Genomic DNA, 72,089 nt, shown 5'->3' with positions numbered 1-72,089 from the left:
TTGGTGACTCCGCTCCCTTCTCCCCTCTCTCCCGACTGGCCCTTTCCTCAGGAGCCTCTCATCCGATTCGCCCACGTTTCAGAGTCACGTGCTGTTTACCATCTTTCACTGTGCACACTTGTACCAGCACTTACCTAATGTTCTCCTTTAAAATAATTCACGTTTTTACACACACAAATTTATTTTAAGAAGAAACACTGTGTGGGTTGATCGTCTACTTACCATGTGTAAGTCTATTGATGTTAAAGCCAACATTAGCTGTTAAATGCTTGTGTAACAGCTAAATCCATCTCCTGCGCTCCTGGTGGGCGACCTGTCCTGGAGGAGTAGACCCACTTAGCCGACCCCTCTCAGGTGATAACAGAGAGCGTGCTCGCAGCTCCAAGGAGCAGAAACTCCCCTGGAGCTGACTCAGTAATAAGGACAATCATCATTACCTCACACCCTGGGATATTAGAATGGCGAGATATGAAGACTGGTTGTGTTAGGGGCTCATCAAAGGTTGAATCCTTTCCACCCCCATGTCCCAGTGGCCTCAGTGGTGCTGCTGCTGGTGGCAAGATGGCAGCAGTGGTCTTAGCATCCCACTGACACAGCGTCCAGAGAAATAGGAGAGATGGCTTCGTCTCTTCTGCTAAAAGTCCTCAACAGACTTCTTTATCGATGTCATTGGCGAGAATTGAGTGCCATGCTCCTTTTATGGAAAGGGAAATGAAAAGACCAGGAAGGTCCTCTCGGGTGGAAAGGGTGTCACGGTGAGAACCACAGTGGCCATCACGTGTCCATGACTAGCCTATGGACAGGTTGTCATCGAGGCAGGTGCCCCCCGCTGGTCCACTCAGGGGCTGGCCCCAAACCAGCCTAGGTCAAGGGCAGACAGTTTCAATCACAGGGGGGCCTGGGGCAAGACGAGTACCACAACTGGTCCATCAGTGGCCTCCCTTCAGGAGACAATTTCTACGCCCTTAAGCTCTGTCAGACCTCAGGCTGAGCCACCGCTTCCAAAAATATGATGCTGCCTCCTCCCCGAGACTGCCGCCGCCTCCTGCCTCCCCACACTCTGGCTCACAGCAGACCTGAGCAAACAGCCAGCCCCCACCCCACTTCGGCCCCACTCTGGGAAGAGACTCTGCCTTGAGTCTGCTTTTGATGGGGCTGGGCCAGACCCGCAGGGCTCATTTTCTCTGTCTCCTGCTAAATTCCCTGGCTGCTCCTCAGCTGTCAGGTTGCCAAGCCCTGAGCGTCTCCTGGCTCCATCTGCAGCAGGAAATGGGCCTGACAATTGTTCTTCCAGAGCCGGTGATTTTGCAGGATGCATTTGGACGATCCCACCCACGCTCCATCTCTCAAACCCCAGCTCGTGGTCAACACTGATTTACTAAGCACGTACTACAAGCCCAGCTCTGTCCTCAGGGCTGGGATGGAGGTGGGTGGGGCCAGGGATGTGTCGCGGGGGGGGGGGGGGGGGCAAGACAGGAGGAAGGTGGGGAGTAGGGAGGGCACAGAGGGCGCATCTAACACGCTCTCTGCTGTTGGTAAGCCATAATGACAGCCATACACTTGGAAAGTGAGGTCGCCAGCCAGGGGGCTCTGTTTGGCTCCCGGTCACATGAGTGGAGTTAGATCATACAGTGTGGGCTCAGAGGAGGGCATAACAGACAGGGGCAGCACGTGCGCCGATGATCTGCTTGCCTGCTATGCAGCCCCTGAGCCCCCCTCTTTCCTGCTGGGTGCCCTGGGACTGCTTTAGACCACATCCACTGGTCCCTGCCCCCAGCTCTAGTTGGGCTTGCCAGTGGAGCCACCAGCAGGAGATGGGAGGGCAGGAGGAGAGTGAAGCCGCCTGCATTCCCTCACTGCTTCCTCCTCGTCTTGTTGCCATTCTGGTTTGGCTGGATCCTCACGGCTCCTTTAGGGGCGCAGAGCGGTGTGGCTTCCTGCGGTGGCTGGTCCCCGCTGCCAGCCACAGCAGGAACAGTGTGCCAGTCGCTTGCTGGTAAACCAGCTTGGAAAATACCCTCTGAAGGAGCGAGCCTGGAGCTGGGCTTCTGAGCGGGTGTTGAAGTTGGGTAAACGGAGAAGAGACAAAAGGGCTTCCCGGAGGAGCCCAGCCTAGCAGAGGTGCCAGAGAGACCGAGTGCAGGTTCGGAGGCTTTGCCTAGACGGGAGGGAAAGCTGGAAAACAAGAGGAAGACTCAGCATGGCCGTTCCAACGCCTGGCCCCGGAACCTCCTCTTCATCTCTTGGGCTCCATGGAGCTATGGACAGAGTTTGAACTAATGAGGCAAATGTTTCGACTTTATTATTAGTGGCTTGGTTTTGTCTTGTGTTTCTACTTTTTCCTTTTTATGGATCTTACTGCCATCGTTAGTAGCGTCATCGATAATATTTATGGAACAGTATGGGTTGAGTTGCATCCACCCCAAAATTCACATGATGAAGCCCTAACCCCAGTATCTCAGGGTGTGGCCTTATGTGGAGACGGGATCTTTATCAAAGTAACTAAGCTAAAATGAAATCTTTTGGGTGGGCCCTCGTCTAGTATACCTGGTGTCCTTATAAGGAGAAAATTGGACACCGAAACACGTATAGAGGGAAGACTGTGCACAGACACGGGGAGAAGATGGCATCTACGAGCCAAGGAGAGAGGCCTGGAAAAATTTTCCCTCAGAGCCTTAGAAGGAAGGAACCCTGCCGACACCCTGACCTTGGACCTCTAGCCTCCCGGTCTGCAGTACTTCGCCGCTGCAGTTCGGGCTCTCACCACGTAAGGGCCATGTGTAGTCAGTCATGAACGGTGAGCAGTGAGTGATCAGATTCATTCTCACGGCAGCTGCGCTTTGCCGGTGATGCCCCTGGACCCTCTCTAGCTCGGCACACCGTCATGCTTGCCATCACACATGCGACTCTGACGCTTTTCCACGGTTAGTAACATATTCATTTGTTGAGCACCTATTATGTGCCAAGTACTCCTCGGGAGTCCGGGGAGACAAAATGGAAAAAATTCCTCCCTGTCGTGGAGCTGCCATTTGAGGTTTCTGGGTTTGTTTTGTATCTGCCTCCCCAGAGAAAAGCACCTCCAGGAGAGCAGGATTGTGTGTGTTCACAACACACGTTTGCCCAATGAATGAGAACGAAACACTGAAGTCCCCTACCTAAGGTCAGTGAGTGACCGGGACAGGACCCGGGTGCTGCAAATTAAACAAGCTAGGCCATTGGATTGCTGAAGGGACAAGGCACTTGCACCAAAAAAAAGGAGCAAGCAGTTTCCAAGTTATTATGAATGCTTACAGCTCCCAGTTTTTTATTTGGTATACATACGCCATGACTTTTGCTCAGAGGACTGGAGGGGTTTTTTAAAGAGAGGGACGCATATTTAGACTTTCTGTGGAATGTCCACTTTGGTTTCAATCACATCTAAATGCCCAATTAGCTCGAAAGAACTCTGGGCCTGCCCGTAGGCCCACAGCAGCCTACGACGGGTGTGGGCAGCTGCCTCCCAAGAGATCGTTCGTCCAAGAACCTCTGGCTCCGGTGTGAGAAATGGCTCCGTGGTGTGTGGCGTGGCTGCTGCTCGTTTGAGTCACTGCCCTGAAATACACGCTTCTGGCTGCTTTCTCTGTTGGAGGCACAGGGGACAGAAAGAAGGTACCAGCTGGCTGGAGGCCAAGATGTAGAACAAAGACAGCAGGTTCTAGAAGCCGAGAGAGCCCTTCTACCCAGTTCCTGGGAATGCTGCTCACGGGGTCATTTCCCCCCATTTTCCTCTCTGGTTCCTCTCAAAGTCCGAAGGTCCCCATCGCCAGCCCGCCTTCCTCGGCCTCATCTATCTTCTCAAATGGCCCAGGGCCCGGGTCTCATGCCTTTTGGGGGGCCATGGCTCATAGCTTGATCATCTTGACCATGTAATTATATTTTAATGACCCTAACCCCTGCCAGACACGGACATTCTCAGTCTACAACAGCGGGGGTGCAGACAGCTAAAGTGCTCCTGTAGGGGCGGCACCAGCCCTGGGCTACTGCTTCGGAGAGGATGGGGTCACGGCCTGGAACGATGGCCAGTCCCCCACACCAGACCCTGAAACGGGGGCAGCCAGGCCTGCTGCCCAGGGGCCAGACCCAAACCCTCAGGAGGCTCGCTGCCGCTCAGCTCTCCCCCCCATCACGGTCCCAATGACACTGCCCGTGGACAGCATCGTCTGCCCCTTCCAGGAAAGTGTCAGAGTGTGCGAATGGCTTGTTCACTAATTAAAAAACAAAACAAAACAAAACAAAACAAAAACCCAGAGTAGCTTCTAGATTAGCCCATAATGAAGCCCCCACACTCACTTTTATGGCGATTTGCTTCCCCGGGTGGGCGAGGAAGGGCGGCGGATAGCTCGTATGCTGGGAATTGGGCATAAGTGTGGGCTGGTCCCTGGGGTGTGTTGCCCATATAAATGCCATCATCTTGTATGTTGTGGCAGAAAAATGTCGGGAACCAAACCTCGTTCAGGTTGTTAAGCGATGGGCTTTCTGGAAGACCCATTAAGAGGATGCTTTGGAAACCAGCTCGGAAAACCTGACACGTCGTCACTTTCATCTGCTGAGCAGCTTACAAACATCCTCCCGTTCCTTCCCGGGGCTCCCCCGGCCTCTCTGCTTCAGCCGGACCCTGAATTTTTCAAGTGAGATCACAGGCCCAGGGGGGAGGATGTCTGGGAGGTGTGAGGTTTTGGGATGGGGGCCATCCGTCTCTGGAGAGTCCCCCATTTCATGCTATTTTTTGTGGTATCAGAACCCATCGCAAGGCCACTGAGCCCTGAGTTCCTCAGAGCTCCAACCTCATCCGTGGGAGCCATCCCAGGACCTCACGCGCACACCACGCCCACCGACAGGCCGCCTGGCTCCCCCGGCTGGTAGGGTGGCCGCCTTCCCCGGGCTGCTCCCGGGGCCTCAGGAATGGAGATGAGCTCAGGCCACTTGCAAGATCAGGGACCAGGGACCCAAGGGCTTGTATGACATTGAAGAATGTGCACCGTGACAGGCCAAGCCCAACCTTGTCCGATTTTTCTAGGAACTCTCAGCCTCTCCCCCGGAGGCTCCTCTCCTTTGACATCTGTTGCAAAGGCCCAGAGGGGAGTCCCAGGGGTGCCCACCTCCCGCCCAGAAGCGGGGACTCTGCCAGGCTCCGGGATGGAGAGGCAGGCGCAGCTTTCTCATCTGTGTCTCTGCGGCGCCCTGCGAGAGGCCAGATGGATGCCCTGAGCTCCCGGGGAGCGAGGATGCGCGGAGGCGGGAAGGAAAAGCAGGCTGGTAAATAAACAAGAGCAGAGTGAGACCCAGGGCCTCGCTCCGCGCGGCTTTCCGGGCTTCTGACGAGGGCAGCTCCTGCGGCTCCCCCCGGAGCGGCCGGGGAGCCCGTTATTGTTTTTGGATTTCACTGAGATGAACTCCAGATGATTTTCCAAGGGCTGATTTCACAGCACATTTGCTCCATCTGAGTAATCACTCTCTGCAGCAGTTGGATTTCCACTCAGCGTTCACCTCGTGTGCCCGGAATCAGGACTGTCCGCCTCCTTGGAGTTGAATCGTTTTATTTTCGTTGGGATTTGGCCAAACCCTTTCGCTCCATCTAGGCCTTTGCAGTTGCCTGCGGGCAGGTCTAGACCAAGTTCACAGAGGTTTCCAGAGCACAAGGACGATGCCCACTCCTAGGAGAATGTCAAAAGTGGGGAGAGCACCCACTAAATCATTGAATTTCAGAGAGAGAGACATTTAGCTACAAGGGAAGACACCCAAAGCCAGAATGATACCCAACGTAGGCAACACCAGGGCACTGCCTGAGGAGCCAGACTGGGCATCAGGAGGGTATGTGACAGGGCCAGGGAGTGTGCAGCAGGAGGACCCCAGAGATGTGCAAGGGGTGGGGCCCACGCGTAGCCTGGCAGAGCTGTTCTGGGGACTAATTCCTGGGACGCAGCAGACCCTGCATTAGAAGCTTCACGACCTTGTGTGCTGAGTTGCATCAGAGGCTCATTGTGTTTATTGTAATTTGCTGTCTGAGAAATGTTCTGATATGTATACTTTTGTAGAACAAATAAAACCAGCCCAGGAAGTCCGACTGGCCATATTTTTCACTCAAGAGAAGAAGTCTGTGCCCCAGCCTGGGCACAAGGGCCACTCACTGCCCACACTGTTTGTTAAGGGGAACAGCAGCATGTTTCCTGTGACGTGTACTGACCAGGGCGTGCCCAGAGTTAACCCCCACCGGGCCCTTCCTCACCAGGCTGCACCCCACAAAGCTGAGTCCTAAGATTCCCCTTCTCAACCCCACAGTGACCGCCCCGTTATCTGCCCTCCGACCTCACCTGCCCTCCCTGATGTGGCTAAGGGTCCGCCTCCCCTGCCTCCTTGGCGCCCTCCCCAGCATTTGGCCTGGGGACAGGGCCACAGAGGGCGCCTGCCATTCGCTCGCTGGTTGAATACACTCCTTTGCGGTGGCTCATGACCTTCCCAACCCCATGGCTTCCTCCAGCCCCTCGGCGCCTGTCTGCTGTCCTCCCCTTCACACCCCCAAGGATATCCAAGGAGGGTGCTTGAGGCACCTACATAAGAATGAGTCCGGCCTCCGCAATCAGAGCTGAGTGCCAGGCCTGCCTCTGCCACTTATTACCTGAGTTTTGTTTTGTTTTATTTTTGTCCTGGGAAGAGGGAACAGGCTGAGGGACATGAGCTGTGGGGACTCCCGCCAAGCCTAAACTGGTCACAGTCAAAAAACGTGAAGGCACCATCCAGAGAAAGAACGCCGCAAATAATTTTTCCCAGCTTCCTCTCTTTTTCATCAAAATGGTTTGAGAATTCATGGCAGGGCAGTAAAGCATTTTCAGGGCCCTCCATAGGCGGTGGTAGAAAAACTCTAAATATGAACTTTTATTTAGGGGCAATGGGTATATGGTCTCTCCGTCTCTTTTTCCTACTAGTATGTGCAGAATTTCCCTTCAATAAAAGAAAAGGAAAAGAGGAGTAGTTCAGCAGTGTAGGCTTCTGCTCTATTATAAGAAGGGGAAAGATACTCAAAGACAAAACTCAGCATGGGATAATGTTTTACTTACAGCCTTTAGGACGTACATATAACCAGAAATCAAAGGAAGGTGCCGGGAGCCGGTCCATCCTTGCTGTTTCAAAGGACCTGGCATATATGGAATACTGTTCTTAATATGTTTGCTCACCTTCTTGGTACTATGTGTTTTAACCAAGGTCACCTCTCCGAGAAAGGTTGAATCCCCAGGTAGGGATTTCCCCCTGAAGTTAGGGAGGGAATAAAACCTCTTAACTAAGTGCCAGGCGGGTAATTAATCATTTTAACTACGAACAATCATGCTTAAGCTACATAATCTTTACTCCCTGGAATGGAGATAAGAAATGCCCTAACCTTTGGGATAGAGATTGATAGGATTGGGATCAACTGGTATAAATACAGATGTAACAAGACAGAAAGAGACAAAACTCAGAACACAGAACTTAGGACACAGGGCTTGGAAGACAGGACCAAGAGAGACAGAGCCTAGGCACAGAACCTACACAGAACGTTCTCTAGAGACAGAAGAACTTCGCTGGAGAGAGCATGCCGGAGGATCCTGGACAGGGACTGGCCTCGGAGCCTGGAGGCGGAGCCTGGTGAGAGAGCATGGCAAGGGATCCTGGACGGAAACTGGAGACGGAACCTAGGGACAGAGCCTAGAGACAGAACATGGCAAAAGATCCTGGACTGAACCTGACTATAGAACATGGCAAGAGAACCTGACTAGAACCTGGTGACTGAACCTGGCTGGAGAACCTGGACAGAACCTCTCTGGAGATCCAGACCAGAACTTGGCTGGAGATCCGGGCTAGAGATCCTGGCTAGGCTGCTAATCAACTGAACGCTGTCTCCGTGTCATTCCTTCTTCGCCGACTCAGTCCACACCTTTGGGGACCCCTGGACCTGCTGGGGTTGGACCCCGGCAGGAAGGCAAAGAAATCAGGAGACAGTGGTCGAGTATATCCTTCCAACAACTGTAGCTGTGCCTCAGTTTGCAGGGAAATAGGTTCCTTTTCACAGACCCCATACGTGAGCTGCAGAAGGTCCTGGGCTGCACACGAGAACAGAACATGTCCGGCAAGTCCCAGAGCACCAGCTTGGGGGTTCCCTGTGGTCACTGGTGTGTTAGTGGGCAGGGCTCGGCCCCCAGGGCTGCCCGGGTTAAACACAGAATCAGGGTCCATGGTGGGATCTGGACCCACCAGACCTCATTAGCCCCGAGGCAGAGTATCTGCAGACACTCAAGTGTTCCACAAGCCACAGGAATGGCAGTGATTAATACTTATATTTAAAGTTAAAAAAAAATTTAATGTATTATTATAAAGGAGTTGGAACACTCTAAACCATATAAAAAGAAAAAAATCGTAATCCCACGACCCACGTGTAACACCACTGTTGAACTCCTGGCAGTGCTCCTTCAGTCCTATGTGCACATGTATGTACAGATACTTACATGCAAGTCGGACATCAGCCAGGACGTCCCAGCCCCTGGCACACCTGGAGAGGCTCGACCGCACTGCCTACTCTCCAGAAATCCAAAGTCCTCCCCAGTGTTGCTGGAAACTCCGGGGCGTCTTATGTCCTCAGGATCACCTCTGCCTCCGGGCATCTGGGTCTACAGCCACTTTAATTGTGCTGTTCTGCATTTCATGAACGTAGGTGGGTAAGTCTTCCTCTGGGTTTCCACCCCAAATGTCCACTCACACGGCACACGTATCGATGAGGTGGGCTTTACTGAGAATTTCAGGTGGGGACCGAGTTGGGCTTTAGCTTGTGGCCACAGTAGCATCTTCAAATGGAACCCTAGGCACCTAAATGACTGTAGGCCCCCCGCCCCCCCACCATGTAGAATTTCCCTGACTGCCTCGCTCTGGCGGGTCCCAGACTCACCACTCCTGGCTCTTTGGCCCTCTTGTGGTTCTGTACCCCGTCCTTCGCACCCTCACCACTGTAGCTCCACAGCTTCTCCTGTTGCTTTGCACCTGTCAACCCCCGACCTTCAAGGTCTTCCTTTTAAGACAGCGGTTCTCAACCTGTGGGTCGCGGCCCCTTTAGCGGTCGAACGACCCTTTCACAGGGGTTGCCTAAGACCATCCTGCATATCAGATATTTTCATTACGATTCATAACAGTAGCAACATTACAGTTATGAAGTAGCAAAGAAAATAATCTTATGGTTGGGTCACAACATGAGGAACTGTATTTAAAGGGCCAGAAGGTTGAGAACCACTATTCTAAGACAAGTGGCTGATGAAGGGCTTTTATTTTGAAGGACTTTTCTTAAACAGGGGCTTTTCTTCTGTCCCAATAATAAAAATCTCGGGATTATACTCTATAAACAGTCTTTATTATATTCTGACCTTCTTAATTGAACATTACATTTTAGCATTTTCCCATATCATTAAATATGGAACGCCACAGTGTTTCACTAAGTAGACACACTGTTATTCCTTTCACTATTCCGCTATTGTTGGGCATTCTTTGCTTTGGGGAAATACATAAAGCAGAAATGATTAGTTCAAGGGGTGTGAATATTTTTAAGGGCCAATACTAATTGCCAAAATGTCCTTCAGAGAAGTTATGTCAATTTACACACTCCAAGCTGTGAGAGTGTCAAGTGACTATTCTTTAAATGATTTGCTAATGTGGTGGTGGCTGTGGGAGAGACTCCTCCAGGGCAGTGGAGTGTCTGGTCAGTTACAGCCACGGGGAGAGCCCGGGGCACTGAGCGAGTTCTTGGCCTGGCTAGATGCCAGGGCCTTGGGGTCACTCAGTCCACAAACCTCTCAGGACCTCTGGCCCTGCTGCCCTCCCAGGCAAGGATGCCCACTGACCCCTGGAATCCAAGTGGGTCCTCACCCCCGCTTCCTGCTCTGGAGATGCAGGATTCCCTGGGGTAGCTCTCACTCCACCTTGGATACGCCTCCCTCGGCCACTCCTCCCAGCCATTCTGCAACAGACCTGGTGACCCTAGGCACACCAGCCTCTTCTCCAGCTCAGAAGGGAATTCATTGCTTTCTCCTTCATTGGAGCTTGGATCATGGGCCTCAGCTACCACACCCTCTCCTCCCTCCAGTAGACAATTTCAAGGGTCTGCTCTCCCTCTCCCTAAAACCACAAGAGGACATGCACGCAATCTTAGAGCGCCTATTTCCTCTCCAGACCCCCTTCTCTCCTTCCCGGAGGTGAGAGAGAGTGGAACCCCAGACTCCCCACCCTGCGCTCTGTGAGCAAAGCACGCATCTGCACATGCCGCCGAGATGGGCCGTCCAGACTATTTTTAAACAGACTAAAAATACTGACTTACCTCAGGGGATTGTGCTGAAGGAACCTGTGTAGGGTATCGGATGGACCTTTATAAATATAAACGCTTTGCGTCACCTGCTCTTACACCACACAGGTTGCTCCCCTGGGAACCAAACAGGAAGATGGTTGTAAACGCAGGCCAGGCGAAGGACCTGGGGGGACAGGCAGGCTGGGAAGCAAGGGGGCCCTCATGGGTTTTTTCGATGGTCGGTTTCCTTTGGCCTCTCTAGACTCTGGACAAACCCAGGGCAGGCCCCTGGGCCCGCAGGCCCAGTCCAGGGCCTGGCACACACAAGGTGCCCACAAATGTTGGTTGTTGATGGGCACGCAGCGAGCTGGGCGTTCCCTGGCTGGGAGGTGCAGGTGATGGAGGCCAGCTGCTTGGTGAGTTTCAATGTCTGATATCCCTGTGTGCATAGAAGCCCAGGCACGTGCACTCTCCTGTGCACCCGATAGTTCGCTCCCTCCCACCCCAAGACCTTCCACGGTGTCCCTGGCCCCTGCCCCTCCTTGGGGCATCTGGGGGCTTTCGCTGCTGCAGAGCAGAGGAAGGTCACGTGCTCCTGTTCCAGGCCAGGCACTGCGGCTTTAACCTTGAGGCAGAGGCTCAGCTGCCCTGACAACCCGCAGCTCATTTCTACAGCAACACCTCCCGTGAAGGTAGCCCAGCACGTCCTTGGCCACCGGCTTCCTGGGGTGATAAAAATAACCGAGGCCCCGCAGCTGCTGAAGGATGAGTTCTGGAAGGAGATGATTGATTCTCACAGCTGAGCCTCAGGGTCAGTGAGCGCCCTGCAGGCGCAGAGGCCGGTGCAGGCTGGGTCCTCCGGGTTCCGCTATAGATAGAGCTGTTGACAGAGGGATCCTGGGCTCGCCCACCTGAGAGGAGCACAAAACAAGCCAATTCCGGGGAACTGCAAAGGGCTCCTGGGAACGCAGTCTGAGCACCCTTTTCTTTCAGGCCATGCTTGACCTTCTTTGATACGCACAGTCATTTCCTCTCCTTCCTCTGGGATGCTATTCGAACTGGGGGGAAAGTGTTCAATTCCAGGGAAGTAATGGGGAACCCCCTCTCGCTTCCCCTGAAACAATGGTGAGGAGCTGTGGAGGCTAATGAAACACCATGGGGACACCGATGTCAGGCAGCTCCTGACGGCCTGGAATTAATATCTGCTCCCGCCCGGCTGGTGCGGCGCTCCTGCGTGGCTCGCCGGGGGCCTGGGTTGGGGTGATCTACCAGGGCCGCGCTCGATTCATCACGGTGATCTAAGGTTAACCGTGCTCGGGAAGCTCCCGAGCAGCGCCAGGGTAGCTTCTAAGCCTGTCCCCACATCACGAAGCTGTTGGGCTGTGCACAAGTAAACAGCTGGGCTTGTGCCGTTGCACAGCTGGACTAGATCTGAACAATGCAGGCACACCATATGCGTTTACTTTACAGTGCGTGTTTCTTAGGCTATCTATCCCCCAGTGTTCTATAAGGTAATAATAATAAGGTTTCGAGAGAGAAAGTGAGAGAGAAGAAGAACATGCTGGAGGAGGGAGAAATTAGGAGGCATATGTTTTCAGATGAGATTATTAAAAAGATGATGAGATGATGAGCGGGCCAGACACAGAGAAGATAATCCAGATGGCTGTTGCTCCCTGGGAGACGCTGCATTGTAATTGGAGCAGAGGGGAGGAGAGAGGGGGGAGACCTACGGGTTTGCATGAAGGGGACAGAAGGAAGACTTTGAGGAGGCTGGGTGCGGAGTACAGGCTTGAAAGAGATGTGGACCCTGCCCTTGTCTTCGATGGCACTTGCAGGACATTTAGGTGTGTCTTTGTCTTTTCTGGAGTCACATGAGATGCTTGCACTCAGCTTCCCTTCCTCTCTGTTCTTGGCTCATCATCTGCTCCTCTGAGTTATAGGTTGGCAGCTCCAAACCCGCCCCAGGTAGCACCCCCTTCCCACCCACTGACATAATCCCTGAGTCACCTCTATCCACATCCATCAATGTTTGGGGGATTTAGGATAGGTAACTGAATCCATATTCCCTGGTTGTCCCCAATTATGGAGCTTATTTATGCAACAGTTATCTGAATTCCTAGTTATGTAAAATGCAGAGTTAATTCAATAAAGGGTAACCAAGATGATGGGGGAGGGAGCCTCTGGTAACTGAGTCAGAGCAACTTGGGTGGGGAGGTATTACAGATATTAGAACTAGTCTAGAACAGGTGTTGTAACTAGTCTAGAAAAGAGAAGACTCCAGAACACTAAAAAATAGCCTGTAGGTTACCTGCATGCCTGTCTTTAATATTGGTAAGAGATAAAAGGAGACTGTTTCTCTTCCAAACCACTCCCTTGTCCCACACACATCTGCTTACACACATGTATGTGTATGGCCAGCCCATATCCAAGCTACATCTCTCTACCCCACCAAAGGAGCAGCAGTGTGCACATTGGCTACCCTTGGGAGGAAGGATCTGGGCAGAGGTCCCAGGCTGGGACTATTTGGACAGGGAATTCCAGGTTCTAGTTATGCGGAGCAAGGTCTAGAAGGAGCCCTCACTGGGTCTAAGTGGACATATTCCCTTGGTCCTGCTGGCTTCTCATCGTCTTGTGGGAAGTGGTGTCCCTCAGGAAGGGCTAGGTTGGTTTCCCAAAGTGTGGGGCCCAGGGCAGGAACCCAGGTGCCCAAGTCTAAGTCTTGACTTGAGTATGTCAAACTCAGCCTGTTTAAGACAGGATGACTTTCCCACCAAATCTACTCCCCCCTCTTTATTCTGCCTCCAGGAAAGGTGCCATCATCCACCTCTGAGAGGGGAAGGCCTTCCTCATCACCAAAGCAGCATTCAGTTCTAGTGACCCAACTCCTTCTTACTTCCAGAATCTTCCTACATCATCACAATTAACGTATTTTCTAGCATTGAATACCACTGAATCACTTACAGGTCTTTTTTTTCCCCCCTCACCAACTGCACGCTCTCTGAAGGCAAGCGCTGTATTGTTCTTAGCATCTCTGTACCTGACATGGAAACACATGTTGGATTGAAATAGGAAAGTGTACATATGTCATATATTCAGGGCTTGTTGCCACAGATTGGATCATGTGTTGATGAGCGTATATTACTTGATATGTTTTTATCAGGTGTTGTGTATAGTAACAATTCCCAAACAATGGGTGTGTGTGTGTGTGTGTGTGTGGCGGGGAGACGGGGACAGACCATGAGTTTCAGGCATGCATTCAAGACACGGATGAGCCCATAAAAGGTGCTCAGTCTTACTGAGAACCCTGAGATCGCCCGCAGCTGGAAAAGCACCCAGAGCCTGCAGCAGTTCCAGGCCGGGGACTTTGTGTCTCAGGTGCCAGGGTCATCTCAGGACAAAGGTCAGGTCAGTGACTCCAGCCACTGGGCTCTGCATCCCCTTCCTCCAACAGGAGGAGCCAACAAGGGCTTCTTTGTCCCCTTTGAAAGGAGGAAAAGGGGAAGGGGCAGACAGGTATGACATCTCCCCGGGTGGTCATCCACGATGCACTAAATGGTGCCAAAGACAAAATCATGAACAAATGCAGCCCTGCCCCGAAGCACTCATACTCTGCTTGGAAGTGGGGAAGCGACCCAATAGGACCAGTGCAGCAGAACACCCGCCAAATAGGGTGAGAGGCCAAAGGATCGAAGGACCCCAAGCACGGACCGCACCCGACTCCTTCCCGTGCCCCCGGGCCCCTGGGACCTGAGCCTGCCTGCTCTCCCATTGCACGAGCCTCTGCCAGCGCGCTCTTCCTCTGGTTCTGTACCGCCAGCTCCCTTTCACCGCCCGGCTTCCACCGAACATCGTTTCCTCAAAGAGGCCTCCTCCATCGCCCCTTGTGTGGTAACCTCCACTTTAATCCTCATGATTTGCTCTCAGCTACTTGTTTATTTCCTTTAAAGCACCTGTCAAGTGTGACCATCTTATTTATTTATATTTACTATCTCTCTAATCGATAACAGTAACCTCCATGAAGGCAGAGATTGCATCCATAGTGCTTTCTCCTGTATTGACAACACCTAGCACATAGTAGGGACTTAACCACCATTTATTAAGCAAATAAAGGAAAGAAGGGCTCTTATTGGTTCTCCAGTATTTGGTGGTGTGAGGTTGGAGAGATGTCATGGAGGGCTTCCAGAAGACAGGACAGTTGAGAAGAGCCTTGTAGTGTTAAGTGTTTGCCAGATGGAAGGGTCATTGCAGGTGTATGAGCATGGATGTGATTCTGATGGTGGTGAGGGCTGGGGCAGGGCTACAGGTAGCCCACCTAGAGTGGTAGGGAGGGGGCACAACCGCTCTTGGTAATCTGCCCCTTTTTGTATAAGCCCCTCCTTGATGGATGGGACAAAAAGGTAAACTATTAAGTCTACTTTGACACATCTACCTCTTGGTCTAGCACATCCAAGCTAAACAAATTCAGTACAAGCTGAACAATTAAAACTCAGAGAGCTACCCGGGGGACCCAACAAGGACTGCAAGGACACTCAAGTGACCTCAGATGATTCTGAAACCTGGGGAAAATACTCCAGCAAGCCTAAGTCATCTGATCATGAGACTCATCTCCTGACCATCTCTGACTGCTCACAAAGAGCTGGCCAAGGACATTCCATCTCTGCCAGGCCCCCGGGCCAAGTTCCCAGGACAGCTACCCACTCTGCTCCCCTCCCCGTGCCACCCAAGGGAAACACAGAATAGGCTCGTGTCCATGGGCAGGCAGACACCTGCTCCAGTGCCAGCAAAACAACCACCACCTTTGCGCCAGGCCAGGGGGCGGGGCTGTTGTTGGCAGAGCTCTGGTGACTTCTGATACCTGGGTTCACCATCAGGGTAGTGCCAGGTAGAATCTCCAACTTCACAGGGCAAGGTCTCTTCCTTCCAGTGATTTATGGATCCAGAGTGAGCAGTCATCTTTTCCCAGCTCCTCTTTCTCTTCCCTGCCACCAGGACAAATGGGGTTCACAGCACTGCGGGCATGATGGGTGCGGTGACAAAGACAAAGAGGCTCCATTTGCCCATCTCCCCTCTGCACCTGCTCTGGGGGAATGATGGCTGTTGGTCAGTGGCCACATCCATTTTGCTGGCATTCTTGGCTCTTGGTTTAGTGCTTGTACCAGCCATCACGCTCTTGCTATGGCTTGGTTGGTTGCCAGGATCTTCTGCCCAGCTATATATAGCAGGTCTGTTTCAAGACTATGAGATCAAGTTTTTCCCTCTGTCTTCCCCTCCTTTCTTCCTTCTATAAGTCCCCATAAATCTCAGCTCGCTTTCTTGGCATGAAAACCGAGGGGTGGGGTTTCTGTCCATAAGGTAGAGCAGTCACGAAAGCTGCCTCTCTGTGCTGCCACCAAGCAGCTGGTGCCCCGGACCTGCTATGTTTGTTCTGGGCCAGGAACTGACCTTGAGCTTTCCCCAAAATCACCCCTTTGCTCCAGGAGGTCAAAGAGAGAACCAGAAATGGCATCCACCTCTCTCTCTCTTGTTCTCAGATGCCCCGGATTACCCTGTGGCCCATCAGGGGAGTGGTCCTCTGGTTCTGGGACATGACAGAGGCACAGTCAAGAGAGAGCAGGAGGGAGGTTGGGAAGCGCCCCCCCAGCCTCACCAGCTTTGGAAGCCAAGTTTCTTGGCAAAGATCTTCACTCAAACCCATAGGGGGCACTTGGGAATTTACCAGGTTGCTGGCATCTATGGAAAATCACAAGCAAAAACCCAAGAGCAACCACCCAATGGGGTCAGACTCCTTCCCCTCTGCTCTGCCCGGAGGGAAGTTTGGGGTGGGGAAGGGAGAAGGGTAGACAAGCCAGCATCAAGATCCCCCTTCTCACCCCATAGCAGCCCCTCTGCACTCTGCTCAGGAGAACTGACATAAACCAGGCTGATTGGGTTTCAGCTCCAAATGCGGCAGCCAGCAGCGGGACATGTCAGGGCTCAGGGAGGCCAGGGCTGGTTCTCTGACTTTGCCAGCCTGCTGCATGTGGCTGCCATCCCTCTCTCCCTGGCGGCCTCTGTGGCCTGCACCAGCCTGCCTGAGCCTCCTCCATCAGCAGAGCTAAGCACAAGGGGGCTGGAGACTGAGATGCTTTGCAGCCTCATGGGGTGTGGGGAGTTCCAGGTGCCCTGCTCTCCAGTGGTGGCATTTTGTGGGTGATTAGTAACGTATGCTACCACTCTGGAGCACTTCCTCTATCAGGCACAGTGCTAAGTCCTTGACATCATCTCACTGAGTCCTCTCAACAACCTGTCAGGAATGCATTGTTTCCCAACTTTTGCAGATGAGGAAACTGAATTTCATGAGAAGCTTGATAATTATGGACAATCACATGACCAGGAATTGGGAGAGCCACGACCCCAATGCTCATGTGCTTAATAAGTAAATTACACTGCCTTCTTCCATGAGGGTTCTTGGGAATTCAGATATTTAAAGAGCACTAGGTAAATGAGTCAAAATTACAAATAATAGTCAAATTGAGGCTGTTCAGATAAAGCAGTTCACTCCACAGAATTCCGGCTGGGACAAAGCAAATCCATGACCTACCTCTCTGCCCCCCAGGGTGATTCCAAGGCAGCCAGCAGCTGTGATGGTTCCTCTGCTCCTGGGGGCTCAGAACACACCTCTCGGTCCCACCTGGACTTAACGTGGCTGGGATGAGGCTTTGACAGCAAGAGCTCAAGGACATGGACATTTTGGGGGGCACTATTATTCTGCCCACCACACATGGATTTTCCTAGTTAGTCCTCATGGAGGCCATGCGAAGTATATATTCTATTATACCCATTTTGAAGATGGGAAAGTGAAGCTTTCAGAATTCGCACGACTTGCCCAAGGTCTTGTCTTAATCAGCTTGAGCTACTATAACAAAATACCAGAGACCGGGTGGCTTAAACAACAAACATTTATTTTTCACATTCTGGAGGCTGGGAGTCCAAGAGCAAGATGGTAGTAGATCTGTTGAGAACCACTTCTTAGTTTGCAGACAGCTGCCTTCTTACTATATCCTCACACAGGAGGGGGAAGAGGGGAGGGGAGAGATTTCTCATATTTCTTTCTCTCTTTATAAGGACATTAACCTCATCATGAAGACCCCACCCTCATGACCTCATCTAATCCTAATTGCCTGCCCAAGACCCCACTTCCAAATACTGTTGCATTTGGGATTATGGCTTCAATGTATGAATTCTGGGGGGACATGACTATTCAGTCACATGGCCAGTAAATGTCAGAGCCAGGGATTGAACACAGATGATCTGACTCTAGTGCAGGGACGGGCAAACTTTTTGACTCGAGGGCCACAATGGGTTCTTAAACTGGACCGGAGGGCCGGAACAAAAGCATGGATGGAATGTTTGTGTGAACTAATATAAATTCAAAGTAAACATCATTACATAAAAGGGTACGGTCTTTTTTTTTTTTTAGTTTTATTCATTTCAAACGGGCTGGATCCGGCCCGTGGGCCGTAGTTTGCCCACGGCTGCTGTAATGTATTCTACTACCTCGTGATATTTTCATATGTGATATGTACTATATGACTGTCTTGGAGCCTCTTTTCTAAACTCCATAATATATTTCGACCTTGTTTCTATGTGAATAAACATGTATCTACAATATCATTTTAATGACTGCACCATTAATGAAATGAGGGTACAAAGGGTAGCATCTGAATTCTACTTAATCCTCACACGACCTTATTGCGTTATGCCTTTGTGACACAAGGACAGTAGCAATAATGTCTATCACATAATTTTGGAGACTTAACTTATGCATGTACACATGATTTATAAATCATAACATTCTCTATAAAGGTAAGTCATATTGATCATTGTTACTATTAATTATCTACCAGGATGGGGAGACTTCCTACAGATCTGGGTATTGCAGGGGATAGAACTACTGGTTACCTGCATATGTTCCCTTTATGAAAATTCACTTGTGATTTGTGACTTGCCCAAGGTCCTATCTAAATCAGCTTGACTTTGTATATGCTGTACTTCGGTGTAAAATTTACATTAAAAATACCGTCCCCCTTTTCTGCGGAATTAAAATGCCAATTTCTGACTGGCATCCAGGGCTGTCTGCACTATGACCTGCCTCCTCCACCTAACCACTCTAGTCCAACCCCACCAAGAGAGTCACAGTTCTTTTCACCCACCGACACTTTCTTGCTTTTATGTCTTTTGTCAGATGCTATGCCTTCCCCTTTAAGACCTTCTCAAATATCATTTTTCTCTGTGTGTTCTTCGGTGATCCCTGTCTAGCCCCCTCTTCTAAATTCCCTTCTTTCTTGGGTTCATAGTCTGTGTCCTACTCATGGGGACATTCTACCAGCAAGTACTCGTTGAATGAAACTGTCTAGACGCCCTAGTCACAGGCCTGTGGCCCTGGAAGCTCTCCTTTGTGGGTCCCTCTCTCAGGGAGGACATGGGCTTCTTTGAGCCTTGACCTGGGATGGCTAGTGGGTAAGTACACCTCTGATTTTGCTTGAGAAAAGCCCCTGAAATGAAACCCCTGTGGCTTTTGCCCTACCTGGAGGTTCTCTGTATTTCCTTTCAGCAGAAGCCACGCACCATATGTGTTTGTATCCACTCCCCACTGACCCGACCACGGGCAAGCAAATGGTGTGGAGAGTAGAGGCCCATGGGCATGAGGGTTACTGATTTTGTATGCGGTAGAGCATCTTACTAAGAAAGACACGACTGCCTGCTCTCCACACCACCTAGGGCTCTCTACCGGCCAGAGGGAGAGGCACCTGCCCATTGTTAGTGGTCCCTGAGAAAAAGGAAGTGGAGCTGCAGGCTGGCTCCCAGGCTGACTGATGTGTCTGGCGGCTTGTGCTTAGACCAGTTGGGGAGCCTTCTGCTGGGGGATTGACAGTCTTTCCCCTTCCATTGGTCTCCCGCTGAATGGATCGCCTTAGGCCAGGAGTTGGCAAACACTTTCTGTGAAAGGCCAGATAGTAAATATTTTAGGCTTTGTGGGTCATAGCATCTCCATCATAACTCCTCAACTCTGCCTTATAGTGCGAAAGCAGCCACAGACAACACATAAACAAATGCGTGACTGTGTTCCAATAAAACTATTATGGACACTAAAATTTGAATTTGACATTATTTTAACATTGCAAAACAGCATTCTTCTTTTGATATTTTTTAACTATTTAAAAATATAAAAACCTTTCTGTTTGCCAACCACCAAGCAGAAGACGTTTTTTGGCTTTCATGGAAATGCTTTCCAGGCAACTTGCATTTAGAATCACCGAGGGGTGGAGGAAAATGGCTGTTAAAAGTATAGCTCCCTGGTCCCCGCGCCGGACCCACTGAACCAGATTCCTGGGGAAACTGTCCAGGAATCTGCCATTTTAGCAGATTCTTCCAGGTGGTTGTGAAACTCATACCAAGTGTGGAGAACCATTTTAGCTAAGAGGAAACTAAGACCTTTCTTAGAGAATCTTTTCAATTTTGGCTCCAAAATGAGGCCAACCAACAAAACAGGTGCTTCTTACCTGAGCAGGTTCTTCTAGGACATAAGCCCCTTTGGGTCCTCCCCCCCACTTTTACACAGTGTTTCACTCTTGCTCAGCCTCCAAGTGCTGTGTTTTCCAGAGAGCATGAGTGGACAACTGAGCCCTTCTCACACAGGTACTGTTCATTGCTCATTCCCTATATCTTTTTTCCAGCTGAAAGAGTCCTAGTTTTGTTCTGGCATCCGGCCTTAAGGAAGGTGACTGTGCTGCAGGGATGCACTGATAAACTGGCATCTTCAGTTACCAACTGGCTCTTCAGGGGGGATGAGCCTGGGTGTAGTATTTGCCAATTCCTAGGTGTAAATATGCGCACGATGGCCAATTTCAGGCTACCACTACCAGGTCACTAAATGGAGGGCTGGGAAGCCATGTACGCTATCTGGGCTTGCAGGCTGGTGTGTGCTGGCTCCAGCCTCCCATTACCCTATCAACGCTTTGGGATCAATCGTCTAAGCAGCTCTCGAGCCACATGTGGCTCTCTGGCCCCTTGAGTGTGGCCACGAAGTTTCAGTCGCACTGTACGTGCGCTCCCGCCCATGGTATTTTGTGCAAGAGGCACACTCAAGGGGCCGCAGTTGGCTGACCATTGGTCGAAGCCAATCATGGTGATCCCATCCCTCTGTCAGTAATTGACTTGTGACCAAAAAACATTCTGAGATGGGATTAGGTACTTGAAGAAAAGTTCTCTTTATCCATAAAGGAATGAGTGGCTTCTCTTTCCCCACCCCGGGCCTGACAGGGCTGCAATAACTCATACTGCCCTGCGATGCGGTGCTGGCAGCTGTCTTGTGGTCATGAGGGCAGCCGGCCTGTAGAGCACATGGTGGATTGCAGAACAGAGGCAGGGAAAGGACTTGGGTCGTTGGTGATGCAATCAAGTGGCTGGATTAACCAGGTCTGACAGGCCCGTGTGTCAGGACTCTGGCTACATGCATTCGGAAAAATTCCAGATTGTGTCATCTGGTTGAGTTATGTGTTTCATTATTAGCAGCAGAGAGCTTCCCAAAGGATATATCTTCTCTGCATTTGGTCACTCAGAAATCAAGAAGAGAGGACACATGAGTCATCACCCAGTCTGTAGCACCTCACCACGGGCGGATGCAGAATAGAACTTGCAGGCCTCAGATGCAGTGGGCTACACATCAGTTTCTCATGGCTCATTATCCCGCCCCCTGCACCGCCCTCCAAAGCCATTTACCATGTGAAATGTCACCAGCTTTCTGTCTCGCCTATCTTGCTCCGGCATTGCTAGCTCGAGTGACGTGAGGTATTATCAGGGCTTCGGCAACAGCGTGTGTGGCTGAGGTTTAAATGAATTTCATCAGCATGATTAAATACTTATTACATGAGTTAAACATACGGGCTTCATTAAGCCAGTGAACTCCCAGGAACCTCCTCTTCTGTTTATACAACCCATCTGGACTCTCGGATTACTTTAAAGAAATGGGATAAATGGAGTTTTCTATGACAGCCAGGTCGTCTTTCAGCATTCTGCTCTCAGAGGAAACTCATCTTCCATTGCTAACTCTGGCTTCCATACAATTGGGTGCAGAGGTTTTTTCCATCTGCTCCTGGCCTCTGTTAAAGCCTGACATGATGCTGAAATTGAGACTTTACGTGTAACTTGCCAGGACATGACAGACATACTTTTCTCATTGAAGCATGGAACATTGTCTAAAGTCATTTGCAAGCTCAAACCTTGGGCCTTTTACAAGGAGGGCACACCTTGGAAGCAAAATAAAGGACAAGGTTTAATTAACTTACTGGGGCTCTGTTAGTCGTTAATAGAAGCTCTTTATCAAATTAAAGGCCTGCTGGGAAGGCAGCCGAGGGCTGAGAAGCAGTGACATGCGTTAAGTGCCAAAGTGGGTTTTAATTGGCTGTTTAAATGAGGAAAAGCTCCCTGCAGTGTGACAGACACACATAGCGGGTATGTGCAAACACATGCACACGTGCACACACACAGACGGAGCCCCGGGCAGTCTGGGAAATCACGGGAATCACATTTTTTGAAAGCTGACCTCCCCAGATCAGGACCACAAACCTTGCAGGAAAGAAACCCTAATGCATGTGGCGTTCCATGCTCAGTAAATGCCACAGTTACTGTTTCTGGTAATAACAAATAACAGCGATGGAGCAATGGCGTGTTTGAATGCTGCCAACTTTATAGTGTACGGAGCCCAGCTGCACTGACAGGGTCCTCTAACTCCAGGCTCAAGCTCAGGTTTTTGCTTTGCCTTCTCATGTCTATCAAACTACTGACATATAAAATGGGGACACCATACCTACTCTGCAGGAATGCTACAAGAGTCCCACAAAGCTCCTAGCAGGGCCTGGCATGTACGGAGAGCCCAGTGAAATGATAGTGGTTTTGACCCAAGTGTTCTCTTCTATATTCTTTCAAAAGATTATTGGGGATTATTTATTTCCAGTAGTTAGGATGAGAAGCACTGCCCAATGGTGGCTTAGAGCATGAGCTTTGCTGTCAGATGTATGTGGGTTTGTGTGCTGGTTCCACCACATGGGGCTGAGGGGGCTCTCTGATCCTCAGGCGCTCTGTCTATAAAATGGAATGAATCATATCTACTTCACTGAGTGGTAGGGAAGGCGTCTGACCATGCTAAGGAAGCGCTTGGCACATGTGTGCACATGGTAGTTGTGACCTACTATGCTTATTAGGATTGTGTTTGTGTTCCTCAGTGAGAGATGGAGACCCAGTGACAGAGTGGCGGTGGGACAGCCCCCAAGGACACCTTGCCCTTTTCACAGAGGCTGCTAGCAAACGTTCATTGAGTCAAACCATAGGTAGAGCTTATGGGATGGAGTCTTCACAACCGAATGTGGGAGAGACAGGGCTTCTAGGGGCTGGGGACACACCTAGGACACAAGGTGGCCAAAGGAAGAGCTTTGTAGTCGGTCTCTGGCTGGTGCTCATGGCGCCACTGGGGCCCCCTGGGGCCGGGGTTTGAGCACATGTTGACCCAGAAGAACTCCACGGCATAGCCAGGACCGGAGGCCAGAACCTTGGTTTCCAGGCTGTGCTTCCTTTTACTGAAAATCTTGTCAGGGTGAGGGTCTCGACTGGTGGGGAGAATTATTTGAAAACGACTGGTTTTTTTTTAATCCCATAAGCAAGTTTATGATCCCCCCCTTTTTAAAAAGTTAAATTTATTGGTACTCTGAGTTTGCTATTTAACAGAAGCATTTAAATGAACTTATAAGATCAAGTTCTCCCATGTTGGCTTACAGGGTGACGCGCAGCAGCCACCATACCTTTTTAAGAAGTATATTTTGTTATTGATTTCAGAGGGAGAGAGAAATAGAAACATCAATGATGAGAGAGAATCACTGGTCGGCTGCCTCCTGGGGATCGAGCCCCTGTCCTGATGGGGAATCGAACTGAAGCCTCCTGGTTCATAGGTTGATGCTCAACCACTGACCCACACCGGCCGGTGCCACTATGCCTTTTAGCTTCCTATCAGCATCACAGTGTAGAATTATGGGGAAGGAGGTGGGTTAGGGAGAAGGGAAAAAAACATCACAGACTAGAGAGGGCTACTGAGCTGGTAGTGACAGTCTTTTAAGGAAGTGAGAGATGTTCAGAAACCTCAGCCTACAGCTGCTGATGGGGAACTTAACACACAGGCCTGCGGGTCCTCGGAGCCATTTTGAGTTGGGGGATGTTTTCACAAAGGCAGCAAAAGCAAACGTTCCCAGCTGAACGCCTGTGGCTACGTGCATTTAAACACACACCCTCTGTTCTCATAACACCGCCGCTCTGAGCCCACCGTGGCTCTGAGCGATCCCTGACACATCAGCAAGAAGACAACACCCTCCTTCATTCCCCAGCAACCTCGCTGGGCTTGGAGGGACAGCTCTCACTCAGCTCTCTGGCCCAGCAAGGCTTCCAACATGAAACAGAAGCGTCCTAGGGCTTTTACAAATGAGCCGCAGCAGGCTGGCCGTCAGGGCCTGGATTCATGGGCTGCCGGGGGTGAATATCTCCTGCAATTCCCAATCAGCAGAAAGCCTGCATTCTTCTCCACCCGCCTGTTCCACACACCCTGGCAGCTGGGCTGCCCGATGCTTCATTGAGGCCAATGCCCGTGAAGGGACGGATCAGCAGGCGCGGGCCACCAGGCGGCCATCGTAAGCCCTTGGCCTGGGTCCCTGCTCCCTGCGCTGGGACGAGACAGACAGGCCTTTGTGTGCCCGGAGCCGGCTAAGCCAGGATGTGACTGCGAGCTGGAATCTGACCTTTCATGGGCTCCAGCACCTGTCAGAAAAACGAACAGGCTCGGGGTGTTTTTTCCGCTCCGGACTTAAATGCCAGTTCTGTGACTCCCTCACGGTGGAACTGGGCCAAGGCAGTTGTGGTCAGCTCGGGCTCTCCGAGGAGCGAACCTGAGACATGAGTGATGGAAGGCCCTGGGCTTCTGAGGCCCGGCCAGCTCTCGGCTCAGAATGAGCGCACGCCGAGCGGAGGGCTCCGGGCTCTGTGTCTAGCTCAGAGCAGAACACAACAGCCAGACTCCTCTGGCACCTGCAGTGTGCGTGTGTGCGTGTGCGCATTCAGCACAAGAACAAAGACCCAGTCACGGTGACCCTGACACAGGGGGACAGTTTGGGCACCCCTTCTCCTGGCCTGCGGCAGCGGTCTGATTCTGAGCACAGTGGGCAGATGGGGTTGGACTTTGCCACTTCTGATCTGTAGGACCTCAGGCAAGCAATTTAACCTCCCTGACCTTCAACTTCCTCCGCTGTGACACGGGCGGGAAAATGGTTTGTTCCAAAGGTGGTTGTGGATAAAATGAGACAATGTTCACAAATCACCGAGCACCTGGTCTAGGCACCTTAGACGCACTGAGTCAATGGCCACCCTTTTCTCCCCCGCTGCAGAGCACGCTGGAGGAGAAGGGAGGGCGCCACCACTGGCATGGCTCATTGTGACGTCAGGTGCGGGAGGACAGCTCTTCTAAGTGTGAATGGAAATGTCAGTTCTGCAGATGCCGGACCTGGAGCTTGAGACATGTAGGAGATGTCAGTGAGAAAACAGAAGTCTAGTCATCATTCTCAAGGCTACTCATGCTTTAAGAATACACACACATCTATCACATCACATTCGTTTGGGGAACTGGATCATAAATGAACAAAATTGTATGTTAGAAATGAAGTTTCTGTTTTTTCGTTTGACTTTCCCACATTTTAGGTAGATTTTACCAAGTCTGGAGAGCATGGTAGAGTGGTCTGGCAGACCTGGAGGCGCTGCCCTGGGGGAATCTCCGAGAGATGAGCCATCATTCTTTGGAGGGAATGAAACTGGAATTTGGTGACAGGTAGCCGTGCCTGACAGCTGGGAGGACTGGCGCCAGAACCGAGATGCTGGGCCAGCAAAGCGAATGGCTGCGTCTGAGCCCTACGCTGGAATGCGGTTGTGGATTTGCAACAAGCTGCTGCTCACATGGGCCACTCCAGGTAGCTGGCTCCCATGTGAGTGGAGCAGAGATTTATTTAACCATCTCCTGAGGAGCACAGGGGAGACCAGTTAGTAAACACACAAATAGCCTGCCACCCCAGCCATGGCCTGTATATAATTTAAGTTAAAGATGATATTGTTACTTGTCTAGACTATACGTTGTGCAGCCTTTTGGTTCCTCATGTTGGAAACATAGAGCCTGCGGTGTGCCAAACGTTTTCCTTCTCGTGTGTCACATTTAATCCTCACAAGAACTCCCTTACAAGGAAGCATCTCTGATCCCCATTTCAAAGATAAGGACAGGGGCTTAGGGCGGTTGATGAATTGCCCGGCATCGTCCAGAGCGTAAATGGCAAAGCCAGGACACAAACTCAGGTCTGTCCATTCCAGGGCCCGCATTCTTTCCTAAAACACCATGTTGCCTCTTCCTGTGGTTTCGTAGTGTCATTCCTTTGCTGCCGAGATATTCAGATGGTCATAATTTGATTTTGTTGACTTAAAGGGTTGCTTTAATCAATCAAGTCGCATGCTGACAATATGTTCCTCTATACCAGTGGTTCTCAACCTTCTGGCCCTTTAAATACAGTTCCTCATGTTGTGACCCAACCATAACATTATTTTCGTTGTTACTTCATAACTGTAATGTTGCTACTGTTATGAATCGTCATGTAAATATCTGATATGCAGGATGGTCTTAGGCGACCCCGGTGAAAGGGTTGTTCGACCGCCAAAGGGGTCGCGACCCACAGGTTGAGAACTGCTGCTCTATGCCTTTAAAAAGCATTTGGGTTAAAAAAAATCCAAATGAAAATGTTAAAATGCTCTAAATTAGATTTTCACTGGTAACGACACATTATCTGATCAGGTTATTATTTGATGTCTGATAAATATTCACTGCTACTGTTTGGTACTCAGTCGCACAGTTAAAAGGTGGCTTGTTTTAGTCTTAATCTGAAATACATTAAGAAGGGCCCGTCAAACCCAGGCAAGCTTTGCTCAAGGTTTTTTGCATTGGTCACAGTTTTGACTTATAGATCATCAATTAGTTGCAGATGTCGACAGTAATATGGAGTGTATGAAGGGTCAGGAGAACACTTCGTTCCCATTCGAGAGGAATTTAGAACTTAAAAAAATACTCTGTTCATTCCGAGCTGCCAACATATACACATCCATGCGTGTGTATAACTCCCTGGAAAAACAATCAGATTTTTGGAAGCCATAGACCATAATTCTATAGACTTTAAAACTCGATTCATAAATACTTGGGTTTTAAAAACGTAATTGTGACAACAAGAAAAATAAGGAGAATCATTTTTATGTTTCTCTCATCTCTATAACTGAAGCACTTAAGTTTAATAATGATAGTACTCACTCACGGAAAAATAACAACGAGAAGCACAGTTCTGTTTGTCTAGTATTCCTCGTGCTCACCCCCTGAGTTGGGGTCTGCCTTTAGCGCCACTTGGAGCTAAGGAAAAGGGAAAGTGCTGGGGGTCACTGGAACCAGCTGTGGGTTGGGGGCCTCACTCCCTGGTGGGCCCCTGCCTGGTGTGAGGCAGCTAGTCAGTCTCTCTGGAGGATCTGTGTTTGGGAAAGCGAGTGTCAACTCTGTAGGAGCCAATAGGTTTGGAAAGGGCTGAGATGCAGGCGCGAGCATTTATGGGAGGAGGGTGCTTCTGAAGCGCATTGATCTCCAGGGGTTGGCCCATAGGCTAAATCTAAAACAAGGCCTGTTTTTCTACAGCCCCAGAGCCAGGAATGGTTTTTATATTTTTAAAAAGTTGAAGGAAGAAGAGGAAGAGGAGGAAAAAGGGGAGATGGAAGAGAAGGAGAGGAAGGAAATACGTGACAGATGATACATGGTCCTTAAAGCTTAAAATATTTACTATCTGGCCCTTTATGAAAAAAGTTTGCCAATCCCTGGTCTAGATTAATGTTCATAGAAATATGGTGCAGCCCAGTCAGTGTTGCTTAGTTGGTTGAGCATCAACCCATGAACCAGGAGGTCATGGTTTGATTCCCAGTCAGGGCATATGCCCGGGTTGCAGGCTTAACCCCCAGTAGGGGACATGCAGGAGGCGGCCAGATGATTCTCTGTCATCATTGATGTTTCTATCTTTCTCTTTCCCTCTCTGTTCTCTGAAATCAATAAAAACATATATATTTTAAAAAAAGAAATGTAGTTCAGCCACATATGTAATTTAATATTTTCAGGTAGCCACATCAATAAAGTAAAAGTAAACAGGTAAAATTAATTTTACTAATGTATTTTATTTAACCCAGAATGTCCAACACGTTATCATTTCAACATGTAATCAGTGTAAACATGTTTAATGAAACATTTAACATACCATTTTTCACACTGGTCTTTGAAAGTCGAGACAACACATCTTAGTTGAGACCAGTCACATTTCCAGGTTCAATAGCTACATGTGGTACGTGGCTACTCCATTGGACAATGTAGCTCTAGATGTTAACCAATGGATAGGATTTTCATGTGGGCAGTGAGAGGACATCCAGGCACAGCCTCGACTAGGGTTTCTCAACCCGGCACCATTGACATTTGGGGCTGCCTAACTCCTTGTTGTGGGAGGCTGTCCCGTACACCGTAAGATGTTCAGCAATATCTCTAGACTCTACCCACTCAATGCCAGTGGTACCCCTCCCCCCCTAAGTTGGGATAACCAAAAATGTCTGCAGATATTGCCAAATGATATTGGCAAACTGCCCTGGGTTGAGAGAACCACTGGCCTGAAGCATGTGTGTGGGAACACACCTGGAATTGCCCAGAAAATATCCTGGGACTCATTCACTTTGACGGGAGAAGGGTACGTGAAGCAGAGTCATGAGAGTTTGGGTAGAAAGAGCTGGGCAGAGCTCAGGAGAAGGCATGTGAAATGGATTCCCTCGGCAACGATAGCCATCAAAGAATCTTGAGCAGGGGAATGAAATTAGCAGAGTTACAAATTAAAAACATTTTTTCTTCCCTTTTTGTGTAACTCGATTCTTTCTCTTCTTCCTTTTACTGGCACAGATAGATATTTCCCCCCTTAAAGAAAAGCATCATTTAAACAGCAAATACCCCCACCCTGTGTCTGGTAGGTGGTTTTTATTAAATTCCAGTAGAGGGATGGGTTTCCAAAGCAATCATCCAGCCCCTTGGTGAGCAGGCTCCCTGCCACTCAGCTGACATTCCACCCTGCAGGAGTTGGGGAGAGGAAAATCAACAGCGAGCAGGGAGAGGGACTGCAGCTCAGGCTGTTGGAATTTCCAGCGGGGCCACTTGGTGTTAAGATGGAGCCAAATGCAGCACATGGGTGGAGGCGGCCTGACAACACCTCCGCATCTTATACTTGCTGATTTGCTTTGCTTGCTCTGCCCGGACATCCAATGGCTGTCGAGTTGTCTAAGTCCTTTTTGAATAATAATAGTAGTAGTAATAATAATAATAATAGGAATATGTATAGATCTTTCTGGTTGACCATGGGCTTTTGCAATACATAGTCATGTTTTAGTCATGCATTATGAGACGACACTGAAGGAGATATTTCGGGATTTGTTCTTTCTGGGGCCTCTGGAGCTGTGTCCAGCTCTGTTGGGTATTCTCTGTTTGCCCCTTGCATCCCCTCTACCCCCTCTCCACCCTGCTCTGTGCCCTGTATGGATTGCGCAGCTGGGTTCCTTTGCCCTCACGCCCTGCTGGGCTCAGCCAAAGGGAGTCCCAGTGGGAGATCACAAGGTCGGGGAGAGTGAGGTTGAGGGATTTACTCCCCCATCCCTCGCACTGGCTTGGCAGTGGCTGCATCCTCCCCTGAAGACCACAGCTCCTGCCATGACAGGCCTCATCAGAGGCCAGGACCCGCTTCCTCTCGTCCTTTCAGCCTGCAGAAGGGAAGGCACAGCGCTGCTCTTAGCCCCAGGGTGCTTTGTCAGGCTTTGTAGGTTGACCCACAGCCCTGCACATGGCCCATTCATCAGCTCTGCTCAGCCACCCCTCCGAGTGTGCCGTCTGTTCCCTGCTGGGACCCTGACTGACGGGAGAGCCCACATCTTCCTGGATCATCCTAACATTCCGTCAGGAAAGGTCAAGCGAGGCTAGCGTTAGGAACTTGGCCTTTGAAGTCAGCGTGTTGACCCCATTTAATAGCTAGAGAAGCTGGTCAGGGAGTTTCTTCTGGGCTACCAAGTAACTGGGTATAAGAAACCTTTCATTATAAACCCCAAACCCACACACCCAATTCTCTTCAAGAGAGGAATGCATGTAATGCTTAATTCAGTGTTTTTCTTTCTGGAATTTCTAACAATAATAATGGAAAAGGAACTTGGGGGAAAGTGTCAAAGAAAATCACCTGGGTGTCCTTTCCTCTTGTGTGGATTGCTTGAAGGAGTCCAAGCCTTAGCTGGAGCAGCAGTGTCTGAGGCAGGCACGTCAGCCGGCGGCAGGCTGGCCGGTAACTGGACATCCACAGAGGGATGTGTGCGCTCTCATCTCATCCTGCTCCCAGCCGGGCTCTCCCTGGGGGAACAGGCCTGGAAGTCACATCACCTGCACTTCCTCACAGAGCCTCACTAACTACACAAAGAACAAGACCCCTCTGGGTTTTGTCTCAGCCAGTTAAGCAGAGGAAATGGCTAAGGCCGATTAGCTGAAAAGACTTTATTAAGATGCTTCCCAGCGATCAGTGAGCACACTGTAGGCTCTCGATGGTGTACAAGTTATTAAGAACCACTAGCAGCAGGGATAGTATTGGTCGGTGCAGGACCTGAACACTACAGCAGAAGAGAAGATAGGAATTCGTAGGACATGGCAGGAAGAGGCTGAGCTGCCTGTACACTCAGCCTCTGTGGGCATGTTGGGGTGGGGGTGGGGTGGGGGTGGGGTGGGGGTTGACATCAGGGCTCTAGACTTGACTCACTGGGTGACTTGGGGCTGATTCCTTCCATACTTTATGCGCAGTTTCTCAGGAAGGGAGTTGCAAGGACCTTAAACACTATTAGACTGAATGCCTCTCAACCCTGACTTTATATTAAAGTTACCAGGGCGCTTTAAAAATGGTGAGTTCTGCTCCACAATTGGGTTAGAGTAGCTGGGGATAAGGTCTTGGCATTGGTATACTATTCTGTTAATAGGTACAGTACCACCCTCAAACTACTGGGGGGAGGGGAGGGAAAGGAGGGAGGGAGAGAGAGAGAGAGAAGCGGAGGATAAAGAAGGGGAGGTGAGCATGCACACTGGGTTTTGATGTAAAAATGACTATATGGGTCATAATCAAAAAATTTGAGAGCAACTGTACTACTGTACTTTATGCATAGCAGGTACTTGATAAATACCTGGTACACGTTTAAGACAGGGAGGAAAGAAACGGGGGTACAAGAGGAGAGGAAAAGAAAAGGGGGAGGGAGGAAAGACAGAAACGCATTAGGACAATCTTTTGTCCTTGTTTGCAGAAATCGTGGGCACAGCCAGGCATGCTTTACATGAATCTGTGAGCAGTTTAGAAGAAACTGAGGAAGACAGAAGAGAGGAAAAGATAGGGAGTAACCAAAAAGTTCATGAACCAAAACCTCACAAATCAGCCCTGACATTTCATCATCTCATTTCTGACTCATTCTGATTCCTGAGCCTTGATATAGTAGGAGTTTTCAATAAATTTTAATTTCCTGTTGGTTTGAGGAGATTCAAGACTGTGATATTTGAAAATATTTTAAAGCAATCCAGTGCGTTCTTGCCAACTGGCTTTCTCCTTGGCTAGGCTCTGATCTGAAGGTGATTCCAGCATTGCTTTGTGGCCCCAGTCTGAGAAAACTAGGATAACCTGGATTTCAGTTCACTCCTCTGGGTGAAAGACCTGCCAGAAACCTCTGGCGCGTCTTAAGCAGACTGTTCCATGAACTCAGCACATTGGTCTACAGCAGAGGAAATAATACCAGAGACAAAGGGGGTCACTTCTTAATGAGAGAGGAGTAAATTTATTAGGAATACATAACCCTAAATGTGTATGTACCTAATAAGAGAGCTTCAAAAAGCATGAAGCTAAAACTGCTGGATATTTATCCAAGGTCAAGGAAATCATATGTCTTTACAAAAAATGTTTATGGTACCTTTACTCACAATTGCCAAAGCTGGAAACCAACCAAATCTCTTTGACTAGAGAATACATAAATAACTAAATTATGGTACGTCCGTACAATGGAATACTACTCAGTAATAAAAAGAAATGGACAATGGATTTATACAATAGCATGCTAAGTTGAAAGAAGGTAGATCCATTTGTATGACAGTGTATAACAAGTAAATCTGTAGGGATAGAAGTCAGATCGTTAGTTGCAAGGGACCTGAACTTGGAGAGATGGAACTGTCTCCAAAGGAATATGAGAGAACTTTTTGGGAAGATGGATATGTTCTATGTCTTGAGTTTAGTGGTGTTTATATGACAGAATATGAGTTTGTCAAAATTCATAAAAAAGTATACTAAAAAAGGTAAATTTTACTGTCATTTATTCATAATAAACCAAAAAAAATCATATAGGGATATTATAAACAATGTTATGCCAGTATAGTAAACAATTTAGATAATAGCCCAATTATTAGAAAGGCAAAAATTACTAAAACTCATTCCAGAAGAAATAGGCAATGTGAATATTTCTATACCTGTTAAAGAAATTGAAATTGCGCTTAAAATCCTTCCACAAAGAACACTTCAGGCATCAGTAGCTTCACTGGCAAACCAAATGTTAAGGGATAACTATTACCAATTCAACGGGATATACTTTCCAACTCATTTTATGAAACCAGCTTTACCCTGATAACAAAATCAAAGACATTATAAGAGAAAACAAAGACCAATTTCCTTCATGGCACAATCCACAAAATATTTAACAGAATTTATGTAAATCAAATCCATCAATATATTAAAAAGGCTATGCATCATGATCAAATGGTATTTATCTTAATGATGCAAGATTGTGTTTAATATGAAGAAAAAAATCAATGTAGTTCATCATATTATCAGACTGAACAATAAAAGTAAATGATCATCTCAATAGATACAGATAAAGCATTTGACAAAATTCAATACTCAGTCAGTATAAAAACTCAGCAAACTGGGCATTGGTATAAGAAACCTTTCATTATAAACCCCAAACCCACACATCCAATTCTCTTCAAGAGAGGAATGTATGTAATGCTTAATTCAGTGTTTTTCTTTCTGGAATTTCTAACAATAGTAATGGGAAAGGAACTTGGGGGAAAGTGTCAAAGAAAATCACCTCAGTGTTCCTTTCCTTTTGTGTGGATGGGAGATTCTTTATCTCAATAAAAATAATATATGTACCCCTGTGTTCATTGTGATGTTATTTACAATAGTCAAGATTTGGAAGCAGCCTAAGTGCCCATCAGCAGACGAGTGGATTAGAAAACTGTGGTACACCTACACAATGGAATACTATGCTGCTATAAAAAAGAAGGAATTCTTACCATTCGCAACAGCATGGATGGACCCGGAGAACATTATGCTAAGCGAAATAAGCCAGTCAGAGAAAGATAAATATCACATGATCTCTCTCATTTACGGAATATAATGAACAACATAAACTGATTAACAAAAATAGAACCAGAGACATAGAAGCATCCAACAGACTGTCCAACCTATGAGGGAAGGCAATGGATAGAACCCACTCATTTTTGGAGGGGATAAGAGCTCAACCAAAGGACTTGTATGCATGCATATGAGTATAACCAATGGACACAGACAGTAGGGGGGTGAGGGCATGTGCTGGAAGATAGTAGCGGCCAGGGAGAGGTCACTGGGGGGAAAAGGAGACTCATGTAATACTTTAAGCATTAAAGAATTTAAAAAATTAAATTAAATGTACACGTATCATATGATCCAGCAGTTCAATTCTTAGTTACATAAGAAAAATAAAAACATGTGTCTACACAAAGATATGTACATAAGTGTTCATAGCAACCTCATTTTCAGTAGCTAAAAGCTGAAAACTAACAATCTGTTAAGTGATTAATGGATAAAGAAATTGCAGTATTTCCTTACAATGGAATACTTCTCAGCAACAAAAAGAGATGAACTACTGATACATGCAACAACCTGGTGATTCTCAAAGGCATTATGCTAAGTGAAAGAAGCCAGATGTGGAAGACTACATGCTGTATGATTGGATGTATATGAAATTTTAGAAAAAGCAAAGCTATAATAACAGAAACCAGATTACTCCCTGAAGCTGGAGATGGTGAAATGAGATTGACTGCACAGGGACATTGAGTGATGGAAATGTTCTATATCTCTCCCCACTCCCCCATTGCTTTTAGAGAGAAAGGAAGAGAGAGAGAGAGAGAGAGAGAGAGAGAGAGAGAGAGAGAGAGAGAGAGAGAGAGAGAGAGAGAGAAACATCAATTTGTTATTCCACCCATTCACGCATCCATTGGTTGATTCTTGTATGTTCCCTGACTGGGGATCGAACCCACAACCCTGGCATATCAGCATGATGCTCCAACCAACTGAGCTACCTGGCCAGGATGGAAATGTTCTATATCTTGATTGTGGTGGTAATTATACAATTGTGCATATTTTCACATTCATCACGCTATACATTTAAAAATGGGTGAGTTTTATTTTATATAAATTATAACTCAATAAAGCTGATTTTTTAAACAGGGTCTAGGCATGGGGCTTTACTCCAGGGTGGCAAGGCCCTAGAAAGGTGCATGACACATTATGTGGGTACAGGGTAAGGTAAAGAATTGGAGCCATTAACAAAATCAATCTGCTATCCTGGGTTTGATTATAATAGAACCCATCCATTGTCGGAGCTTAAAAAATAAACACTCTTGATAAAGAATCTGTTCCTTCACATTCATCTTTGTATCTCCTTCCCTTCCAGCTTTTCGGCTGGTCCTCTCTTGCTGTCATTTCTTACTGCCTCTTGAACTTATGTCTAAAGTTTTTGTGCTTGCATCTTGTGTAGCTTCCAAGAGTCTAAGAATTCAAAGGTTTATGGTCATCTGGTCAATCTAAAAGTGATCTTTACTTCAACTCATTGGTATTTGCAATGCCAGCATTTCACATATTATCTTTCCCCAGTGGAAAAGCTGAACAACTAAAGAAAGAAAAAAATTAATGAGTTAGCTCTCATGAAAAACCATTTAGGGTTTTTAATATACTTTCTCTTTAAATGTAACAAGGCCGTTCACATAATCACTACAATTTATGACAAAATAAATTATTGCTGTTGCAGGCACTCTAGTCAATGAATAAAACCCTTCAGCATATCCCCATGAGAGTGACATGCTGAGACTCTCTTCCTCAAGAGACACGAACTCCAGCAAAATGATAAAAGTGGCTCAGTGCCGTGCACTCCCAAGAGAAATTGAGATCCAAACCACAACAGAAAGACAGAAAATTTTCATGCTTTTAAGGTCTCTACTCCTGTTTGATATGAACAAAGCTTAGTACACAAATCGTGGCTACATTTAAATGTTTTCTCCTGTACTGGTAAGCACCATATGGCTTTCTGCATATAATAGAGTAAGTCTGGTAGGGAGGGAGGGCTGTGTTTTGCCAAGTTTCCAATTCATTCAGTCTCTTTGGTCTAGAGCTAAGCAAATCCCACCAAATGAGAACATTTTGGTGTTTAAATTTGTTTACTCTTTGGAAAGTGGAACTTCTTGTTTTGGGTTCTGTAAAGATTTCTTGAAATGAAGTAGCATTTCAGTATGGTCTGGATATTCAATATGGGTTGAATGCAAATGGATCAGAAATTTATAGATACAATCTCCCCCAAATTTTAATAATTAAGAACTAACCAAACATACTTTAGGTTTGAAGCTAGATTTAAATATCTGACAAACCATTTGAAAACATTCAGGGAACTCAGACTACATTCCAAGCTGAAATGTTTTGTTTAAATTTTACATGGGAAACAAAACACTTGGATTTTTCTCCACAAATGTGAATCTGTTCAGTATTTATACTTCAACCATCACACAAATAGGAAATTTTCATATTTTTTTTCCTAGAAATGAAATCAGTTTTCAGAGAAATGAGAGATTTTGTTGACAGTTGAGAGCAGCTATTGCACAGGTCCCCAAGCCTTCTTTTTATCGGAGCCTAGTGTCCTCTGCTGAGGCAGCCATTGTGGATGGACTTCCTTCACGTATGGAGCAATATCTCTCATTTTCAGTTCCATGTCTCCTCCTAGACCTCAGGGTTTCCATCTTCAGTTTCTGTTCTTTCTCTAGACTCTGCTCCAGTTTGCTTATCTGGCTCTTTCCACTTGGAGCCGCCTCAGTAGGATATCTTTAAAGCTGGCTCTTTGGGACAAACCTCATGCTCTCCCCTCTTCCAACTCCCTGTGGGAGGGAGCTTCACTTTCAGTTTGGTCTGTGCTCACCATAGAAGGTAATGGAGACCATTGGAGACCCCAATGAACTCAACGAATTCTAGGTCAAGGTCTTGGGAGGAGAAATTCTTACTGGTTTGGGATGAATAGCTACAGAAATGTCTAGAGGCAGTTGTCAGTGAAACTGGAAAATTCTATTGGGGTGCCCTGGGCCAATGGGATTTCATTTCCTGGGAAAGGTGTTGGTAGGTATGAAAACTCCTCCATTGGTCTGGCCAAGGGCAGTCGCGTGCTGGCAAAGGACAGTTACTCGTAACCATGGTAATGATTCAAGGTGTTGATTAACCAAGTCTTCAGGTTTTATCTACTCTCTTCTGGTTTTCTTTGTAACTGTGACACATAGGGCCTTAAAGGGGAAAAGACAGGAAAAAGAGACACAACTCAAAGGAACTGTGCTACCTTTTAGTAATTAAAAAGTTTGAATTCATGTCTGAATCACTAGGTAAAATGAAAAGATTAATGACTAGGTAAATTATGCATATTGGGAGGATTGGTAATCTTTCTCTCCCCCTCCTTCCCACTCCAATCAGAGAGGAACCGTTGAATGAAAAGAATTTAATCGAGATCAATTTATTTATTTTTACGCTGGTAATCAAGAGAGTGCCTTGACATAAGACTGGAGCCCTTGGCACTGAGACCGAGCTTGCTGATCAGGAAACGGTCCTTCATCATGGATTTGGACTGGTGGTTTCCACACTTGACTGCCCACTAGAGCAGTGATGGCGAACCTTTTGAGCTCGGTGTGTCAACATTTTGAAAAACCCTAACTTAACTCTGGTGCTGTGTCACATATAGAAATTTTTTGATATTTGCAACCATAGTAAAATAAAGATTTGTATTTTTGATATTTATTTTATATATTTAAATGCCATTTAACAAAGAAAAATCAACCAAAAAAATGGGTTCGCATGTCACCTCTGACACACGTGTCATAGGTTTGCCATCACTGCGATTCATCAGGTGAGCCTGAAAATAGAACGATGGCTGGGCCCAAACCCACCTCTGGGTGAAGTCCAGGCATAAATATTTTTCAGAAACTTTCCACATGATTCTAATGTACAACCAGAGTTAAGAACCACTGGTTTAGATTATATTGTTTCTGAGAAAATTAATATTTGTCAATTGGAGCAGTATGTGCTATAAGGGGTTAGTGAGTATGAACATTGGTAGTCCTGTTGCTTTTTTACTGTTGGGAATGTTGCAAAGAAAACTTGAATTCAAGGATTCACATCCACCCTCGTCCATGAGACTACAGATATCCCTTCATGTCTGCTGTCACTCCAGCTGAGAGATGGCAATAAACACCCATGTCCGCTCTGCTGAAGGTGGTAGGGGAGGGATGCAATCCGACCGCAGCTCTCAGTAAGCACCGAGAGGGAGATCTGCTCTCATGGGGAGGCGCACGCGCAGTTTGCCCAGGGGAGGGATGTAATTTTCCTCTGGGCTTGGGCACTGGACCCATGGAGGAAGTCCAGGTTGACTTCAATTTCAGCTGTTGTCCCTCCTATGCTGTAATTTATTTCTAAAAGTGCATTAACCCGTTAGGAAAGAAATTCGCCTGTGTCTTTGCCGCTTGTCTGTTAGTATTGTGGTAGCTGAGGGGATAAAGTGATGAGAGAGTCATCCTCCTCCTCCTCTCCCCAGCAAAAGGCAGGCAGCCCATCAGAGGTGCAGAGCTGCACAGAGGGCCAGATGGTAATAGGTGCCCCCAGGGAAGCCAGCAGCTGGGGTGGCAGATGGTCCCTGGGCTGTGGAAGAGGCTCTCTGGAAAGAAGATTCATACACGAAGGAACAAAATTTCTGGCACCATCATGCCATGTGTGTTAGTAAATACTTAACAAATGGCTGTCCAGAACAGAAATCTCAGATGTGCAGCATGGGCAAGTTTTTGAGAGCAGTGTAGACACTCTCCCCATCACCCTTTCAGCCTTCCCACTTGAACAGGGAAGGCGTCACTGGAGGAGGAGTTAGGAGGAAATGTGCAAAATCGACTCTGGCAGGCTGGTCGGAGTGGGCCTAGCACACACTGCCCGCTGGGTCCCGCGTGCTGACCCCTGCAGAAGGCAGGGAGGGGCCCCGCAAACTCTTAGGGGAACCAGCATATTGTCTATAGATTTCCGCTCTGTGTGTGTTCCCCCTCCCCTTTCAACACAAACACCAACATTCGACTGATTCCTGCAAGCATGACCTCATGAACTCAGGGTTTGAAGTAACTCATTTATCAGAACCGAAACCTGCATTGGGATCCAAACAGGCAGGACGGGCTGAGGGCCACACCTCTTGTAAAATAACAACAAATGTTTTTGAGTGTTCTTCCTGTTACCCTTGAGTTGGTCACATACCATTTGAGGTGCTCAATAACAGTAACATTTATTGAGTGCCCACCATGTATTAATCTTTATTATAACTTCGTGAGACATGTACTATTATTAGGAGAAGCACACCTTTTAAACAAATAACCACAGTGAGTACTTTTGGAATAAAACTACACCTTATTCTGGACTGGTCACAGGGCAGTTCAAGATGGCTAAAAATAGCACACATTATTGAGTGCTTCCTATGTACCTGATATTTTTCTACATTGAGGTTTTTGTTTAAATTTGTTTTTATTAATTTTTAGAGAGGGAGGGAGAGGGAGAGACATCCACATCTATTGGCTGTCTCCTCCATGCCTGCCACCGGGGATTGAGCCTGCAGCCCAGGCATGTGCCCTGACCAGGAATTGAACTGGTTCATAGGTCGATGCTCAACCATTGAGCCACACCAGCCGGGCTCCATTGAGTTTTTATAATAGCCTATGAGTCAAGCATTTCTATCATGCTTACTGACAGTTAAGAAAGCAGAGGACAGAAAATGACCTCCTGAAGGTCAGGGAGGCATGGATGGCAGAGTCCAGAATCAGATCCAGGCAGCCTGGCACCCAGCCCACTCTTACCTTTAGGGCTCTGCCCTCTTTCCCAGCAGGAATGTTCCTCGGCAAATCCCTGGCCTTCGGTACAGATGTCTGACCTTGTTTGAAAAGCAATGCGCTTATTAAATGTGTCTGTACAACCTCCCTTCCCAACACACGCACTTCCTTCAGGCTGTGGCTGCCACCTTTTTCACTTTGGCGGAAGATGCTGCTTGGCGTCACATTACTGTGGTCTGTGATTTGGAGCTGCAATACCCACATGCCAAGAGGGCAGGAGATGAATTCGGAATCAAAGGCAATTCTCCTAATTGCTGATCAAGTTCCATGCTATGCCCTTGAAAACCACTCCTAAACCACACACAGCTCAGCTAAACTAAAGGGTTAAAGAAAGTCAGGTTTCAGGAGGATTCTATTGATCTCCACCTTCAGACCCTTTAGAACTAAAACAGTTTTGAAGTTTCCGCCTCATTGGAGTGACATAATTTACACCTTTCATTCTGGGGCGGTCTTAGCGGAGCTGCACAGTGGTGTTCTTGTGTAGACAAAGCTACTGGAGTTTAGAAACAGGAAGGGCTAGAAACTCACTTTTTAAAGTAAAATAAAGCTTACACAGTGGGGGATTTCCTTAACTCTCCAAACTCTGGCATGTGTTAGGTAGTCGGGAAAGAATAATAAAATTCCCCAGGAAAGGCAGTTCGCAAATGGCAGTGGTTAAGATGCGGTTTTCTAGGTGGCCCTGGGTCAGATTTCCATCCCATTCTCCTCGCCTCCTGCGGGGCTGGTCTCAGGTTGCTTTTGCAGAGACAGGGCTGCAGAGTCCTGCGGAAGAGCCAGGCCTTCCAGCTCAGCCCAAGGACAGCCTGGAGGACGCCCAGCTCCTGACCCAGGCTCCTTCTGAGAATGAGATTGTCCCACGAGAGCTGCACTAGGTTTCCATGGCTGCTCCCGTGGGTACGCGGGAAAGGGCACACCTGCTGGGTCCTGACGACTCGGCCAGCCCCACGCGATGATGGAGAAGGCGAGGAGGTGCTTGCACTGGGGAAAACAAGCAATAGGAACCACACAGATATACAGCCCTTCCAGCAGTAGCCTCAAGGAATAAAGGACAAGATTGATGAGATTGAAGGTGAAAGAACATGATGCTGAAGGGCAAGTGGGATTTCTGGGAATCCTTCAAAAAGTAGCTGGACAGTGTACAGTTGTCAAAACATTTAGTTCGGCCCCAAGGGCCTCAGGAAATGAAGAGGGGCTTGGGAGATTTTGGTCCTGGGGCTCAGAGAAACAGGTTTAGTTTAGCGGTTCACACCTATAACCTGCGGTAGCAAAATAGGATTGAGGAAGAAACCTGGGAATGGAAAGATCCAAATAGTAATATCCTAGTATGTTTATATTTTTCACTAGAGGCCCGGTGCACAGATTTGTGCACCAGTGGGGTCCCTCAGCCTGGCCTGCACCCTCTCGCAATCCAGGACCCCTCAGGGGATGTTGGACTGCTGGGTTTCGGTCCGATCCCCACAGGCCAGGAGATCAGGCCGAAACCGGCAGTCCAATATCCCCAGAGGGATCTAGTAGTGCGATAAGCGGCAGGCGGCCAAGGAGCCGGATGCTGTGCTGTTCCTGCTCATCCCGGCCCTACCGTGCCTCCCGCCACCACTCCGTAGCGCTGCCACAGAGGCGGGAGAGGCTTGTGCCACCGCAGCTGTGCTCGCCAGCCATTAGCCTGGCATCTGGCGCCTGTCAGTCAGCTGAGTGGTGCTCCCACTGTGGGAGCGCACTGACCACCAGGGGGCAGCTCCTGCATTGAGCGTCTGCCCCCTGGTGGTCAGTGCACATCATAGTGACCGGTCCCATAGGCTTTTATATATATAGAATAGATTACAGTACAGTCAATTCTGCCATAATATCACACGTGTTCCGTAAGCTCACCTCGCTATGCAAAATTGCACAATAAAAACCACAGGGCCTTAATTTGTAATACCTTCATAAAGAATTAAAAAAAAACCCCACAGGGCTTAGAGAAAAATGGGGTCAAGGGTACAATCCTTAAAAACTTGTCAGTGACACACAAAAAATAGGAAATCTAAAACCAAACGGTAGCACAATCTCATCCACGTTAAATGACCAAGGAACACGCACATCTTTCAGTACATATGGCACCTCATCTTGAAAAAGACCTGAAGTTTGCTTGTGCAGGTGGGCTTTGCAGCTTGGGAGTTGTTAGGAAATGGCCGAAGGAAAGCTATCAAAATGTGTAATCTTAAAATCCTGGAGCTTGTCTCTCTTTGAAATATAGGTTCTTCGAAGCATACATTTATAATAGATACCTGCTCCCTCAAAATTGAAGATTCGATTCAATGCATAGTGTTCAGTTAACTTCTGTATCCCTGCTGGGAATTCTTTCCTAGCTTTCTCACCGGCACTGGGCTTCGCCCAACAGCTGAAGGCTTTCGTTGTAGTGATGCTTGAAACCACCAAGCCCAGCTACTCATAGTACGAAAAGGTGCGGAATTTGGCAATTTTCATTGTATATCGATAGTGCTTTTGCTTTGTGAGACAGGTTGCCCTCCACTTTCCACTGTTTGGTTTTCAATCTCAACAGTGCTCATCTGCCCATCTCTTCCATTTCTTTGGGACTTATTTTTTAATCGACTTCTCAACACTAGAGTTGCTCCATCCATTGACATTTCTTTTATTGTCATGGTTTTTTGGGAAAGAAATATGTCTGTTGCGTGGGAAAGAAATATCACGTGTTCTCTTGATTCTTTTGAAATTCATTTTGACTTTAAGCTTCTTCTTGATACATAAAGGTTTTTCTTTCTATGACCTGTTTGGTGTGTTTGAATCCAGGTATTTAGACATGTTTCAGATGTTGAATAAATTTTTTAAAATATATGGGAGCTCACAAATGTGAAAGAAGGGCGGAACACAACCGTGTAGGTAACACACGTGGTTAAGATAAGTCAGATGGTAGGAAAACACATGTACTAGGGATGTGCATGTGTCTGTTTTGCGTTTTCCTATAGGACTTGGTTAGCCCTGGCTGGTATAGCTCAGTTGGTTGAGCATCATCCCATGCATCAGAGGGTTGCTGGTTCAATTTCTCGTCAGGGCACATGCCCAGTTGTAGGCTTGATTCTCAGTGGGGCGGCGGGGGAGGGGGGGAGGGTAAGGAGCGACTGATCAATGTTTCTCATTCACAGCAATGTATGTCTGTCTCTCGTCCTCTCTAAAATCAATAAAAACATATTTAAAAAGACTTGGTTCATCTGGCTGTAGTTCTCTATGTCACCTAGTTTTTCTCACCAAATTGCCTGTGAGAAATTTGCATTATGCTCAAATTTTCCCACACTATATTAATCTAATTATAATAATTTGCATTTTTATTGATGGTCTATGGCAGTGATGGCGAACCTTTTGAGCTCGGCATGTCAGCATTTTGAAAAACCCTAACTTAACTCTGGTGCCGTGTCACATGTAGAAATTTTTTGATATTTGCAACCATAGTAAAACAAAAACGTATATTTTTGGTATTTATTTTATATATTTAAATGCCATTTAACAAAGAAAAATCAACCAAAAAAATGAGTTCACGTGTCACCTCTAACACGCGTGTCATAGGTTCGCCATCACTGGTCTATGGTATTGCTGCTCCTGTATTTTCTCAGTTGATCATTATAAGAGTTCCGTGAGGTAAAAAGGAAAGTTAGTATTTTCATTGTACACATGAAAAAACTGGAGCTGCAGGTCCCAAAGCTTGGATATGAGCCTGGAACGTCCTGACTGTGTTGAAATCCCTGGCCCTCCTACTTCCTAGGGGCAGTTCTATCCCTCTTTTGAAAGTTTGTGAGCCAGGAAACTTTCTTCTTTTTGAAGTTTTGTTGTTGTCTTGTTTCAGTAATAGAGGGTCTTGGCTAATACAGAATTGCCTGGACAATGTTCAGATTCTCTCCCAGCTCTGGGAGACTTCCTGCTACATTTCGCCTTATAAATTGACCGGGTGGAGGGCACCCTAAATTTCAAGGTTTGTCCTTGAAATAGGAGGTTCTCCAGTGCTGCGCTGCAGGCACAGGATGAAGGGAAATCCTCCCTTCATGGCCTGAGTGCTGGCCAAGAACGCCCCCCCAGGCGGAGCACTGTGGGCCCTCTTGTGGAGGGGTCCCTCCTGGTTTGCCCTATTTAGACATTGTCCTCTCTGAAGACAGTGCGCGACCTCCCTGTCAGGGCCATTGCGATTGTGCTGTCACCAGCCTTGCTCACTGGGGGAGGAGATGCTCTGGGTGTAGCTGAGCCTCTTCTTCCTCCTGGTCCTGTGGAGTCCTGACAGCGCCCATCAAACCCCAGTTCAGTGACAGGAAGGGGTCCCACCGTTTCCAGCAACGAGCTCAGGAATGACCTCTGCTGCTGCTGCTGTTTCTGCTGTTATTCAGAGAGCACCTCTATGTGCCCCAGGCTCAGAGAAGCATTTCATTCATTCATTCATTCATTCATTCCACCAGTATTTGTTGAGGGCCTGCCATGTGCCAGGATCACCCTTTAAAAAAATATATATTTTATTGATTTTAGAGAAGAAGGGAGAGGGAAAGAGAGATAGAAACATCAATGATGAGAGAGAATCATTGATTGGCCTCCTGCACGCCCCCTACTGGGAATCAAGCCCACAACCCAGGCATGTGCCCTTGGCCAGAATCAAATCTGGGACCCTTCAGTCCGCAGGCCGACTCTCTAGCCATTGAGCCAAACCAGCTAGGGCAGGATCACCCTTTTTGTGGGGTTATTTCCTTTGCTTCTTACAGTTTGAACCCTCAAACTGACTGGCTCCCGGTCTCTTCCTTGTGTTGCCCAGCTTCTCTCATTCAAGGTTGCTCGTGTCTTAGTCAAGGTTACCAGAAGCTTAGTCAGCCTCAGTCATTTCCCAACTTACTGGAGCCCTGTGCACTTGCCAGTGACCTTCCCATGACCTGGATCACAATTTCTCAACTTGTCACTGCCTTTCACATGTGGGTGCAGACTCAGTTCCCTTCCATTTAGATAGCATGTGCCTGAGGGTCACTTTGGTGTTTACCTTGGTGAGTTTTGGTTTCCTTCCTTCCTTCCTTCCTTCCTTCCTTCCTTCCTTCCTTCCTTCCTTCCTTCCTTCCTTCCTTCCTTCCTTTTCTATTTTCAAATCTATGCACTGGAACCCACTCTATAAATTTGAGAGAGAAAAAAAAGAAAAAAAACACACACAGAGAAAGCAGAGCAATCTAATACTGGAAATTTTTTTAACTTTATGAATGAGGCCTCTGAACTCAGTGGCCATGGCTCCCTCCTCACCTGTATCTTTCACGTCCTGTTTCCTGCTGGAGTAGAGAATCGGAGGTGCTCTGGCCTTGAGCCGCTGGCCCTGGCTATGGGTCTGTTTCCCTGTCCTCTGATGGGCAGTGGCAGCCACAGCTGCTGGAGGGGAGAGCAGCCAGGAGCCTCCTGCCGGGCAGTCTAGCCCACTGCAGCAGCCACGGCAGCTTTCTGGGCAGGGAAGCCAGCTGGGCCTTCACCTGCCAAGGGCAGCAACGAAAACAAATGACAAGGAAATTCCTGCAGCCAATGGGCACGGGGCTGAGGAAGAAGGGGTGTCTCCAGGCTTGGCTTTGAGGCTTTCTGCCTTGACTGAAACCCAGGTTCTCAGCACAGGGGCTGTGACTCAGGGCTGAGCAATTCCCCACAGCCTTGGATGACCTTTACGTCCATGACCTCTGAGTCACATTTGTGGGAGGAATTTTTTTTTCAGAGGCAAACGGAAGGGAAAATGGCAAGGATGGTGGTTTGGAAACAGGGTCACTTGTGTTCTTAGTCAGAGAATTAAAGACATGCAAGAATGGAAAGATAAACAAGGCAAAAAGGCAGGTCACTGAGGAGATGGGATCATCTCCCAGTGGGACGGGAAAGCTGGGCTCCTCTGGCGATGGAGAACTCCGACCTCTAACTGTGATCCGGGAAGTAGAATGGGAGTGACGGAGCTGGCATTCTCTCCTTCACCTCACAGTGTTTGTGGAGGCCTTTGGTGTTGCAGGTAGGCCCTGATACAGTGCAGCACAAAGTCCTGCCCTGGGGTTATCTCAGCGGAGGAGAAAGACAACAAAGAAACAGTCCATCAAATGGCACCTTTCAATCCAGCCCTTTTGACTAATTAACAGAAATACAATCAGATAATTTTGTCAACCAGTGTCAACCCCAATAAATTCAATAAAAATGAAGTACGCTCTTATACTGGAAATATATGTTTCTATATTATATTATACTAGAGGCCCGGTGCACAAAAATTTGTGCACTCGGGGTTGGGAGAGGAGGTCCCTCAGCCTGGCCTGTGCCCTCTCACAGTCTGGGACCCATCAGGAGATAAGGACCTGCTGGTTTAGGCCTGCTCCCGGGTGGCAGAGGGCAGGCCTAATCCTAGGTGTAACCCCTGGTCGGGCTCAGAGCAGGGCCCATTGGGGAGTTGGGGCCCCGCCTCCTGTCATGCACAGAGCAGGGCGGATTGGGAGGTTGCGATGCCACCCTCAGTCATGCTCAGGGTAGGGCCGATTGGGGGGTTGGGGCACCACCCCCTGGCACACTCAAGGCAGGGTCCATAGGGAGGTTGCAGCGCCACTCCTGTCATGCACAGAGCAGGGCCGATCAGAGGGTTGGGGCTCCGCACCCTGTCACACTGATCCCGGTGCTGGGAAGCCTCCCTGCTCCGCTGATCCCAGGGCCAGGACGCCTCTCGGCTCCCCTGATCCCTGGCCCGGAGGCCTCTCGGCTCCGCTGATCACCGGGGCGGGAGGCCTTGGACTCCGCTGATCACTGGGGCCGGGAGGCCTATGGACTTCGCTGATCACCGGGCCGGGAGGCCTCTCGGCTCTGCTGATCGCGGGGCCTCCGACTCCGCTGATCACCGGGGCCGGGCCTCTCGGCTCCGCTGATCATGGGGCTGGGAGGCCTCTCGACTCTGCTGATTCCAGGCCCTGAGGCCTCTCTGCCCTGCTGCTTCAGGGCTGTTTGGCTTCGCTCTGCTTGGAGCCTGAGTATGCAAATTAACCGCCATCTTTTAGCTTCTATAATTGAAACATTGTATCTTTTGGAGTTGTTGCTTCAGGAGCTCAGAGCCCTGCAGCTGCGGGGATCCTTGACTTTCTCCATCGCTGGGGCAACCAAGCCTCCTATTCTCAGCTGCCTGGCTGCCAGCCGCCATCTTGGCTGACAGTTAATTTGCATATCTCGCTGATTAGCCAATGAAAAAGGTATCGGTTGTACGCCAATTACCATTTTTCTCTTTTATTAGTATAGGATTATATTATATTATAAATTATATTATATTATACTAGAGGCTGGTACACAAAATTCATGCATGGGTAGGGTCCCTAGGCCTGGCTGGCAATCAGGGCTGATCGGTGCCTTCTGGCTGCTGGCCAGGGCCTCCCTTCCTGGCTGCTGGCTGGGGCCTTACTTCATTCTGCGCCAGCCCTTGGTGGTCAGTGCACGTCATAGCGAGCAATTGCACTCCCAGTCTCCTGGTGGAACTCCTGTGGGAACAATTTGCATATTAGGCTTTTATATAAATAGATTATATTATATTATATTATATTATATTATATTATATTATATTATATTATATTATATTATATTTGTTATATTATATTATATTATATATTTGTTATATTAATTATATTATATTTATATTAATTATATTAATTATATTACATATTGTATATTACATATTTCTTTTTTTTATTTTTTATTTTTTTATTGCTTAAAGTATTACAAAGGGTATTACATATGTATCCATTTTATCCCCCCGCCCTAGACAGTCCCCTAGCCTCCCCTATCCCCCAGTGTCTTATGTCCATTGGTTATGCTTATATGCATGCATACAAGTCCTTTAGTTAATCTCTTACCCCCCTACCTCCTGCCCCCCAACCCTCCCCGGCCTTCCCGCTGCAGTTTGACAATCTGTTTGAGGCAGCTCTGCCTCTGTATCTATTATTGTTCAAAAGTTTATAATGGTCTCTATTGTCCATGAATGAGTGAGATCATGTGGTATTTTTCCTTTATTGACTGGCTTATTTCACTTACATATTTCTTATTAAAAATCACAATACTATAGCATACAATGGAATATTATTCAGCAATAAACAGGAATGAAGTTCTGATACAAAAAAATAAAATAAATAAATGTGTTCAGAATGTCCAGCTCCAGGATGCGGCAAACATGTGCACTTGGCTGTGCAGGACGCAGGAGACGGGGGGGCCAGAGAGGGCAGAGAGGGTGGGGGTGTGGGGATGAATGGAACCTGTGAAGGGTGCTTTAATAGGTCAAAGCTTTCTCTGGAGTCCTGGCTCTCCTAGCTGCCCAGCCTCATACCTGCGGCTCTGTCTCCTGGAAGAAGCCCCAGGGTTGTGGAGCTGATTGGGAACGGGAAAATGAAGGGCACCCCTTGATATCCCTGACCACCCCACCCCCTCATTCTGTGCGTTTGAAGCCTCATCTGAGGCCAAGAGTCCTCTTAATGTAAATCTAGATCTCAGTTCAATATGGACGCCAAAGTGTGTCTGCAGACAGGAAAAGCAGCGCCCAAGCCCCGCAGGATTCCAAACCACCAACAGAAAAACAGCACAAACCGAAAACACTTTGCACAAGATGAGCATTGGTTCTGCTTGACTTCCCGTGGTCGGCAAACTGCGGCTCGCGAGCCACATGCGGCTCTTTGGCCCCTTGAGTGTGGCTCTTCCTAAGCCTTAGGAGTACCCTAATTAAGTTAATAACAATGTACCTACCTATATAGTTTAAAACATTTGGCTCTCAAAAGAAATTTCAATCGTTGTACTGTTGATATTTGGCTCTGTTGACTAATGAGTTTGCTGAGCACTGAAGACGAATGCATCTGAGGCCGTGTCCTACAAAAGGACCGTGTGGGCCAACAGGCAGGCGCTTGGGAAGCAAGGGCGGCGATGCTGAGAAGCAGAAAGGGCTGTGGACAGGGGTCCCGAGATCCACCATCCAATCCGGGCTTGAGGGGCAGGCAGTCCGCAGGCCGGTGGACAGAGAACAGAAGGTCAGGAAGGATTCCAGCCAAGAACAGACCAGCATGCTCAGGGGGAGAGCGGGTACCTGACACGGCTGGTGACGAGCTAGACGGAGGGCAGGGGCTGCGTGCGCGGCCAGGGTCCCAGCGTCTCCCAGAGCCTTGAGGAAGCCAGAGAGTGAGGGGCTGAGGAGTTACCTGCGAGCAGAGTGCGGCTGAGGGAGGCTGGGCAGGGAGGACCTGGAGAGGAAGTGCCGGCTCCTGGCTGCCCTCCTGCTGGAGAGAGGACGGTTTTGCCTCATGGTGCCCTGTGTTCTCTAACCCAGGTCAGGACTCCCTCACACGCCTCCCACCCCGCCCCCACCCCCTGGCCATCTGGCTGCTCCCTTGACCCTACCTTCTGGCCTTCCCTTCAGGGCCCTGTCCTCCCAGCTGACCTTCAGTGACCACGGCACACCAATCCATCCGACTGGCAGCCTCACAGCAAAGTCTTTATTAAAAACAGGAGCAAAACATTGCATGAAGGAGAGAGAGGAGAGGTGGCAGGGAGGGGGAGGAAGAGAAACGTAGAAGGGGAGAGGCCACAGTGTGAAGGCTTTGCATGACAGCAAGAATAATGCCAACAAGAGAAGGCAGCCCCCCCCCATTATCGCCCCCCAGCACCTCCCTTCTTAATCACTGTCCTCCATACACGCAGCTTGGTTCTCAAAGTTCTACCCTCACTCGCCCACCTGCCCAGGAGCCAGGGGGTCTTGGCACATTCTCTCTCCTGTCCTGAACATTCGGAAGAGGTTCATCGCTCCTCTTTCTGAGTCCTCTTCTGTCCGTATGGCCCTAGCCACCCCCGTGTCACCGGCCACCCCGCAAGACCCATCAGGGGAGTGGGCAGATCAGAGCGTTGGTGGCTGCAGAGAGTATGGTATTGAGCTAGCACTGTGCACGTGTGGTTGTATGTGCACAGGCGTGTACGTGTGTGTATGCTGGGAGAATGGGAACGTTGTACTTGTAGCTTCAACGAAAAGGATTTGGGTGCCACAGGTCAGGGGCTCAGAAGGATCTCTTAGCTGGGTGATGATCCAAAGGTGTGAGTTAAGTCACAACCAGCAGAATCTGAGAGTAAATAAATAACCTGTAATCTGTCCCTCTGTATGTTGTGTGGCGTAAGACTCCTTCCCTGGAAATGAATGAATGATTATTGTTGTTCCTACTCTTACTTTTGCTTGAACAGAGAGAGTGTACGGTGTGCTGATGGCCCAGGCCAGGGAGCAGAGCTGGGAGAGGCCTCCGGGAAGGGCTCTGGGCTCGCCGCGGCTCAGGGTAAAGGGCAGGATCTCCACCTGGCTGGCGGCTAGGCGGCTGGTGGGGAGCAGAGGGGAATGGTGAGGCTGGAGATGCCCTGGCAGTTGGGACATCGCCTTACCAGGATCCAGCCGAAGCCCGTTATTAATATAAATTGTCTTTATCATTTTAAAAATAATTACTTTGTTATAGACATGATAATCAAATAACAGAAAGCTGAAGCAAAAATTGCTCACAGTACCATCCTGAAATGAAATCAATGGAAGCTATTCATGATGCCCATCACAGGTAAAACTCAACCCACGGCGCTGGCAAGAACTCAGAGCGTGAATGTGGGCATGGCTGGCAGATGCCGCCGCCTGATCAACGAGATTTCCTCAGGATCAGGCCCAGCCGTTCTCCCCCCTCCACCAAGTTTTCAGTGACTTTTCAGGATGATTTGGCTTAGAAACCACGGAGGAAGGAGACCCACAGCTCAGCCAAACCCCACCTGTTCTCGTTCTTCACCTCCCTCTCTTTCTTCACCTCCTCGTCTATCCCTTTGGAATGTGTCCAGGCTCTGTGGGAGGCCAACCTTCTGCTCCGCGTGACCTGGCGCCGTGATGTCGATGCTGGGGATGAATGGGCTCCATGCATTTGCCCCTGAGTAAATGGGGCGCCTTCTGTGCTTGTTTTGCGTGTCTGCTTCTACAAGTCAGTGATTTTCTTCCCTCCCTAACGTGCTCCGTGCAGCATGTACAACCAGCCTCATGCACTGTTCAGTGCTGGGGCCTGATCGCGTCAAACGAGGGCAGCCAGCTTTCCCCGCCAGAAGCAAGAGGCACTGGGAGAAATGGAAATTGGACAATGGTCTTGTATACTCCCTCCTCGGTCATGGATGGCCTTCAGCAGGAAACCAATCAACGGAATCAAAAGAACACGGTTTCCTGTTAACATAGAGCGATGCCAAATCCATCAGACATTATTGTTTCATGCCCTGTGCCAGTCATTGTCAAGCACAGCATAAGTAATAACACATGACTGGGGTTGTAGTTTTAGTGAAATATTCTTTTGCTTTTGGCACGACTCCACACACCTTCATATTGCCCTTTCCCAAACCTAGGGAGGTTTTTTTTTGTTTTTTTTTTTTTTTTCTCTTTTCCTTTTCAGATTTCTTTTCCCCCAAAGAACTGTATCTGGCTGTTTTGCTGCATACCAGCTCTTAAACCCAAGCCAGCTGACTCCCAATCTCCTCAGCCTTTTCTTAAGCAACACTTTAAAAAAATATGTTATTATTATTGCATCACATAAGGCTAAAATAAACCCACTGTGTATTGGCCTTCAACAATCTTGCTTTTCCTCTGAAAATGGCTAGTTCCCTAAGACTGGCTTTAAGAGAGAAAAACCTCTCACATAATATTTTTCTTACTTTCCAGGCTGATCTTGAAGGTGATGATAGGTCATAAGCCGCAGCCTCTGCTAGGATGTTCCAGCCCCCAGAGCAGGCGGGAAGTACATGTGTGTTTGGAATGCAACAAAAGGGGAAAGTTACTGCTGTGTTTTTGACAGGGTCCTACACTTTTAACCCTTTCTCCAGACCTAGAGAAAACCCAACTTAGAAGTTTTCTCCTGCAATGACATGGTTTAGGAGAAAATGTGTGTACACATCTGAAATCTTTTTTTTTTTAGTCCTCACCTAAGGATATGTTTTTTATTGATTTATAGGGAGAGAGGGAGGAAGGGAGGGAGAGAAAGAGAGAGAGAGAGAGAGAGAGAGAGAGAGAGAGAAAGGGAAACATTGATTGGTTGCCTCCCATACACGTCCCCGGCTAGGGACCGAACCCCCAACCTGGGTATGTGCCCTGACCAGGAATCGAGCCCACAACCTTTAGGAGTATGGAACAACAGCAAGCTACGGAGCCACCCAGCTGGGACCCCCCGGAGAGTTTAGGGTGGAAGCTAAGAGCTTTGGTGCCAGGCAGAGCTGGTTCTAACCCTGCCCGCTTCCCTTACTAGATGGTGACTCTGGGTAAGTGGGTGAACTTTGCCGTCCTCGTGTTTCCGCTCTGGAACACAGAGCAGACGCTCACCTTCCAGGGTCATCATCGGGAACATGAGTCAGGTGCCAGCACTTCGCTCCCTGCTCAGCCACAGAGGCCTTTAGCAGAGAGTGCATCTCGTAAGTGCGCAATAAGCCACACAATGAGGATTATTCAAGTCCTTTGGAAAGCACAGCATCCCGCTCCGCTCCGCAAGGGAGTGTGGGGCTCCGGGTGGAGGTGGGAGGGCCACGGCAGAGCAGCTTCTCCGTGATGTCTGCCCGCGTTACCGCACTTCCTTGTCATGGGCATCTGGGAGAGGAATTGGCGCTCGCTGTGACTCCGGTTCCACAGATAAAGAGAGGGGGGCCCTTGCGCACTGCTGGGATTGGCAGAGCCCCGGCTGCACCCCAGGAATCCGGAGCCTCGCTGCTGCTCCCTCTGTGCATCCGCTTCCTCTCAGCGCCGGGCTAATTTGTTCCTGGCCTGTCTCCTCCGTCCCCGAGGCCCTTTCCCTCCCCGTCCTTTCCAGGAAAGACAGCTCCCTGCCTCCTACACACACACACACACACTCACACACACACACACACACACACTCACACACACGCACACACACACTCACACATACACATACATACACGCATGCACACATATACTCACACACACACTCATGCACATGCACACATATACTCACACACACACTCACATACACTCACACATTCACATGCACACATACACACTCACACACTCATGCACACACACATATACTCACACACACACATGCACACATACACACACACTCTCACACACATATACTCACACTCACACTCACACACACTCACGCACATGCACACATACACGTACACACACACACTCACGCACGCACACATACACTCACACACACTCACACACACACTCACACACACACTCACACACACACTCACCACAGTCACACTCCTGGGCTATGCTACCTCCTGTGGCCTCCAAGGAAAGTGGCTGCTCAGACAGGGATCAGTCCTCAGGATGTGGTGCTTTGACTGGCTGGCATCACATTTTCTTCCCTGCAGGGCCATCCCTGCAACCCTTCTCTTTCTCCAGAAAGCTTTCCTGAAATGCAAGTTCATTGCTTACAGGCTCCTAGATTAATCCCTCATCTCTGAGGCTAACCTAGATTATTACTTGAAAACGGTGACTATTGGTAAGAGGAGGGAGAACAGCACTTTGGAGGATGGGAAACTTGGATTAAGGCGGGTCTTATTTCAGGTTCCCAGGGAAATTGCCTGGAGGAAGTTTACTGCAGAGGGTCCCCAGGATCCACCCCTGGGGTGTTGGAAAGGACTGGGCAGAGGGAGGCTTAAACAGTAATGACCATGGTAGTTGCCACAGAGACTCAGCTAATCCCATAGGAAGCTCTGGGAGCTGGGATAGACCCAGAGTTGTCCTGCCTGGGGGGAAGCCCTAGGGGGGTCTGTATACCTTGTATTGACCTGTCATTAGGTATAGGCTGTTGCCAAGGATGTGCCTTTAGACAAGGTAGAGTCTAAGGCTAGTTCCTGGAAGGGGATTTGGCTGAGAGCCCTCGCCCTGTACGCTCAGCATCGGGGGAACGAGACCTCAGTCTGGCCCGTATCCACTCCAGGCAGGAAGGCCAGGGCACCTGGAGCAGCAGAGCTGGGAGCTGGGTGGCTGGGCCTTTTGAGACTCTGATGAAGAGGCGTTAGGACTAAAGTCCTGGCAAAGGAAGGTCATTTCTTTCAACCTAAAACTGAAACAGCAGAGAAAAGCCTTGCCAGCTGGTAACGGACCGAGCCTTCCTGCTGCGCCCACTCCCACTCTCAGGAGAACTCGCCATGCGCCCAACCTTGGGGCCTGGTGTCAGATGAGAGGCTGGACCTTCTATAGAACAGTCCCGGGGATGGGCTGGGAGTCTGACTCCAAACCTCCTCCTCCCCCACTATGTCATTTGTACTCTGTACTTGAGCGTCTCAACCTCTCTGCCACAACTGTTTGTGGAACTGGCAAGGTCTTCAGGGCCAAGAACAGGTATTCTTCTTAATAATACTAGTTGCATAGCTGAGCTATATCACATTGGATTTTCCAAGTCCCTTCCGTAGGAGGCCCCATTGGAGTGGCCGTGTCACTCCTACGATGGCCCTAGTAGCCACAGGGGTTCTACTTACTCTTCTTTGGCGAGACCAAACTCTACTCCCTTCACCCACTCTCACCAGCCATGCGGTCCGAGTTGAAGCAGACTTCTGATTATAGAACTTCACCTCTCTGGCCACAATCCTGGGTTGAGGAATGGACATCTGCCCCCAGCTGAGCCAGTCATTGTCCCCAACTCTGCCCCCAGTGACTGATGCAGAAATGTGCCCAGGACTCAAGCTAAGCCAATCCGAGTCCTTCCCCCAGGAACTTTGTCCCAAACTGAAGCTGGCCTGGGGGAAGAAGAAGAGCCTCTCCCCTCTGCTCTGAGGCCGTGGGTGTGGTTCTCACGCTTTAAGTAGATATAGCCAGTGGCATGGAGAAAGTGACCTTGTCGGAGTGGAGCAGACACCAACTAAGAGAAGCAGAGGAGCAACTGGGTGCATTTTGGTGGTTTTAAGACCCCTGGACAAGTCCCCCGTGGTTTGGTTTGGTCATGTGAACCAGCAACCAGTCTGTTAGTGATATATTTCCTGCTTCTCAGAAGGCGGTATTAAGCCTCTGAGGCTAGAGCAATAGGATGTGATCATATATAAATGGGGAGTTATCAGACACATGGGCTCTCTGGGATAGGGCATGAGGAGGGATGGAGATGATAAATAAGTGGTGGCAAGGTCTCCATCCCCCTCCCCCCGCACCTTGGGCATGCAGTAACAACTAAATACTGTCTATGTGTGTGTGATGCGCTTGTATTTCTTTCTCGTAGTAAGCCTAAAGAAAGAAAAAAAGAAACACAAAACTTTCAATACAGTGTCCCAGGAAGCCACCACCAATCGGTGGGAATTAGCCTTTGATATGAAAACTTTTTTTCATTGGATCGTTGTATCTGTTGCCTTTGTGTCTCTTTCAAAAGAGGTCTTTGCATGCCGGTTCTATGTGAGGCTAAAAGTTTTAAGTGTTTTGTCTCTGCACCCAGACGTGTTGGCAGAAAGCCTGGGATGACTTTCCCCAAGCCCATCTGAGAGAGAAGGTTCTTACCTGCTGTGTTATCTCGGCTCCTTCCAACACCCAATCCCAGCGCCAAGGCACATTTCACAAGAGTCCCTCTCAGGAGACTCAGTTTCCCTTTGGTATGTCAGGGCCATAGCTTCAGAAGGAGAGGAATTCTTCCTGCAAAATAGAAAAGTTGAAATCTATCATTTAATTGGTTTTGGTTGAGAGGAAGAGAGCAAGGAACTGTTTTGGGTACACCATACAAGTTTACCCCAAAGACATGATGCTTCCTTATTTGAGGTGACGGTGGTAGTGATGGTGATGGTGGAGGTGGTGGGGATGAGCACACAGGAGAGGGTGGACTTTCTCCCTAGTTCCTGCCACGCCTGAGGCATTATCACGGATGGTTTCTATGGTTTCTCAACGCAGATCTCCTCTGCAAAAGAAGCATGCAGCTAGGAGGCACATTAGGTAAAAGCACACAGAGATGCACTCAATTTTCTCCTGCCTCAGGAGCTAAGTAAAAAGCACCTCTCAGGTTGCCTGTCCCTCTTCCTTGTTTTTAAGGAGGGCATTTTAGAGCTCTTCTTCTCCCCCTCCACCCCCACTTCCTCTTCCTCTTTTTCCTTCTCCTTCTCGGTCTCCAAATTAATCTCAGCAGGGAGTCCTGAAGTAAATGATCAGGTTACAAGTCTAAATGTGATAGCCTGTCATCTTTCATTATTTCTGACATGAACAAAACTTTCAGAATTCTCTGAGACCTGCCTTTGGTCCAGGGAGTCCCCTTTGAGGCGGGAAGATCCATGAGGATTAGAAAAAGGAGGGTTGCTCCAAGGTAATGAAAAGAATGTAATGGAAGAATGGAAATGATCTCCAGTTCCACACCTGAGTGCACCATTGCCTTTGGGGGGCTATTGATGAAGGCTGTACAATGTTTACATAATTATGGCTTATTTTATAAAAATCCAGGTCTGGGGGCACTTCATTAACCAGATTAATTTCTTCGTCTTTCCCCCTGCAATTTCCTTGAGTATTTGGATTTTTATATGCAATTAAAGAGTAATTGCCTGGCTTGTTTCCTGGAGATTGGGGCCTTCCGTGGACTGAGTTGTTTTTACATGGAGGAATAATACCTAACAATTGGAGTTGTCTATTTAGGACTTGAGCTAGTACGCCATCATTCAGGCACACACACAAATAATGTTTTAGGAAACGTTTCTTATTCTTTTTTTATTTATTTATTTATTTTTTTATTATTCTTTTTTTTTATTGCTTAAAGTATTACAAACGGTATTACATATGTATCCATTTTATCCCCCCGCCCTAGACAGTCCCCTAGCCTCCCCTATCACCCAGTGTCTTATGTCCATTGGTTATGCTTATATGCATGCATACAAGTCCTTTAGTTGATCTCTTACCCCCCTACCTCCTGCCCCCCAACCCTCCCCGGCCTTCCCGCTGCAGCTCGACAATCTGTTTGAGGCAGCTCTGCCTCTGTATCTATTATTGTTCAAAAGTTTATAATGGTCTCTATTGTCCATGAATGAGTGAGATCATGTGGTATTTTTCCTTTATTGACTGGCTTATTTCACTTAGCATAATGCTCTCCAGTTCCATCCATGACGTTGCAAATGGTAAGAGTTCCTTCCTTTTTACAGCAGCATAGTATTCCATCGTGTAGATGTACCACAGTTTTCTAATCCATTCATCTACTGATGGGCACTTAGGCTGTTTCCAGATCTTAGCTATGGTGAATTGTGCTGCTATGAACATAGGGGTGCATATATCCTTTCTGATTGGTGTTTCTGGTTTCTTGGGATATATTCCTAGAAGTGGGATCACAGGGTCAAATGGGAGTTCCATTTTCAGTTTTTTAAGGAAACTCCATACTGTCTTCCATAGTGGCTGCACCAGTCTGCATTCCCACCAGCAGTGCACAAGTGTTCCTTTTTCTCTACATCCTCTCCAGCACTTGTCGTTTGTTGATTTGTTGATGATAGCCAGTCTGACAGGTGTGAGATGGTACCTCATTGCTGTTTTGATTTGCATCTCTCGGATGATTAGTGACTTTGAGCATGTTTTCATATGTCTCTTGGCTTTCTGAATGTCCTCTTTTGAAAGGTGTCTATTTAGGTCCTTTGCCCATTTTTTGATTGGATTGTTTATCTTCCTTTTGTTAAGTTGTATGAGTTCCCTATAAATTTTGGAGATTAGGCCCTTATCAGATATGTCATTGGCAAATATGTTTTCCCACACAGTGGGTTTTCTCGTTGTTTTGTTGATGGTTTCTTTTGCTGTGCAGAAGCTTTTTATTTTGATGTAGTCCCATTTGTTCATTTTTTCTTTAGTTTCAAGTGCCCTAGGAGCTGTATCAGTGAAGAAATTGCTTCGGCATATGTCTGAGATTTTCTTGCCTTTGGATTCTTCTAGAATTTTTATGGTATCCTGTCGTACATTTAAGTCCTTTATCCATTTTGAGTTTATTTTTGTGTATGGTGTAAGTTGGTGGTCTAGTTTCATTTTCTTGCATATATCTGTCCAATTTTCCCAACACCATTTATTGAAGAGACTATCTTGGCTCCATTGTATGTTCTTGCCTCCTTTGTCAAATATTAATTGAGCATATTGGTTCGGGCCGATTTCTGGGCTCTCTATTCTATTCCATTGATCTATGTGCCTATTCTTGTGCCAGTACCAGGCAGTTTTGAGAACAGTGGCTTTGTAATACAACTTGATATCTGGTATTGAGATCCCACCTACTTTGTTCTTTTTCAGGATTGCTGCAGCTATTCGGGGTCTTTTTTTATTCCAGATGAATTTTTGGAAAGTTCGTTCTAGATCTCTGAAGTATGCTGTTGGTACTTTAATGGGAAGTGCGTTGAATTTATAGATTGCTTTGGGTAGTATGGACATTTTGATGATGTTGATTCTACCAATCCATGAACACGGTATGTTCTTCCATCTGTTTATGTCTTCCTCTATGTCTTTTTTCAACGTCCTGTAGTTTTCTGAGTAGAGGTCTTTTACCTCTTTAGTTAAGTTTATTCCTAGGTAGCTTAGTTTTTTTGGTGCAATGGTAAACGGGATTGTTTTTATAATCTCTCTTTCTGAAAGTTCACTATTGGTGTATAGAAATGCCTCAGATTTCTTGGGGTTAATTTTGTATCCTGCTACATTGCCAAATTCATGTATTAAGTCTAGTAGCTTTTTGATGGAATCTCTAGGGTTTTGTATGTATAATATCATGTCGTCTGCAAATAAGGACAGTTTTACTTCCTCTTTTCCAATTTGGATGCCTTTTATTTCTTCTTCTTGCCGAATTGCAATGGCCAACACTTCCAGTACTATGTTGAACAGGAGTGGTGAGAGGGGGCATCCCTGTCTTGTTCCTGTTCTTAGGGGAAATGGTGTTAGTTTTTGTCCGTTGAGTATGATGTTGGCTGTGGGCCTGTCATATATGGCTTTTATTATGTTGAGGTATGATCCTTCTACTCCCACCTTGCTGAGAGTTTTTATCAAAAATGGATGTTGAATTTTGTCAAATGCTTTTTCTGCATCAATTGATATGACCATGTGGTTTTTTTCTTTCAATTTGTTTATGTGATGTATCACGTTTATTGATTTGCGGATATTGTACCATCCTTGCATCCCTGGGATAAATCCTACTTGGTCATGGTGTATGATCTTTCTGATGTACTGCTGGATCCGATTTGCTAAGATTTTGTTGAGGATTTTGGCATCTATGTTCATGAGGGATATTGGCCTGTAATTCTCTTTCATTGTGTTGTCTTTACCTGGTTTTGGTATTAGGGTGATGCTGGCTTCATAGAATGAGCTTGGAAGTGTTCCTTCCTCTTGAATTTTTTGTAGTAGTCTGAGGAGGATAGGTTTTAGTTCTTCCTTGAATGTTTGGTAAAACTCCCCTGTGAAGCCGTCTGGTCCTGGGCTTTTGTTTGATGGAAGCTTTTTGATGACTGCTTCAATTTCTTCCATAGTTATTGGCCTGTTGAGATTTTTAGATTCTTCCTGATTGAGTTTTGGAATGCTGTATTTTTCTAGGAATTTGTCCATTTCCTCCAGGTTGTCTAGTTTGTTGGAGTAAAGCTGTCCATAGTATTTTTTAACAATCATTTGTATTTCTGTGGGGTCTGTTGTTATTTCGCCTCTATCGTTTCTGATTTTATTTATTTGGGTCCTCTCTCTCTGCTTCTTGGTGAGTCTGGCTAGAGGTTTATCAATCTTGTTTATCCTTTCAAAGAACCAGCTCTTGGTTTCATTGATTTTCTGTATTTTTTTTTTGGTCTCTATGTCATTTATTTCTGCTCTAATCTTTATTATCTCCTTCCTTCTGCTCACTCTGGGGTTTTCTTGTTGCTCTCTTTCTAATTCTTTGAGTTGTAGAGTTAGATGATTTACTACCATTTTTTCTTGTTTTTTGAGATAGGCCTGTAGAGCTATAAACTTCCCTCTCAGGACTGCTTTCAATGTGTCCCATAGGTTTTGGATTGTTGTGTTTTCATTGTCATTAGTTTCCAGGATGTTTTTAATTTCTTCTTTGATCTCATTGGTAACCCAATCAATATTTAATAGCATGCTATTCAGCTTCCAGGTGTTTGAGTATTTTGGGTTGTTTTTATTGTAGTTTATTTCTAATATTATGCCATCGTGGTCTGCGAAGAAGCTTTTTATGATTTCAATCTTCTTGAATTTGGGGATACTTTGCTTGTGACCCAATATGTGGTCTATTTTTGAATATGTCCCATGAGCACCTGAGAAGAACGTATATTCTCTGGCTTTGGGGTGAAGTGTTCTGAAGATGTCTATTAAGTCCATCTGATCTAGTGAGTCATTTAGGATTGCTGTATCTTTGCTGATTGTTTGTCTGTAGGACTTATCCAGTGCTGTCAATGGTGTATTAAAGTCCCCTACTATGATTGTATTGTTGTCGATCTCTCCTTTGATATTTTCCAGGAGTTTTTTTATGAATTTGGGTGCTCCTACATTGGGTGCATATATGTTTACCAGGGTTATATCTTCTTGTTGTATTGATCCCTTTAGTATTATGAAGTGGCCTTCCTTATCTCTTGTTAAGGCCTTCACTTTGAGGTCTATTTTGTCCGATATAAGTATTGCTACCCCAGCTTTCTTTTCCTTTCCATTTGCCTGAAAGATATTTTTCCATCCTTTCACTTTCAGTCTGTGTGAGTCCCTTCTAATGAGGTGGGTTTCTTGTAGACAGCAGATGTATGGGTCATGTTTTTTTATCCATTCAGCCACTCGATGTCTTTTGGTTGGAGCATTTAGTCCGTTTACGTTTAAAGTTATTATTGAAAGGTACTTGTTTGTAGCCATTTCTTTTTGTGTGTGTGTGTGGCTGTTTTCTTTCTGAGCTTTTTATTTCTTCTTTTTATACCAGTCCCTTTAGCATTCCTTGCATTGCTGGCTTGGTGGTGACAAACTCCCTTAGTCTTTTTTTGTCTGTGAAGCTTCTTATTTCCCCTTCAAGTTTGAATGATAGCCTTGCTGGATAGAGTATTCTTGGATTCAGTCCTTTGCTTTGCATCACTTTGTAAATTTCAGTCCATTCTTTTCTGGCCTGATGTGTTTCTGTTGAGAAGTCATTTGACAATCTAATGGGAGATCCCTTGTATGTAACTTTCCGTCTCTCTCTTGCAGCCTGTAAGATTCTCTCTTTGTCCTGAACATTTGCCATGGTGATTATGATGTGTCTTGGTGTGGGTCTTTTCGGGTTCACCTTGTTTGGGACTCTCTGGGCTTGTGTGACTTTTTTCTTCCCCACCTCAGGAAAGTTTTCTGATATTATTTCTTCGAGTAGGTTTTCTAATCCTTGTTCATCTTTCTGTTGTTCTGGTACTCCTATTATTCGTATGTTGTTTCGTTTCATGTTGTCCCAAAGCTCCCTTAGGCTCTCCTCCTGTCTTTTAATTTTTTTCTCCAATTGCAGTACATTTTGGGTGTGTTTTGCTTCCTTGTCTTCTAATTCACTAATTCGGTCCTCCGCTTCTCCTAGTCTACTGTTGATACTTTCAATGGAGTTTTTCATTGCAGCTATATCACTCTTCATTTCTTCTTGGGTCTTACTTAGGTTGTTGATTTTTTCATCTGTTTCTTCTAGCTTCTTCCATATGTTATCGATTTTTTCATCTGTTTCTTCTAGCTTCTTCCATATGTTATCGATTTTTTCATCTGTTTCTTCTTGCTTCTTGCAGAGGTTGTCGATTTTTTCCTCCATCCGGTTTATGCACTCTAGGATCCTTATTCTGAATTCTTTATCTGTCATGTTGCATGCCTCTGTATTACTTAGCTGCTTTTCTGGAGAGTCCTCCTTCTCTTTCCTTTGGGGGTTTCTTTGTCTACCCATGTTTGATCTCACTGACATATCTAGACGTTGAGTTGTTCAGTGGTTGCTCCCTTGGTGGCAGTGACTCCTTGGTCTGTGGTTGCTCTTCGGGCGGTTGTGGTAGCAGCTGCTCTTCAGTTGGCAGCAGCTCCTCTGGTGGGTGCTGTTCACAGCTGTGGTGGCTCTTCCGGCTGGTGGGGCGAGGTTTCACGTACAGCTGCTGTTCCTCAGCAGAGGATGAGGTGCTCAGGGGGTTGCTGTTGCTTGGATCTGCTGCGTTGATTTAAAGGCACAAAATACAACACAACAAGGCACCACGTACCAGGCACTATACACAAATATATTCACGATATTAATAACCCCAATTAAAGGTGACCACCTGAATTAAGAGAATTAGGGGATAAGGAAGAAGGAAGAGAAAAAGATAAAAGAGAAAAAGGAAAAGAAAAGTAGGGACCAAAAAAAGGGAGTGCAAAAATGAAATTGGGAAAAAGGAAGGGGGAAAATAAAAGCGAGAAAAGAAAAGAAAAAAAAAAAAAAAGAGCGAAAAGAGAGAATGAAGTGGAAGAGGGAAGAGACTTTTTATATGAGGAGAATACTCCTATAGAACAGCCATTAATCCCAACAAATTCCAGCAACAGCTCCCTGGATATGAATGCAAACTAGAAACAACCAATAATATAACGATGAAAATAGAATGGTGAACACTAATCCCAAAATAAAATAAAGAAAAAATAAAATGGCACTTTAAAAAATGGTAAAATGGTAGCAGTAATAATACTGGTTAAAAATAAGAAGGTAGTAATTAAAAGGGTAAAATCAGGTGATGGAAAAAGAAGAAAAGAAAGAAAAAAAAAAGAAAAAAAAAGAACAGAAAAAAAAAGAATGAAAAAAAAATTGGTTTCTTAGTTAAAAAGTGAAAAAAGAAAAAAAATTGCAGTAGTGAAGGTCCTTCGTTTCTTCTATTCTTCAGTGTGGCTCGCCTTAGACCTTCCAGGTATTCAGGAGAGTGTTGAGTTTCCCTGCGATATACTGTTCCTCTGTGTTGTCAACCACAGTCCTTATTTTAAAGCATGCCGCATTTATTTCCCAGACTGCCTTATTTTGTGTTTAGCAAAGAGTCAGTTTGTGGGTCAGCCTCTGGGTGGCAGTGTTCTGGGGTTGGCCTCTGAGGCTATAGGGCCTCTCTGTCCAGTGGAAGTTCACTGCCCAGAGCTGACTGTGTAATAGTTAGTTACCGGCGCTATGTTGTTGCTGGGATTGAAAATCCCCCTATAGGCCAGACCCTGTTAACTCCCAGGGACTGATCAGGTTATCTTAATCCTTGATCTCGTTCAGGGTGGAATCTGGGTGTGGCTGTGCTCCTTGCCTGGGGGCTGGGGGGAGGAGACTCCCTCTCAGGAGCGGGTGGATGCCCCAGTCCCGGGCTCTGGGGTGTCTCAGCACTCAATTCACTACCACCTCTCCCGGCTCCCCCTCTTTCCCCAGTCTCTCCCCAGATTCCACTCCCCAGCACACTCTCCCTCTCTTCAGCACAGGTGAGTGTCTGTATCCGAAATGTCCCATGAACAGGATTCAGTGAAAACAAACAAACAAATGCCGGCCGCGGAAACGGGGAAGGCTTGGTTTCTGTAAGCTTCTTCTCTTACCGGGACTGCATGGTCAGGTCAGCTCTTCAGGCTGCCCCCTTTAGGCTCAGTCCTCCGTGATCACAGAACCCAGCTCTCAATTTCCCTGGCAGCACCAGGAATCCCGCGGTTCTCCTTTCCCCCGTCAGGGGCTGTGCCTGTCCCAAGGGACGCGGCTGTCTGCCACGCGGTCTCCCTCCGACTCTCTGGGCTCAGAGGTCTGGCAAACTTTCCTGCCCAAATCCCTGGTTTTTTTTTTTTTACCTTACCAGGGAAGTTCTGCTCTTCCCGGCTGTAAACCCTCTCACCAGCTGAGCAATTTCGCCAATTCGGTGTGAGTGTTACTAGCTTCAGCTGCTCGTTCCATTTGCTCCGGGACACGACCTGGGACACGTCTGCCTATATCGCCGCCATCTTGGTTCTCACGTTTCTTATTCTTTACAGACTTTTTTGGTTGTCATTTATCCTCACCTGGGGATTTTTTTTTCCATTGATTTTTAGAGAGAATAGGAGGGAGGGAGGGAGGGAGGAAGGGAGGGAGGGAGGGAGAGAAACATCCATATGAGAGAGAAACATTGATTGATTGCATCCCACACAAGCCTTGACAGGGGCTGGGATTGAAACTACAACCCAGGTACGGGCCCTTTGCTGGGAATAGTACCTGAAAACCTTTGTTCAAGGGCCGACGCTCTAATCACTGGGCACACTGGCCAGGGCTCTTTACAGACTTTGAACCTGTATCTCCCTGCCAGCGATTCTGGGATGAGTTGAGCGTAAATGAATCCAAGCATCTATTCCTCAGAGGCTGTTTATCTTTTCCTGGCCCGTCATTCAGGGCAGCCACCGTTTTCTGAAGGCGCCACACGCACCACACTTCAGCCGAAAATTATTTGGTCCAGAGTGGGGAGGGCTGGGGCCCTGGTCTTCATTTGGGGGCATTTCAGAACTTTAATATTTTGGTAACCCATGCTCTATAAATCACTGAATTACATCAAGTCTATTTAAAACCCCTCTGGGCAGCTGTTTAAAATGCTGTCACTGCAGTCAGCAATGTCCTCGGAGTCACATGGCAGGTCGGGGCCGAGAGGGGATGGGCTTTGTTTGTGTTTCTTTAACTCCAGTTAGGTTTACCCTCTGACTCCACTTCTGTGAACAGTCCCTTCATTTCCAGTTATTTCAAAGGCAGGATGTGAAGGCCACTTAGTCCATCGGGGTTAAGCCTTCCCATCAGATCGAATTCTTTTCCCCTCACGTTCTGCTCTTCAAGCCATTTAGTGAAACTACCACAAATTGTTAACTTCGGATTAATATGTTTAATAAGTCAAATCTGGACTATTTCAAGGAGGCAGGCTGGCAGCCCGGAGGACTGGTTGCAGCTGAGCCGTCCCATGGCTTTTCCTAGGCCTGTGGGGGGGCGGAGACCACCTGAGCAGACCCTGTGGGCAACGCGGGCCTGATGACCCCGGAGCCCCGCTTTGCCGGCCCTGCTCCCGGCCTCCAGATTTGCTCTGGGCCTGTGAGTGCCGGAGCATCAGGAGGCCAGATCCAGGGGGCAGCCTGCAGCGGGCCTTGGCTTCCCCTTCACAACGCTGTGTGCTTATAGGTGCACTGCCTGCCCCTGCTCGGGCTCCAAGCTCCTTGGAGAAAAGGCCGATGCGGCTGACTTGGTCACAGTCACACCCGGGGCCTGGGTTACCCACGCATGTGCTGGGATGCATGCACACACGAGAGAGAAAAATGTAGCTTCAGTGAGCTTATTCAGAACTTTTCAATCAGAAAAAAAAAAAAAATTTAAAAACTAAATATGCTCTTAATTTCAGCATATAAACATTGACACCTTAAAAAAATTAAATTCCACATTGCTCATGGGCGGCACCATTATCTTTCCAGAGTCTTGGCCCTTCATGGGTCTTTGTCCTTCCCTGGTACATAGTAGCTGCTTAAGAAATTCGTTGAAACAGTGCATGAATCCAAATTAACAGCAGGGCTTTGGAATCAAGATCTGGGAGGGTTACTCAACCCTTTTGAGCTTTAGGTTAAGTTGTTGAGAGGATTAAGTAACATAACACATGCAATATATTATATACTAGAGGCCTGGTGCATGAATTCATGCACGGATGGGGTCCGGCCAGCCTGCCCCAATGGGGGCCAGGCCAGCAGGGGGGAGGGGCCTGGAGGGGGTGCCTATCAGGGCCCTGATAGGGCCAATTGGCCACTGCAGTGCACATCATAGCGACCAGTCATTTCGTTGTTCCGGTTGCTTGGCTTTTATATATAGAGAGATGTGATATAAAGGGTATATATCATGTATATTCTACCCCTCATTGCATTTGTCTTAAGGGCACCCACAGCAGACCTGTGTGAGAGACAAGAGCTGGTTTCACCTCTGCCTTTGCCAGCTGAGGATGGCATGCAGGTCTCTCCTGGGAGGGAGATGGGGCAGCCCAGCTTTATCTGAGGGTCCAAGGTAGGGGTGGGCAACAGTGGGCTCAGAGGAGGATGTGGCCACAGGGTCCCTGTTCCCCCTTTATAGGCCTGGAAAAGAAAGAAGACAGGACCACAGCTCCAGGCTTATGGGGCAGAGGGCCTCAGGGCCCCAGCCCAAGCAGGGAAGCTGCTTGGCTTGGATGCAAGAAGCACACCTTGTTTCGCCCTCAGCTCAGGACGCACCCAGGGCCTGCATCTGAGAATCTTCCAGGGGCCACAGGGACTGCTGGGGCACCCCACCCACAGACATTTGTGTATTTTGAACAGAAAAAACCAACAGTACACAAAATAAAACAGCAGCAGCCTAGGGAAATGGGATTTGAAAGACAATCTTATTTTGAGAGAAACCAAATGTTAGGCAACGACTCAGTGCTTCCCCCAGCCAGGCCCCTCAGGAAAGGGGGGGATTGTGTTTGGGAATCCCAGCGGGTGTCCCCAACTAGCCTGTCTGCGGCCCTGACTTCGCAGAGATTTCTCACTAGGTCACGGTTTCTTTAAAAAACAGAGTAACAGCAAAGCCCTTAATTCATTTTATTTTTTTGCAAAAAATCTCAATTAAGTTTATGGAAAAGGCAGTCAAGGAGGGGAATGAGCTGTGGCTCTACAATACCCCTGCTCTCGGAGTCATCTCAGGCTTTCTCCTGCCAGCCTCTGAGGGCTTCCTTCACAGAAGAAAGACACTGCCCTGGGAGTGCTGCCTCTGGAAAGAGAGTTTTATTTCTCGGTGGAGGCGGGGGAGGGGAGGGCACATTTTCCTCCCTCCCTTCCTGCCTTTTTGGTTGAGAGTTTGTTTGATTTTTTTTTTCTGATAATAACCATGTTTTTAGGTCCATTTGCTTTCTAAAAGTTTGGCCTAACCATTTTCTTTCTTTCCTCTCTCATCACTCTCAGGCAGCCAACATTTGAAGTAAATGTTTAAAATTAATTTCTAATATTTATTGAGAGCTCCATCCTTCTTCCCCAAAAGTCAGTATTTCATGTGTTCTTTCATGTAATGGTCCTATCATTTCTGTACTTGGTGTCCCCCCTCTCTCTCTGAAGGGAGCAGGGACCTGTTCAAATCTCATCTTCATCAATCACTAGCTTTGTGACCTTGAATAAATCATTTAACCTTTCTAAGCCTCCACTTCTTTACCTGGAAAAATAGTTCATCATGCTCACTTGGTAAGATTGTTGGACTGATGAAATATGTTAAACATAATAATGTACCCGGCTCATAGAACCACTCGGTAGGGACAGCACAGTAAAAGGGGCCGCTCTTCTGAACACAACTAGTTCTATCATTCTCCCACCCAACTCTCTGCCCTTGAAGAAAAATTAGTTAACAGGTTCTCGGCTCTGGGATCTTAGATTAATCAGGTCTTCAAAGTCCTTCAACTTCGATATTCGTATCACTTCAGGAAATGATGTAAATGTTTCATGTAATAATCTATCTGCCTTCACCCTAGCCCCACTTCAGTCCATTTTCCAAACAGCAAAGTGCTTTTTAAAAACAGAAATTCAAAAACAAACAACACACCTCAGAAATCCCAGATCATGCCACTCCCTTTCCGGAAGTTCTTCAATGGTTTCCCCTTACACATTAGAATAAGATCTAAACTGCGCTCTCAGGGACAACCACCCCCTGTGCTGCCCTCTCCCTTCTGCCTCCTGCCTCTCTCCCTCTCTCCCTCTCTCCCTCTTGCTGTTTCAGCTCCATGACCACCCTCTGACCTTTGTATTCTCTAATGGCACTAAGCTCTCTGCTGCCTGAAGGCTCTGTACTCACTGTTCTCTGGGCCCGAAACTCTTCTCCTTAGAGGGTTGACTCTTTCATTCAAATGCCACCTCCTCAGGGATGCCATCCCACTACCCAATCTAAAGTAGTGTTGCACCCCACCCCCTGTTAGCATCTACTTACATCACCTTGTTTATTTTCATAGCACTGTGATTAATTATTTATTCATCCATTGATTGAAAGAATGAACCTATAATTTAGGGAGAAAAACAACTTATAAACAAGCAGCTCAAGCCAAAAGACCACAAGAACAAATGCAATAGCTCTCAAAGCAGGAAGAGAGTCACAGGATTAACCAGTCTTTAAAATCAAAACAAAAGTGATCATTCTTAATAGCGAGCCTGTGTCTACAGCCTGTGGTCAGAGCTTGGATGGATATAATTCTGCCCCAGGAAAACTACTGAAGGACTCACAAAAGAGTGAGAAAGCTGACTTCCCTTCAGCCTGAACAAGGTGAAAGTTTTTCCCCCCAAGCAGCTTCCAAGAAAGTGGGATGAAAGAAAGGGTTTATTATTGTAATGACTAGAGGCTCAGTGTGTGAAAATTCATGCACTTGAGGGGGGTCCCTCAGCCCTGCCTGCCCCCATCACAGCCTGAGAGCCCTCCAGGGCGGGAGGCAACCTGGTGATCAGGGGAAGATGATCCCCCCCCCCAACACACCTCTGCTGCTGCCACTGCTGGCAGCGCAGGCCTCAGCCAGCCCTGGTTACCTGCTCCTTGGGCCAGCCCTTGGCGGCTGGGCAGCCACCATCGGCGGCTTGTCTGTGCCTCAGGCTGGCCCTGGGCGGCTGGGTAGCTGCCATCTGAGGCTTGCCTGCACCTCAGTCAGTGGGGGGTGCAGGAGGACTGGGCACCGCCATCTTGTGGCTGTGGGTGCCGCCACCTTGTGAGGGTGTAATGGTCAATTGGCATATTCCCTCTATTATATAGGATGGTAATTTCTTATGTATTCAACATCTACACTGACTAGGTCTGTTAAGAGAATCAGCTATTGCTGGCTTACTTAATTTTTCTCAGGTCTTACCAATGAGCTAATGAGCTTTCTTTAAAAGAAATTTTTGGGTTCCATAGAGAAAATTCTGGAAACAACATATACTAGGCAATTGGGTGTGAATTTTTATAAGTCCTACCTTCACTCTCTGATGTGCCTGGCTGGGTTGTTTAGAGGCCATTGGCTTAGATGGCTGTGGGAGTTTTTGTTGAACTACTGCAGATTATATATATTGTATTTTTTCTTGAGCAATTTGGTTTTGATCAAACCCCCAAATAAATGTTTTCCCAAGTTTCCCTCCTCTTAGTTTACAAGCTCATCTGTATTTCAGAAAAATGTAGCCCACATGGTTCGATTCATTTACGCTCAACTTGTCCCAGGAGCATTGGCAGGGAGATACATGTACATAGTATAAGAGAATAAGAAACTTTTCCTAAAACATTTTGTGGGTGTGTGCCTGAAATGATGACACCTTAGCTCAGAGTCCTAAATAGGCCAGTCCAATAGTTCGGTGTTGTTCTGCTGTGTGAAATAGGAAGATTTTTAAGCAAGAGATGATGCAGTTACATATTATTGGAATTTACTCTAAAAGAAGTGATTTACCTGTTGGCATTTTAGGATTTTCTCTCCTCTTTTCAAATCCTGGGCAAACATTTCCTGACTAGTTAATTTTCCTAAGTGAAAATCCATGTCAGTAAAAGAAGATAACTAACCATGTGATTTGTGGCTCATGAACCTAATCACCCTGAGCCTAGTTTTCCTTGTCTGTTAAATAGGGATAGAGCTGTTCACTCGCAGTTGTTTCAAGGAGTAGAGACAATTTAGGCAAAGCGCCCTGGAACAATGTATGGATTGGGGTAGAGTTTTAACATAGGTAAATGGTCCTATCTATCTAGTTTTGAGTAACATTTTGAATGAAGTTCTATGTGACACTATCATCACCCAGATGGTGGTAGTGTGTGTGGAGAGGAGCATACAGAATGAAATGTCTTGACCAGGTGGCCAAGGTGGGCTGCTTTCCGAAGGGCTTCTTCAAAAAAAAAAACACACACACAAAAAGTGCTTGCTGGCCTAGATAGTCAGGCAATCAGACACCACTAAGTTCAGCATCTTTCCTAACCCACACCCACAGCCGATGGTCAGTTGGCCATTTGACCAAGACCAACCCAATGTTTGGGACCATGCATTGGAGGACATTATCATAAATAAGTCCTGTGTGGACCTTATGACTTTTGTCATAACTTCACCTTCCTGCCTTAGAATATTAGCTTTCTGCAATATAGCTCCGTGAACAAGACAACTGCTTCTAAAATGGGACCTAAAGAGAGTCTCTTTGCCTCAGCGTGATCTAAAAGGGCAGATCACGCGTGAAGCCACCCGGGAACATGAGGTGTCTCTAGGTCCTCTGATCGGCAGACCACAGTGATGCTCTTCACTGTGAATGGGAGCGTTTGTAGGGAACAGTGAAAGGCAAGGGAAGCCATCCTAGGCAATCATGGGAACGATGGTGTCAGATGGCAGGGCACACCACTGTGGTAACCCCCAGAAGTAATTATGGACATCTGGATTGGTGAAAAGAACTGAAGGATGGCAGGCACTCTGCATTTGGGACTGGGTTTTCCCAAAGGAAGATAAATGGAAAAAACATGTTTGCTTTAACTGCTGACTCATGGTACAAAGTTTTAATTCAGGCACTTAATTGAAAATGCAGCAAGAATGTAAAAGATTTACATAGAAAATATTTTAGTACATTGGCAAGACATTAATTATAAAACCAGATGGTCGTGGTAGAAAAACCAACCAAGAGGCCTTATTTTTGTTTTGTTTTCTTAGCATGAAACATTTTTACTTTGTGAAGTTCAGTATTCTGTTATGTATAAGCAAAACCATCTTTCTATTAAGATTAATATAAAGAGTGACTGTCTGGTGTTCCAGGATATAAAAACACACACAACAGGGATCGTTATTATATAAACCTGGAATAGAAGAGCATTTTTGTGATAGAAGCTTCATGACTAAGACAATAGTTCTCTCTCCCCGGAGGCCATTCTAATGAGACCATATTTCTCAGCTCCTATTAACCGTGACCGCTGTCTCAGTCAGGGGTCATTTGCTTGCAACAGAAGGTTGGAACACAACTGTGTGAAATTAGCTCAGAAAAGAGAGCTTGTTGTAAGGATAGAGGAGACTTTCAATCTCAGAAAACTCATGTTCAGGAGGTATAAGCAGTTTAGAAAGTTGACCTAATAATGTATCTCTTCATCTTTATCTGAAGGCACAAGGCGTCCTCTCTCCATCTCCCTCTGCACACCTGTTCCAAAGGCTCCGGCCGGCCTGCTTGGTGAACAATGGGCTCACCATGGCTGCCTATTTGACTGTCAATCTCTGTTTACTATTTATCCCATCTGTTTCTTTACTCCTCTTTTTCTCCCTTCTTGTTTTCTGTTGTTTTTTTCCTTACTTTTAGTATTTTAAAAATAATTTCATTTTCCATTCTCTTGGAGCTTCTTAAATACACACTCTTTATTCTCTTTGTAGTTACCACAGAGATTACAAACATGTGTCCTTGACTTATTAGTTTACTATAAATTAATACTGTTAATTTTTCTTGGACAACAAAACAGCTTTACAACATTTAACCCATTTCCCTGTTTGGGCTATTGTTATTGTTGTCATGTGTTTTATTTCTACATCCTTTGACTTCCACAAAACATGATTATTGTTGTTTTAAACAGTCAATATTTATTATGTTTTACCCACATGTTTACCTTGTCCATTTCTCTACATTCCTTCCTGTTTTGCCATGTTTCCATCTGGGATTATATTCCTTCTGCCTAAAGAGCTTCCTTAAGTAATTCTTTTGAGTAAGTATCTGCTGCCAAAACATTCTCTCGGTTTTTGTTTGTTTGAGAGCCTTTATTTTGAAACTTGCTCTGTGATCTATGGGTGTTTCTTCTACTAGTGGTAATTTCTCTGCTCAAGTTTACACAGATGATTGTTTTTTTCCACCTTCAAGGCTAGACTTCAGTATTTATGGATAAAATTTCTATTTTATGATTTTGAAGGTATATCTTTTGCCTAAAAGGAAGGGTTCAAAGCACATTTTATAACTCAAAACCTATAATGTGTCAGGTCTTAAAGGCCCACCATGTGTCATGTGCTAGTCACTCAGATATAAAGTCAAATAAAACATGGTTTTGTCTTTTGGCAGCTCAGAGTCTTTTAAGAAATACAGGGAAATAAATGGTTCCATCAGGTGTGATAGGCTCTGCTATAGAATTTACACAGGTTATTTTAGGAGCCAAAGGAAGAACATCCAAATCAGAATTTCAGAACTGAGTCAGGGAATATTTTCCTGGAAAGACACCTTGAATTGAATTTAAAAACAAACAAACAAACAAACATATTTTTATTGATTTTAAAGAGAGAGGAAGGTAGATGGAGAGAGAGAGAAACATCAATCACTGCCTCCTGTACCACCCCCTACCTGGGATCAAACCTACAACCTGGGTATGTGATGTACTTCAACTGGAATCGAACCAGAGACCTTTGGCTGCATGAACGATGCTCAACCAACGGAGCCACACTGGCCAGCGCACCTTGGATTGAATTTTAAAACAGTAGATGTTGTTAGACCCATGTATCAGTCAAGAGTTACTTGTCTGTAAGTAAGAATATCTAACAATGGCTTCAATGAGAAGTCCAGAGGCATTGACATTGATTTAGTTGTGCATTTATTATCTTAACTAGAGGCCCAATGCATGAAATCCATGCAAGGGTAAGCCTTCTTTCCCCTGGCTACTGGTTTCACAGCCCCGGCTTTGCAGCCCCAGCCCCACCCCCTTCCTGCATCCACCTTGGCCTGGGGCTTCCTGCATCTGCCACCACCCCAACCCCTCGGTTCCCCAGTTCTGCAGTGGCCGCCACCCCCCCCCCCCCGCCCACCACCACCACCAATCGATCGCCCCGCAGAAGGTGGCCTGGGCTTCCCTCTGCGGCAGTGGTTCTCAACCTTCCTAATGCCACGACCCTTTAATACAGTTCCTCATGTTGTGGTGACCCCCAATTTCATTGTTACAAATTGAACATAATTAAAGCATAGTGATTAATCACAAAAACAATATGTAATTATATATGTGTTTTCTGATGGTCTTAGGCAACCCCTTTGAAAGGGTCATTCGACCCCCAAAGGGGTCTCGACCCACAGGTTGAGAACTGCTGCTCTACCGGGTGATCATGGGATGATGGCAGGCCCCCCCACCAATCGCATTGCACCCGCCTTGGCTGGCCTGGCACCAGTGGGTGTCATAGCGTGGTTGTCCAGATGGTCGTTCTGCTGTTCAGCCATTTAGTTGATTTGTATATTACACTTTTATTATTATAGACTAGAGGCTTGGTGCACGAAATTTGTGCACTGAGGGGGGGGGGTCCCGTCAGCCCGGCCTGTGCCCTCTTGCAGTCCGCGACTCCTTGCTCCTTACCGCCTGCCTGCTTGCTGCTCCCTACCGCTTGGCTCGCTGCTCCTTAGTGCTGCTGCGGAGGCTGCCGTGGAGGCTCCTGCCATCTCTGCTACGTTCACCAGCTGTGAGCCCAGCTTCTGGCTGAGTGGCACTCCCCCTGTTGGAGCGCACTGACCACCAGGGGAAA

General features: G+C 47.3%; 1 long non-coding RNA gene across 2 annotated transcripts; it reads right to left on the bottom strand.

Moving 5' to 3' along the window:
- Positions 1-46,140: 46,140 nt before the first annotated feature.
- Positions 46,141-66,515, bottom strand: LOC132233484 (uncharacterized). 2 transcript variants are annotated; one of them, XR_009452646.1, is made up of 3 exons: positions 66,443-66,515; positions 54,244-54,375; positions 46,141-46,243 (listed from the first exon to the last, which is right to left on the bottom strand). It is a non-coding gene; the product is annotated as an uncharacterized LOC132233484 (long non-coding RNA). The 2 variants fall into 2 exon arrangements; XR_009452645.1 differs by lacking the exon at positions 46,141-46,243 and adding an exon at positions 49,752-49,968.
- Positions 66,516-72,089: the final 5,574 nt, after the last annotated feature.

Source organism: Myotis daubentonii, chromosome 1 (genome assembly GCF_963259705.1).
Source record: "Myotis daubentonii chromosome 1, mMyoDau2.1, whole genome shotgun sequence".
In the NCBI taxonomy this organism is placed as follows: Eukaryota; Metazoa; Chordata; class Mammalia; order Chiroptera; family Vespertilionidae; genus Myotis; species Myotis daubentonii.
The sequence above is the reverse complement of the archived record's forward strand: the minus strand, read 5'-3'. Positions and strand labels throughout refer to the sequence as shown.